The 68,056-nt window shown below is 32.7% G+C and overlaps 10 protein-coding genes across 10 annotated transcripts; 7 read left to right on the forward strand and 3 right to left on the reverse strand.

Moving 5' to 3' along the window:
- Positions 1–3,807: 3,807 nt before the first annotated feature.
- HELRODRAFT_161395 (hypothetical protein) lies at positions 3,808–5,214 on the forward strand (the record flags this gene model as incomplete). The annotated part of the gene is made up of 3 exons (XM_009021318.1): positions 3,808–4,029; positions 4,645–4,755; positions 5,023–5,214. The coding sequence occupies 3 exons, from the start codon at positions 3,808–3,810 to the stop codon at positions 5,212–5,214; spliced, it is 525 nt and encodes a 174-aa protein (XP_009019566.1).
- A 9,236-nt stretch (positions 5,215–14,450) lies between these two features.
- On the forward strand, positions 14,451–17,226 carry HELRODRAFT_65745 (hypothetical protein; the record flags this gene model as incomplete). The annotated part of the gene is made up of 6 exons (XM_009021319.1): positions 14,451–14,589; positions 14,903–15,027; positions 15,277–15,345; positions 15,444–15,539; positions 16,832–16,936; positions 17,053–17,226. The coding sequence occupies 6 exons, from the start codon at positions 14,451–14,453 to the stop codon at positions 17,224–17,226; spliced, it is 708 nt and encodes a 235-aa protein (XP_009019567.1).
- A 2,137-nt stretch (positions 17,227–19,363) lies between these two features.
- Positions 19,364–24,105, reverse strand: HELRODRAFT_161397 (hypothetical protein; the record flags this gene model as incomplete). The annotated part of the gene is made up of 11 exons (XM_009021320.1): positions 19,364–19,788; positions 20,293–20,372; positions 20,639–20,762; positions 21,069–21,149; positions 21,353–21,464; positions 21,659–21,814; positions 21,916–22,092; positions 22,353–22,463; positions 22,697–22,822; positions 23,012–23,164; positions 24,067–24,105. 11 exons carry the CDS (start codon positions 24,103–24,105, stop codon positions 19,364–19,366), a joined length of 1,584 nt encoding a protein of 527 aa, XP_009019568.1.
- A 1,386-nt stretch (positions 24,106–25,491) lies between these two features.
- HELRODRAFT_124430 (hypothetical protein) lies at positions 25,492–26,115 on the forward strand (the record flags this gene model as incomplete). Its single annotated transcript, XM_009021321.1, has 1 exon — positions 25,492–26,115. A coding segment is annotated over one exon (624 nt), but the record flags the coding sequence as incomplete, so codon positions are not given.
- A 512-nt stretch (positions 26,116–26,627) lies between these two features.
- HELRODRAFT_188601 (hypothetical protein) lies at positions 26,628–39,395 on the reverse strand (the record flags this gene model as incomplete). Its single annotated transcript, XM_009021322.1, has 25 exons — positions 26,628–27,069; positions 27,201–27,304; positions 27,526–27,643; positions 27,760–27,897; positions 28,304–28,408; positions 28,636–28,790; positions 29,066–29,195; positions 29,325–29,390; positions 30,072–30,143; positions 30,868–30,960; positions 31,233–31,347; positions 31,642–31,730; positions 31,905–32,099; positions 32,613–32,762; positions 34,622–34,759; positions 35,132–35,258; positions 35,626–35,730; positions 35,889–36,010; positions 36,418–36,743; positions 37,075–37,264; positions 37,531–37,767; positions 37,924–38,148; positions 38,261–38,353; positions 38,511–38,546; positions 39,108–39,395. The coding sequence occupies 25 exons, from the start codon at positions 39,393–39,395 to the stop codon at positions 26,902–26,904; spliced, it is 3,585 nt and encodes a 1,194-aa protein (XP_009019570.1). The 3' UTR covers positions 26,628–26,901.
- Positions 39,396–43,413: 4,018 nt separating this feature from the next.
- On the reverse strand, positions 43,414–47,268 carry HELRODRAFT_161400 (hypothetical protein; the record flags this gene model as incomplete). Its single annotated transcript, XM_009021323.1, has 8 exons — positions 43,414–43,492; positions 43,606–43,717; positions 43,824–43,956; positions 44,047–44,163; positions 44,654–44,763; positions 45,398–45,461; positions 46,022–46,079; positions 47,048–47,268. 8 exons carry the CDS (start codon positions 47,266–47,268, stop codon positions 43,414–43,416), a joined length of 894 nt encoding a protein of 297 aa, XP_009019571.1.
- Positions 47,269–47,789: 521 nt separating this feature from the next.
- On the forward strand, positions 47,790–51,884 carry HELRODRAFT_188603 (hypothetical protein; the record flags this gene model as incomplete). The annotated part of the gene is made up of 5 exons (XM_009021324.1): positions 47,790–48,246; positions 48,647–48,770; positions 49,078–49,207; positions 49,385–49,468; positions 51,693–51,884. 5 exons carry the CDS (start codon positions 47,790–47,792, stop codon positions 51,882–51,884), a joined length of 987 nt encoding a protein of 328 aa, XP_009019572.1.
- Positions 51,885–52,423: 539 nt separating this feature from the next.
- On the forward strand, positions 52,424–55,588 carry HELRODRAFT_161402 (hypothetical protein; the record flags this gene model as incomplete). The annotated part of the gene is made up of 7 exons (XM_009021325.1): positions 52,424–52,527; positions 52,728–52,911; positions 53,237–53,578; positions 53,713–53,846; positions 54,290–54,656; positions 55,304–55,400; positions 55,461–55,588. 7 exons carry the CDS (start codon positions 52,424–52,426, stop codon positions 55,586–55,588), a joined length of 1,356 nt encoding a protein of 451 aa, XP_009019573.1.
- Positions 55,589–55,889: 301 nt separating this feature from the next.
- HELRODRAFT_94423 (hypothetical protein) lies at positions 55,890–59,963 on the forward strand. Its single transcript, XM_009021326.1, has 8 exons — positions 55,890–56,361; positions 56,955–57,128; positions 57,273–57,405; positions 57,522–57,658; positions 58,157–58,287; positions 58,646–58,703; positions 58,865–59,184; positions 59,466–59,963. The coding sequence occupies exons 1-8, from the start codon at positions 56,021–56,023 to the stop codon at positions 59,702–59,704; spliced, it is 1,533 nt and encodes a 510-aa protein (XP_009019574.1). The 5' UTR covers positions 55,890–56,020; the 3' UTR covers positions 59,705–59,963.
- Positions 59,964–62,515: 2,552 nt separating this feature from the next.
- Positions 62,516–63,373, forward strand: HELRODRAFT_161404 (hypothetical protein; the record flags this gene model as incomplete). Its single annotated transcript, XM_009021327.1, has 1 exon — positions 62,516–63,373. One exon carries the CDS (start codon positions 62,516–62,518, stop codon positions 63,371–63,373), a length of 858 nt encoding a protein of 285 aa, XP_009019575.1.
- Positions 63,374–68,056: the final 4,683 nt, after the last annotated feature.

The raw sequence follows: 68,056 nt of genomic DNA on the forward strand, positions 1-68,056 counted from the left end.
ATATATGTATGTATGTATGTATGTATGTATGAACCCGTTTTGCTTTCACTTAATGGGATGTATGTATGTATGTATGTATGTATGTATGTATGTATGTATGTATGTATGTATGTATGTATGTATGTATGTATGTATGTATGTATGCCTATGTATGTATGTATGTATGTGTGCCTATGTATGTGTGTCTCTGCCAAGCAGCCAATGTACGTACATTGGAAGCACCATGGTCCACATTCATCATGTTGACAACATTCCATCAAGAAGCCAGCTACTGCAGCTAATATTATATTTATTATTATTTCCATAATAACGAATTTTATGATAATTATAGGTAGAATAATTAATATTATTATTAATTTAGATTCATAATAATTTTATTTTTTTATGCCGTTTTTTCAAACTCTGTTTTTTTCAGATTTTGAATTCGAAATTTAAATAACAAAATTTATCTAAAATATTTTATTGCTTAAATTTTTTAAAATGCAAAATTTTTTTCATTCGTTATTTTGTTGCTTGTTCAACAATTAATTTAGTAATTTTGTTCGTTTGTTCGTTTGTTCATTTATTCATACATTCATTCATTTATTCATTCATTCATTCAACCATTTATCTTGAATTGACAGAAAATTTGTTTGTTTATAAAAGCTCAAAATGTAAACAAATCACGTGATCACGCGTAACTGTGACGTCATTGCTTGGAACTGATTAGTTCAATGTTCTGCGTTGATGCGGGATGATGATGATAATGATGAAAATGGTGGTGCTGATGATGGTGTTGATGAGGATGATGGTGGTGGTGGTAGTGGTGGCAACAACAACGACGGCAACGGTGGTCATCATCATCATTTAAATGATGAGGAATAAAAAATGACCGTGATCAACACCAAGTGATATTTCATCCTCGCTCTCTCTGGTAATGGAACACCAAAGAACAATATATTGTAAATAGGGTAGTTATATTTTCCCTACATGGGTCTTCTTTTTCACATTTATACTCAATGTATTTCCAACACGCGTGCACGCAAGAACTTTAACTCCAATATACATTGGAGTTAAAGTTCTTGTGTGGTTTTGATTAGCTGGAAAACAATTTGGTTGTGATTAGTAGAGATGGGCTTTCTTGTAGAGATGGAATTAGTTGTGAGGAACTCAATGTATAGCGCCAAATCAATATCAATTATAATTAATATTATAATTATTTGACGTTGGTGTTTTTTTCTATGTGTCAACAAAGTTTACGCCTTGTCTGTTTCAGTGGAGGCTTCCATTGTAAACTGCAAACGAGGAATGTCTCGCTATTTGTGTGTGCATGTGCGTATGTAAGTATGTGTGTGTGTGTGTATGTGTGTGTGTGGTGTGTGTGGTGTGTGTTGTGTGTGTGTTGGCTTAGTTGGGCTTACTATCAAGCAAAGAAGACAACTGCAATTGTTAGAAATTTGCACCAGCCACACACGTAGTGAAGCTATGGAAACTTGTCAAATAAAAGTAATTATTGTCGCCCAACTGATGAATTACTTTTCAGAATATTGCAATTCACTGACGTACGGTGTAAAGTGGCTACAAGTAAATTACATTATATGCAAATGTATGTGTGTGTGTGCGTGTGTGTGTGTGTGTGTGAGTGAGTGTGTGTGATAAGTTTGTGCCTGTACTTTCGTGTGATTGTATTTGCTTGTGTGTCTCTAGATATGTTTATATTTATTTTAATTTAAATTAATATTAATACATAAATATGGATAAACTAATATGCAACCCTCGAATGTTAAAATATAGAGCAAATAAATTAGAAATTTAACAGGAAGAAAGAAGGGAGCCATGGAATGGGATGGTAGATAACAAATTTGTTCCGATCGTCACTTGAAAAACAATCTAGAGAAGGATGATTGTGTTTTTTGTTGTTGAACGTTTTGAATATTTGGTCGCAAAATATCGGAACATGCAAAAGTCATTCATTGCAAACTCTGTAGCCGTTTGAACTTACCCACACTTGAAAATTATTTGTAAGTGACTTTTTATCCCATCCGTGCCTAAATTTTTATATTATTTTATTATCATATTATATTATTTTAGAAAAATTAGCTTAATAAACCGTTTCTAAATAGTTATTTTTATTAGTTATTGGTTATAATTTTAAATAGTATCATTTAACCAGTTTGAAACACTTAATTTTGCTAATTTGGCTAGAGCGTCATGGAATTGTAGAAATGTACGCTATATAAATATATTTGATTGATTAGCTGACTGGCTGGCTGGCTGGCTGACTGACTGACTGACTGACCGACCGACCGACCGACCGACCGACCGACCGACCGACCGACCGACCGACCGACCGACCGACCGACCGACCGACCGACTGACTGACTGACTGTTGACAGTATTAAAAAATGTGTTTATACAAATATGCAAATTATTATGACAACAATCTATCAAAAAATTATGGAAATTGGAACATTTTTCCATACCTTTGGACGAGAAAAAAGAAGCTTGCTCCCATAACGAATTATTTGCAGACGAACCCAAAATGTACTTTCCCTTAGAGTGTGTATTTGTGCGTGCTTATGGGTGTGTATTTGAGTGTATGTGTGCCCATATGTGTATGTGAGTGTATGTGTGTGAATTTGTGTGCCTATGTGTGTGTACGTGAGTGTATGCGCGTGTGTGTGCGCGCCTATGTGAGTGAATGTGTGAATGTGCATCTTTAAATAAATAGTGTCAACAGAAAATTTCATTTGCATAAAATACTTACATTGATGGTAGGATATGAAATAATTCATACAATATTTAGTGAAGACGTTAGAAAATAATACCTGCCTGCTGTTGCAAGGGCCTGAAAACTGAAAGAAATTGGACAACTTTGAAAATTAATACAAAATCAACAATTGCAAATTAATTTTAAGGTTACATTTTTCTAAAAAATCAACTTTTTTTGTTAAATAAAGCAGTACCCTAAATAAAATAATTTAATTTCCGAACTGAAATACAATTCGTCGCTTGCTCACACGTCATCGTAGTTACTAATGGGATAGCGTTGTTAGATGTAAACAAGTTTTTTTTTCAACTCACTTCAATGTTTATTTCGGCATTTTGTTAAGAAGGAAGGTTCTGATTAAATTAGCATGGAACCGTTTTCCGTGATAGCAGGCCTCTTCGTCTGTCAGACCATAACCGCCGGGCTGTTCGGGTTGTACAATTTGGCCATTGTCTCTAATGTCATCAGGTTGGTTGTCTTCATTTCAGAAAAAGTACGTTTTGGTGGAAAGTAAATAAATCATATGCATAATAAAATTTGAGGAGCTTGTTGGAACTCATTAAGCAGCAACAATATATGTATCGTTCATCATTTTTTCCATTAATTACCAATTTTTATTAACCGGCATAGTTTTTGTCCATTTTCCTATTTTCTATTTTGTCATTTCATGAAAAATCCGCTCTTTGAGTTCACATCTTAAATAAAATACCATGTGTGAGTTGTTTGTTAACAATTACACGTAAGCAGTGCTTTCAGTTCAATTTCTGGTAACGTGCAAAAGTTGTTTCCGTCCTTTATATTTAAACTCGAACAAAACTACATGCGACTTGATCTTGAATAATTTTAAACTCGACATTTTAAGTGTTCAGTAAATTTTCTAAAAAATACTTTTCAATCTTACTTAAACTTAGAAATGAATATGAAACTTTTTAACTCAGTTTAATTTTGAGTCAAATAACATTGAAACGTTAACAATTGAACAATAAATAATAATAATCACAAAAATATAAAAATAACTATAATAACTATAATAAAAACAAAGTTTGAAGAACGACACGATGAAGTATGAGGATGGAGAGATATGGTGGTGGGAAGTGAGGGACACAGACGCACACATCAAGAAGAGAATTGAGCAGTGCTACAAGGCAGTCGCCAGGAAGGATATGGCCACGATTAACTCATTCCTCTGCCTCTTTCAATCATTCAAATACAATCTACAAATTGACTTTTTGAACTTCGTTAAAGATACAATGGCCTATGCTAACCAACATAGAAGTATGGTAATAACATTAATCTTTTATTTAAATAGTTTTCTAATCACTAGAAGCGCTTTTAGCAGCGACCGGTTGATGCAACTGAAGTCACCCTGCCATGACTGAATTATCACAAAATAAAATTATTATGAAAAACTGACTTGCACAGTTTTTAAAACATTTTTTGATACATAACTCTTCTGCTTGTTTGTCCATTATTTGCATGCATTTGAACCTGTACACGTCTGCGGGACTGCAAACACATGTGTTGTTACGCGCGTTTGTTTGTATACGTGTTTGTGAGTGCTTCTATTTTTTATAAATTTCCATTCACCCTTTATATCTTTAAATCGACCAAATCTTCATATAAGCTGCCAGTGTAAAACTTTTGAAAAGAAAGCAGCCTATTATTTAGCTTAATTTGGTTACTTAGGTTTCAATGAATCATTTTTAAATAAAATCAATTAAATGTTTATAGATATAAAAATTGAAACAGAGCAAGCAACATAAAACTGATATGCAAAATTAAAAAATTTCAGATATATTTTCTTGCGTGTTTCTTTTTTGTATCGCCGCTTCATTCGTTAGGAAAGCAGGTTGTTTTTTATCATTATGTGGTTCTAAGTCTCTTTTGTTTTACAGTTAATTGCAATTGTTTCAGTTGATCACAGAAATCGAACGAGAAGGAGTGTATCTAGGCAGCAGGCTGCAGACAACGGACATGGAGACGGGGAATCTGTATACTCTGAGAAGGTCGGCTCATTTCGTTTCTCATTCATTCATCTATTTATGGACTGCTAGTTCTACAATTTTCGTCAATGACATTTTTTTGAACTATTGCACTAATAGAGCCAAAATTTGATTTATGAACTTTTTGAGCGTAAAAAAAATTACATCATTTTGAAGATAGGATTATGTGATTGGAGAATTATTTTTAAAATGTATCTTTACAAATTAAAATATGCTGTGTTCATTTTATCGCAATGTTTCCAAAATAAAGTTTCAACGTGTTTCACGTAGGTTGAGGGGAACATTAAAGAAATCCTGGAGGATTGGGAAAAAGTGAACACGGAATCGAATCATCTTCCGGTTTCCGAGATGTCTGCGAACAAAAGGACGTCAGCGCATCGCTTCAAAGGCTCGAAGATTCATCTACGCAACTTGTCACAAGATTCTCCAAAGAGGAGCATATTCGCTAAACATGCCAAATAGATTTTCTACTTTGAACTACCTTGCCAAACTTTTTTTAATTTCAATTTTTTAAAGTGACTTTATGGTAAAATAGAAATGTTCAGACGTGTGTATAATAAAACAGTGGAAAGATACTTTTAAAATCCCTCGCAGTACTCAGCTACTGGTTGCAGAAACGTGCACTATTTTAAAATTAACATCAGTACAATTTGCAATCACAAAAATCTTTCACAAATATTTGTGTTATTTTTTTTTTCAAAAATGTTCACCAAAATATGTGATCATTACCTTAAAATATACTGTCTCTAGAAGTTAAATGATGAATTATTATAATATGTCACGTTACGAAAATCTTCTGTTAAGCAGTGTTCGTCCAATCAATTATAATTTACATTTTAAATGATTGTTGTTGTTGTTGAGGTTGTTGTTGTTGTTGTTGCGTTTTCAATCCTTCTCATATCATACAGCACAGACAACCAACTCCACCGACGTCACTTTGCAATACAGGAAGACGTGTGATCAATAAATCAATGTTAAAGTCAATACTAAAACACCAACGTAAATATATTTGCGCACACACACACACGCACGCACACACATACATACAACACACACACGTAATGTGTACTTCTGTTGTGTGGATATATGTACAGTACATGCTAATGTGCATATATGTACTGTGTACACTACACACGTGTATCACAATGAACATCAAACAATAATATAAATGAAAAACACAACTATGACAGGTGTGACATATGAAACAACGTGACAGTAAAAAGACAACATGGTAATAAATCACCTTGCATTCTATAAATAACATCAAAATACAACTGAGAGTTGCATGTCAAATCAAGCACACTCGTGACATCACAAATGATCACATCACTGCAACTATTTTACTATGCATTGCATCAATCGTGACATTAAGTTAGGTCTCAGTTAAATTACAATGCATTAATGTACGAAAGCACGTCAATGAAAATTAATTTTACAAACAACACAGCAACACATTTCGTAACGTAAGACAATAAATGACATTACATTACATAAAATTGCATCAAATTTCAGTGATAATTAGATCTAATGAATGAATGAATGAATTAATTAATGAAAGAAAGAAAGAAAGAAAGTCACGAATGAATGAATGAAGGTATGATAGAACTAGTGAATAAATAAAACATGAATGATGTGAGGTAGACAGGCAAACAGGCATTGCATGGAATGGAGGGAGAAGTGAATGATTGGTCCACTTTATCAGGATTCTTGGCTTCCGTTCGTGATCAGCAGGATTGTTATGATGGAGAGAGCAATGACGATGATGATGAGGAGGAGGAGGAAGTGAGTGATGATGATGATAATGATGATGGTGGTGGTAGTGGTTATGATAATGATGATGATGATGATGATGATGATGATGATGATGATGATGATGATGATGATGATGATGACCAAGACGACGTTAATGATGATGATGTGATGATGATGGCAATCACATGACTGACACGTAAAAAGAGTAACAATTAAATAGACTAATTTTGGTGGTGATGATATTAGACGAACATCTATAGATAGAGAGCAGTCATAGAAATAAAAAGTTGCTCATAAAACGAAAATGAAGCGGCGACAATGGCGACAAAATGAGGGCAAAGAGAAGAATGACGACAGAGGCGATACGACGACGACATAATGGCAACAGCTGCGAGTGTAGCAACCGCAAAATATCGAAATGTGTTTAATCACCTTGTATTTTAAGAACGATGGTGGCAATGAAACGTGGGGTGAGTAAGACGATAAGGATGACGATGACTGTGCTTTCTGAACTTTTTAGATTTTATTTCATTTTCATAAATCGAAATACGTTATAACTTCAGCAACGGCATACATGCCTTATGGTACTATGTACGTGTTTTTCTTCTCTCTCTCTTTCTCTCTCTTTTTCTATCTCTTTCTCTCTTTTTTTTTTCTATCACACACACAAACCACAAACACACACATACACACATGCATACACATCTCTCTCTTTTTCTCATACACATACACACACGCACACACATACATGCTTACACATCTTTCTCTCACACACACATATACAAATGCATACACACAGACACACACACACACACACACACACACACACATGTTGTATGTACTTGCATGCAACAATCCAGACCAGCCTACTTACAATACATTGCATGGTTTTGTGATTGGTCATAATGATGGCCAGCCAGTGGTCATCATGAAAATGTGATTAATGACGATGATGTCATGATAGTTTTGATGATGATGATGACAAGATGATGATGACAAGATGATGATGATAATAATGATGATGATGATAATAATGATGATGATGATAATAATGATGATGATGATAATAATGATGATGATTATTATTATTATTATAAAACTTATATTTCTCGAAGTTATAGTGGTAGTGTAATCTTTATCACCATAATTAATATTGTTATTGATATTAGTTACACTCAGTTACATTTTAATAACTCATTTACATTTTAATTAAGGTGGTCTGCACAAGTTATTTTTCTTTTAGATCTCCTGGTGATTTTCTTATTTTCTTTCTTTCTTATTATTATTGATGTAGATGTTGTTATTATTATTATAATCATCATCATATTTGTTATCATTGTCATGATTTTGTGCTATTCATTTCTTTATAAATCCACTATTAATACTACTACCAACACTAATAAAACTTCAACTACTATTACTAATAATAATAATAATAATGATAATAATAATAATAATCTCGAGAAAAAAGTTGAAAGCTTCCAATGGCATTCATTGAAATGTTTGAAAATTTAAATTGAGATAAAATTCCTATTAAGCAAGAAGTTGTGGTTAGTTGTTGGCCAGCCAGTTAGGTGGAATCATTAAATTTAATTGAACGTTTAGCGGGAAAGTGAATTGTTAAGTTCCAAGAATGGCTACCTACAAAGATGCTTGTTCGTATTGGTTGAGTTGTACAATACAAATTAAATTAGTATTTTTGTTGTATTTTTCATTAAATTCAGTACTTCCTCTATAGAATGAAGTACCCCGCCGAGTACTCCGTTACTTATTTGTTCAGTGTTACTCTTCATAGCAATAATCTTACGTTTTTTTGTCGTTGTGTAAATATGTGTTAGTGTGTGTGTGTGTGTGTGTGTGTGTGTGTGTGTGTGTGTGTGTGTGTGTGTGAGCTCTTTCTTTTCTTCTTTCTCTTTTTCTCTTTTTTTCTCTTTCTTTCTCTTTCTCACTTTCCACCTTTCTCGGTTTCCGGTTTCTCCTCTCACACATACACACGCCCACACACACACGCACACATACACACAAACAACCAATAAAAATCAAATTCATTATGATTTTATAATAATGAAATCTTGCAATCATCTACTATTTCACACTTTCAAGTGGAGGAATCTTGAAAGTTTGTAAGTTGTTGTTGTTAGTACCGTAGTTGTTGCGGATGATGATGATGGTGTTGTTGTTGCTGTGAATGATGGTGTTGTTGTTGTTTTTGTTGTGGTTGTGGATAATGTTGTTGTTGTTGTTGTTAGTACTGTTGTTGTTGCGGATGATGATTGTGTTGTTGTTGTTGTGAATGATGATGCTGTTGTTGTGGATAATGTTGTTGTTGTTGTGGATGATGAAGGTGTTGTTGTTGTGAATGATGATGTTGTTGTTGTAGTTGTTGTTGTGAATGATGATGGTGTTGTTGCTATTGATGTTGATGTCATTATTGCTTTGTTCGTTTTTGTTTTTGTTGTCCAACAAACTTTTCCATTATTTTTTTTTCTGTAATATTTCGTTCTCTTACTCACCTCAGGCAGATATGGGGTTACTTCGACGGTTGATTTAACGCGATGATGATGTGATTGGATGTGATGTTACGCGATGACGATGATGATGTCATATTGTGATATGATGTAATATGATTCAATGCGATAAGATGATGTAATGATGTGATTCAATGTAATGTAATGTGATAGACTGTTGGGGTGATTTGATGTAATAATATGATGAACTGATGTGATTTGATGGGATGTGATGTGACGATGATGATGATGTGATATTAGGATGGTATGATACAACATCATGATCTGATTATATGTTGTGATATGGTGATTTTTAATCATGAGATCATCAGATCCGTGATGATTTGATGCACTGTGTTGGTGATAATGCATTGATGTGATGTGATGATGACCATCTGATTAGTGATAATAATGATGATGACGACGATTATGACGATGGCAAGAATGCTGCTGATGATGTAACTCGATGAAGATGATAACATTATAAAATACGATGATTTGGAGCAATGATGAACCAATAAAAACAAGATGAAGACCACGAAAAACATCAAACAATAATGATGTAATGAAAAAAACTGACGTGATGATGTTGACGTCCTTCTAAAATTAAGACAACAACATCAGCAACGACAACAACAACGTCCACAGAATCTCAACACCAACAACAGCAACAACAACAACAGCAACATCACCCCCGGCAACATCTTATTGAAATCAGCACTCCATCAAATGACGTCACTCTCGTTTCTTGCTTGTTGCGTCATTCACTTACTATCACCATCTCGACTCCTAAATTTATATTTATCTAGCGTCGCTTTTTTTTGTTATCAGCAATATCATCATCATCATAAAATGTTCCTTCTCTTATCATATTTACAATCATTAATGTTGTTTTAATCATCCCCGTCATTATCGTCTTCATCATCTTCATCTCCTTTCTCTTTTCTTTCTCCTTCTTCTTCATCATCTTCTTTTTCATCATCATCATTTCTTCTTCTTCTTCATCATCTTCATTATCATCATAATCACCGCCAACCATACCATCACTATCATCGTCATCATTATCATCATCGTCGTCACGGTCGTCGTCGTCATCAACACCAATCATGCCATCCTTATCACTATCCCTTTCGTCATCATCATCATCACCATCACTACCATCATCATCACTACCATCATCATCATCATCTCTTATCAGAGTCCGCATCAACATTTCCAAACAAAGTTAAATTGATGATTGATGTGGTGATACTTGTTCAATCATTTTTTTTTTAGTCTTTATTATTGCAGCTCTGACATACGCAGAACCACTTACAATGTTACAGATATATATTATCTATATATTTTTTATTATGTTCTAAATATCTTCATCCATTTGAAGCAGCCATCTTCGCCACAAAGGCTGTTTATCCTTTTCACACGACGTACACATGTATTTATGTGCACGCGCAAGCACCGCATCTTATACGCTGAGTATATGATAGCCATTGATATATTTGACACAGCGAGCATTTGAATCACTGAGCCATCTCGCCGGCCAACAACATTTTATCGCCATTACAGTCATTATTATTATTATTATTATTATTATTATTATTATTATTATTCAACCGATTGAAACTGTATGCGCCTGCCTATTGTCGGTTGTTTGCAGATTTGAAAATTGACGGTGTTCACCCTATATCAGATCTGTTCAACACTCTACGACCTGACATCGCCATCCTACTAGGCAACATAGTAGAGATCTTAGAGTTGACGGTCTGTCATGAAACAAATCTTGAATCATCCAGGCAATACAAGATCAAAAAATATTCAGATAATTTGCACAGTAATCTATATGACAACTATAAACACTGCACAATAATTATAAATACTTTTGAAATATCACCAATAGGTTTTTATAATAATTTTAATCTTTCACTTTTTAAAATTTTGTGGCCGGATTCTTTCAACGATGAATTGATAGAGACTGTTATAAAGCTATCGTATGGCATATATTGTGACAGAAACAATTCGTGATATATATTTGAATATACTTCACCGCTATGTACTTTTCTAAAAAATGAGCATTGTGGCAATCGTTGACATTTTATTACATTTTATTACATTATTGTGACATTTCATTATTTTATTTTCATACTTATTTATTGTCTTTGCTTTGAAATAAAAGAGTTCTCATCTTCATCATCATCATCAATCATTTTCATTTGTATTGTCTGGCGCAGTGTAAATAATCTTTCTATCGGCTACCGAAGGCGATTCTGTTAAGTTTTTGTTGCTATACTGTTGCTGTTGATTGTATGTTGTTGATTGTATGTTGATTGTATCTTTATTGTATCTTTATTGTATTTTAATTGTATGTTTATAACGTCACATTTGTACATTTGTTCCTCGCTGCGTCAGTCCAAAAAATTATTCTGAAAATACATCTTTCCAAATGTATACGTTGGCTTTAGGCGGCTCTGACTTATGCAGAGGTGTTTATTGCGCCGTATAATAATAATAACAATAATAATAAGAAAATGAAGAAGAAGAAGAAGAAGAAGAAGAAGAAGAAGAAGAAGAAGAAGGAGGAGGAGAAGGAGGAGGAAAAGAAGAAGAAAAAGAAGAAGAAGAATGAAAAATTATTATAAATACTGCTGCTACTACTACCTCCACCACTACTACTGTTTTTAAATTTATCTCGGCTTAAAATTTTATGTTTCCTTAATATCCAATGCAGTGCAGTCGTGCAGTAAATCATCAGATACACGTGCAAATGTATGCATGGATATGAAATATAATCAATGATACATTGTAAAGCGTTCATGTATGGATATAATGATTGGTTACACATTTCATCTTACAATTCATTACTGGATGAAAATTTGTGCCTAAATAAATAAAATTTTAAGTTACCTTATTTTTCTCATAATGCAATTTCGTTCTTACTTCTAACATTTAATCCAACATCCAGATTAATGAATATTGAATTTTTTCAAATTCGTTCAAGCAGTTCATATTTTTTATACTTTTTCCTAAAAGGTTTTTATTTAATTTCCTGACAAAAAAATATTTTGTTAAGAATTACTCAATTCAAAATTTAAGTTGGAATATTTTTGTCCAGTGTTGGCCATCCGCAAGGGCAGTGAAGGTTGTTTATTTATTTGACCTTCTACTCTTAATGGTCATTGATTTGTCAGAGCAGGGTAATCTATTCTTCCTCTATCTTAACCTCAATTTCTTTTGATTTGTTTGTTGTAAATTTTTTAAAAATTTGTCACGATATTCGCTTTTTAATTTGTTTAACGATCTAACAAATGTTACATAATGGTTGGTTGCTTTGAAATTTAACAAATTAAAAAAATATCTGATAGTTCAATTCTTTATCGCATGAATTAACAAGAGATACGACGCAACACGGGAAGAAGAATGGAAAGAAGAAATGGAATAAAATGAATGTAAGTAATCAGAAGTGTTGAATGGATGATTAAAAACATAAACAGGATCGATAATTAATTACGTGCTAATTAGTTCACACTTTGTAAACAGATCGCCATGCAAACAGTATTTGTTCATTCGTTCGTTCGTTCGTTTGTTTGTTTGTTTACAGTCATCAAAACTAAATTTTAAAAAACTATTCAAAACTAAAAGTTATTTTGTTTACTGAAATGAAAAATATTAATGTGTTTGTGCAGAAAAGTTGAAGGATATTAATGAGTTTTGCAAAAAAAGAAAATTAAACGAAAAAAAGTTTTCAATTTGTTATTGCTTCCTTTTGTGATATGTGGATAAATAAAGCATTCATACACACACACATACACACACATCACTCACAAACCACACACACACACACACATCCACACACACACACACACACACATCCACACACACACACACACACACGTTCATAGTAACGCGCGCATCATCGGCCATTTCAAATGTAATCTCATCCATCAAATTATATTGGCCAACAACTGCCTTGAAACTTAAACATTGAAAAACTCGAAACCTTCCGCTTGGCTTGTTTAACGTTGAAGAAAAAAACAAAATGAAATAGAATAAGTAATTGTTCCTGGCAAGTTACTTTGGTCCATATCGTATGGTGATCCTAATGAGATTATAACTAAAATTGCTTCATTTCAAAAGAAGTTTTTTGTCTGCTGAATGTCTGGTCGCTTTTCCTCAAAAACCATGCACACTCACCAACGTCCACACACACACATGCATAGTAAATCGTGAACTCCTTCTTTTTTAATTTTAACAAAATTTTCAAAACATTTAAGTTTATGTTTGTTTCCCGTCAAAAGTATGTAGGATTAGTTGTGTATTATATCATTTTTCCGACAGCTGTTCCAACATTTAGTAATCGAATACGAACTCGAATTAAAATTATTTGTTTGCAATTGGCACTAATATTTCATTTGTAGATTTGATATCATCTTAAAATTCATACAATTATTTGTTGCCATTTACGCGTTCTACAATTTAGAAATTTAGAAAGTGAGATTTGTAAGTATAGCAACAATTATTCGTTCCCCATATCTGGTTTTAAAATTTATCCAAATTTCGTTACATCAAGATTTCTTTTCTATCATTTTAACTGTTGGTTGCTTTATTTAAACATCTGACATATATCAAAATCTAAACACAGAAGTGTAAGTTGAGATCTGCCTCTGTTACTCATTACTTTATATATTTTATCAGATGAACTTTTTCACTTTTTGTTCACTTTCGTCTTTTTCAAATTTTCTTACTTTATCATTCAAAAAAACTTTGGCGGCTCACAAAACGTACCTACCTAATATCCATTGAGGAGTGACCATGGTGTCTTATACTAAACATGGCGACTTTGATGTTTTTTAGTCTTTATTTACATCTTCCATCTCGGGCGTTTGAATAAATGAGCCTCGGGTCCCCTTACAATATGAAATAAGATATAGATAACACTAAGTCACTGTGTCTTTCCTGTTCTGTAGCGGTATTACCCTAACGTATTCCACCCATTTTGACGTCATTTATCTATTCATTGGAAACACTTGACTTTTGAACAACATTTGAAGCGATAGATAATGTTGACTAACTTAGCGTGCACATCCCTAAAGAACACTTGCTTACGTTAGATATTGGTTGCTAAGGACTTCTCAAATGTCAGATGTTTTGCGGAATAGTTTTAAATTGAAAAATTAACAAAAGTTGCCTACGCTTCAAATTTTGCCATGAATTTTTCTTCAAACTTTTCCGATTCAGATTATATTTTGTGAGAATTTTTTTATCAAGATTTTTAAAAAGATCAACCATATTCAAATTCATATTGTATTGCAAATTGCGTTTTCGATTAAAAAACATTAAATTTGAATATCAAATCCATTTTGATTTTATTTTCCATTTTATATCACAAGTATTAATTACCCTCTTCAATGACAAGAACCGAATGACTACAAATTGTACTGTTTATCTATGAAATGGAATTATAATTGCAGGCGAAAGCAACTGGAGGATGTGCAGTCTAGAATAGACCTGATAGAGCGCACGTTTGGAAACCTCTGCTCATGGTTTGGCAGCTACCACAGAAATCTCGCCAAATGTCGTGACAAAAGTTAGCTGTTTTCTTCATATATAATAATATTCAATGATGCATACTAATCACTAAATGACTAAACACACAATAATATGAGGTACTATAACAACTATGTAACATTGTTGTGACTAAAAGTTTTAACACAAAAGTTTTTTATCATACAAAACAAATATAAATAGCATAGCATAACTATTTTAATAGCAGCTAAACAAATTCGATAAGCATAAAACACTGGCTAAATAACTGGTTAGTTAACAAAAGACTGGCAATGTGTGAAACATTATTATTATTATTAATTTTTATTGATATTATTATTATAAAAAATGAACAGACGACCTGATAGCCAAAGAGTTGAACACATATGCCACTCTTGAAAACCTCAACATGTCAACCAAATCCTCTCTTGTCGAGTTTGCAAAACATTATTCATCTGTGCAAGACCATCTTGACATCAAAGTCATTTGATTTTAATTCAGTTTCTTAATTTAAAAACGTTTTTTAATGTGAATTTTTCTCAATCATTCATTTACTCGTTCATTTATTCATTCATTCAATCAATCAATCATTCCATCTTTAGTTCATCTATTTGTTCATTCCATTATTCATTCATTTATTCATTCCAATATTCATTTATTCATTCATTTGTTCTTTTCATAGTTTGCTGAGGATGTTGAAATTAAATTTTTAAATGAAATAAATTTCTAGATAGACAGATTGAGAACGAACGTCATTCATCCACTATCGACCTATGATCAGTCATGCAAAGCAACTAAAGTTTTTACTTTATTATATTTTAATTTAATTAAACCACTAATTGATTGATTAATCGATTGATTAATTAATTAATTAATTTAATTGTTTAAATTAATGAGAAATCAATAAAGAAAACTTATGGTGCTCTGAAGAAGGAGATGCAATTGAAGAAGCAATTGGATCAGTACCAGAGGCACAACAATCATCATCACGTGGTTCGTCCACATTTACTTCTCTTATTCACTCATTCATTTATTCATTCATTCATTCTTTCATTCGTTCATTCATTCATTAATTTTTTTATTTATTCATTCGTTCATTCATTCATTCATTCTATCATTAATCAATTAATTTATTCATTCATTCAATCACTCATTCGTTCATTTATTCAATCATTCATTCATTTATTTGTTTTATTATTCAATCATTCATTCATTCACTCATTCATTTTTTCAGTAATGAACATACCACATTCACAATTTAAACGTTTATTACTTCAAAAATTTTTGATAAAATTGTCAGAAAAATATATTTTTTAAGTTTGTTTTAGAGATTTCTTTTAATTGTTTGCACTATTTCCAGCATGAGGTAGTTTCATATGGTAGTATAAGGTAGTATAATTAAAATAGTAATTACAAATTACAAGTAAAATGTAATATCAATTAGTTATATCACTCAGTACTTCGTGTTGATAGTATCAATAGGTATCGTTAATATAATACTTAATGGTATCAATAATCGTTATTGAATTTATGATAGCATCAATAAATATCATTGACGATACTTAATAGCCCCAATCAGTATTGTTAATGATACTCAATAGTATCATCAATTAGTATCATTGATGATACTTTATAGTATCAATGTTTTATCGATAATACTTTATAGTGTTAGTATCAATTAGTATCATTGATGATACTTTATAGTATCAATGTTTTATCGATAATACTTTATAGTGTTAGTAAGTACCATTGATGATATTTAATAGTATCAATATGTATCATTGATATTATTAAATATTTTTTTATTTTGCTTTGGTGGGTTGGTGGAATTAGAGAAGTATTAGGATAATTTTATTCATGCTTATTTTATTAAAATGTTATTTCAATAGTTTCGCTGATCCAGTTGCTTGTTTTGTAACTTCTTATTAACCGTGAATAGTTTTTTAATTCATTCATTCATTCATTCAATGAAAACTCGAAAGCTAAAGTTTTCGGCACACAGTCCTCGCACAATCTACCATGGAAAAATAATTTCATATTTAGCTATTTTTTTGAGATTTATAAAGAGCACTGACATAATTAATTTCTGATTGAATTAAATCGACTAACATTATCGTAAGTAGTGTTTCTATTTATTGTTTAGCTATTTACAAAAAATTAACTCAAAATCAATCCGAATAGATGAACGAGTAAATGGTGGAATGAATGAACGCACCAGCAAATGAATGAATGAATGAATGAATGGATGGATGAATGAATGGATGAATGAACGAATGAATGAACAGTTAAAGAACAGCATCAACAATGCAGCAGCCAATCTCTCTAAGCTCAGTCACGAACTGGAGGAACAAATTGAAGTTTTTGAAAGGAATAAGCTGCAGGACATCAAGGTTACCCAACTGATCATTTGTCATTCATTCATTCATTTATTCACTCACCTTTTTTACTTCTTCAGATTAATACTCAATTATATTCGATTCTTGATTTTCTAAATTAATGTTTCCAGAAAATTTTGTTGTCTCTAATTGGAGCGGAGATAGACTTCAACACGAAATCCCTTCAATTTCTGACCTGCTGCTACAACGATCTTGAGTCAATGAATGAGGACGAGGATTTTGATGTTAATAATATTTTGCAACATTCGCCGTTATGTTTACCTTATTTTGAATGGTTTGAATGATTTTTATGAAGAAAAGTACTTTGGAAAAATTTAAATTAAGTATTCTTGAGTAGTAAAGATTCTGAAGAAGTAAAAATATTAATTAAATCTGAAATTTAAGTTCAACGCGATAGCTTGCAAATATTGCTATTAGTATGATAGTAAAAATAGTATTTCTACGGGTGAACTAATTAAATACTATTTAAGTGGATTGATTAAGAACGAAGGAAATACTTGATAATTTCGGTGGTTGGCTGCAGTGTTGCACACACACACACACACACACACACACACACACACACACACACACACACACACACACACACATTCATACACACATACACGCACATGAAAAAGTTTTGCCCAGCAAAGACAAACAATCGCATGCCTCCTCTTCTTGAGACTTTACAAACACTCAATAATAATTAATTGCACTTGTCAAGGTACTGATATCTTTGAATGATTTCTCGATTTTCTTTAACTGCTCTATTTTCTCGTTAATTAATTTTCTTAAATTTAATATTTTAAAATATTGTTTAAATTTATCAGTTGTCTAATTATTACAAACGCACATTATCAAATTCAACATTTGCAAGCTTAAAGGTGTGTAAAATTAAAGCGAAAAAACCTAGGATGCCAATAGAACATTCTTTTCACTTTCAATGAGGCAAACAACGTATTATATTATGTTTCATGTGATGTGTCCTACAACCCACAACCCTTCCTCTGCCAGAACTTCCACAATCGAATGAACCAATCCTTGAAAGAGCTGGGAACGCTGAGAACACTGGAGGAGCAGGACCTTCCAACTCCGACTCCTCGCCAGCAAACCATCAACTCACCGAACAGAATGAAGGTGACTACGGGACACAACGCATTTATGACAACGGCGAACAACAACACATTAACGACCAACAACAGTACCATCAGCTCCATGAGGTCTTCAACAAATGCAAGCAGCACGATGAATTCTCAGAAAGGACTCGGATCAACACTGAAAAGTGTCAATTCTTCAAAACAGGTTTTTACCTTTTTTTAAAGAACTTTCCATTACTTCATCAGAGTGATGGCTGAATGTGTGTTAGTAGATAGCCGGAAGGATGAATATTTCGTTAATATTTTAAACTATTTGTTTAGTTGTTAACAAATAAAAATACTGATAATTATAATTAATAATAATAATCTTCAACCACCGCTTTTTAAGTCACTAATTAGAATTATTATCTTTTCAGTCTATAGTTACAGAGGATGACGACGATGAAGAGGACGACAACGATGAAGACGATGATGAAGACGATGAAGACCTATCAGAATATAAAGGATTCGTTCAAACCATGGATTGAACAAAATCCACTGGAACCTCTTCCTTCAAATGCATTCCTGTGTGGAACAACATCAGCGATGCACACATTTGATAAATTAACTGCATTTTCCATGTAAATATTTTTCAACATGATATGACATTGAAAACTTCATTACAAAAACCAGTTCAAGTTTATAATTGTTGATCTATATATCCAATATTACGAAAGCCGAGTTTTTCTAAAGCAAATTATTCAATTTTTTGTTAAATGAATTATAAAGTTTTCTAAAATGAAAGTTTTAATGTTCTTACCTCAAAGTCTTCAAAAAATCAATTTTTTCATACTATACTAGTATTTTATTAATATAACGGTACAAGTTGGTATTATACTCTAAACATCGATCACCAACAATTAAATAACAGATGCACGAATGTACGTGGCATCTAAAAATTTATCCTAATTGAAAACTTAAAAAAATGAATATAAATGAAGCTGACGCAACAAGTTTCAAATGAAATTAATCACCATGTAGCTAGGAAGATCTTCAACGGAATAATCATTTACAAGTAGCAAAACAATGAAACGTTTGTTGAAAGAAAAAATGTTTAAAGAATTATTTGGAGGAAAAATAAAAAAAAACATTAGGACAGGTTTCGAGCAATTCAGAATTTTGTAATGTTGCATGCGAAGACTCAATAAAAGAAGTTTCTCAGTGCTATCCTAAAATGAAATAACATTCTAAATTTTGAGTAATAATCGCGAACCAAACGACGCCAAAGTAAAACGCCACTACAACTGAAAGAAACAACGACAAAATGAAACATGCCATCATCTACAGAGATCATCGGACCACTTCACTTAGGTCCCAACATGTTCTCTGGCTTGACCCACTGATTAAACTGCTCCTCAGTGAGGAATCCCAATTGCAGAGCTGCCTGCTTCAAGGTCAGTTCATTCTTGTGGGCGTGGTTTGCAATCTTGGCGCACTTGTCGTATCCGATGTGTGGGTTGAGGGCGGTGACGAGCATGAGCGAATCGTTCAGCAAACGAGAAATGCGCTCCTCGTTGGCTTTGATGCCCACCACACAATTCTTCGCGAACGATCGACAACAATCTGCAATCAGACGAATGGACCTCAACACGTTACTGACGATAACCGGTTTAAAGACACTCAGCTCAAAATGACCATTGCTGCCCGCCACAGTGACGGCAACGTGGTTGCCCATCACCTGACACGCCACCATGGTGACTGCCTCACATTGGGTCGGATTCACCTTACCTGCCATGAGGTTGATGATGATGTGTGAAGATGATGATGATGTGTGAGGGTGATGATAATGTGTGAGTGTGATGATGATGTCTGGCAATGCTTATTATAAGCAGTTTTTTTTATATGAAGTTAATCGTACAAACATGTTATAATGATAAACTTATAAAAATTAAAATGTAAAATTTCGGTGATCAAGTTCAAATTTATTTTACTCAATCAAACAAAATATGGTGATGATTTGGAAACCCGAGTAAAAAATAAATTCTGGTGTGCTGGCAAGCCACCATATACAAGTTGTTCAAAGCGTCAAACATTCTTAACAAAAATTTACCTCAATAAATACTACAACATCATTTTTTTAAATTATAACAAATTAACTCAAATTTAAAACAAAAGCAACAAAATACAAGATTCTCATGGAATAAAAATTGTACTTTTTTTCAATAAATATTTCTTTATGTTATTTTTAAACAACGTAATGTGAAGAAAAAATCAAGTTGTTCTAAAAATAACCTGGCATGATACTTGATCCAGGTTCATTTTCAGGCAGTTGCAGTTCTCCGAGACCACACCTTGGACCAGACCCAAGAAACCTGTAGTGTTTGTTGTTTCAATGCTATCTCTTCTAAATAGGTCTCACGAAAATTGAAGAACACAGCATAGTAAAAGCAATAACTATGATCTAATATTTGTAATTAGATCACTGGTTGATCTATCTGACTGTATAAATTTCAATAAAAATTTTGAAAACTTATTTAAAATGACACGATAATATTCAAACACAATAAACATGGATGAAAAAACAGCAACCTGACGATGCTCAACCAAAACAAACGCCAGGAAGAATGATGCAACGTACCTAATGTCGTTAGCAATCTTCATGAGACTGCAGGCAACCACATTTAGCACACCACTCACCTCCACCAGGGTGTCGTGGCAGGCCAGGGACTCAAACTTGTTGGGGGCCGTCACAAAAGGGATGCCTGATTAGTGGGATTGTAAATATTTGATGAGTTACAATGAAAGAAAGTTATTTGTAAATTCAACAACAAACATTTTTCATTTTAGGATAAACTTCAATGTAAATTCATGCATTTATTGCCCTAACAATCAATTGAATTCATTAAAATTATTTTAAAAACCATAATATAAAATAAAATTCAATATAAACAGTTCAAAGACGTATTATACTGTTTTCAAAATGTAAAATAACTCAGCTAATAAGCTTGTTTAATTGCTTCCACATTCACTCATCGATCCTCAACCTTCCTCCCATCCAGCTAACTCACCTGTAAGCTGAGCAATAGCCTCACTGACTCCTTCAGCGAATCCAATCCTCGTGTTCAGTCCAGTGCCCACAGCTGTTCCACCTATCAATCATGCACCAACATCGTCACTTCACAACTTTTAATGTTTATTAAGACAGCAACCAATCCACTGAAACCAATAATTCAGAAACGCCACTTGATAGCCAGTCAAAACTAATCAACTTGATCTCTAAATAGCCATAATAAGAACGAATCCTCCCACTCCCAGCCACCTCACAGACGACAAACAATTTTACTGGACTGACCGGCAGCAAGTTGGTACAATCTAGGAAGGAATGTTTTTATGCGATCCAGATCATTGGCGAGCTGTTGGACGTATCCACTGAACTCCTGGCCAAGTGTCAGAGGGGTGGCATCCTGATGGAAGGAGTGAATGAATATATTATAGATGAATGAAAAAATAATGGATACATAGATAAATGATTAAATTATGAGCCTCTGAAACATTACTCCATAAGACATGATGTTTGTGATGTATGCAAATGAAACAGGCAATCAAACAAACATCAGCACAAAGTAGCAGCATTCATTCACTTAAAAAAAACATGAACCTGTGTGTGGGTCCGGCCAATCTTAATGATATCCTTGAACTGGCATGCCTTCTGCTTAAGGGCATCATGCAGTTGCTGTATACCTGGCTCCAGTTGAGTTTTAATTGCTATGGCAACAGCAATGTGCATGGCTGATGGATATGTGTCGTTTGAACTCTGGAGTTTTAAACAAAATTTATTAATTTAAATTGATTCAATATATGATGAAAATGTCTGAAAGTATTTTCAAGATGGTTGTAACATAATCCCATTGCAACCTGACTCATATTGACATGGTCATTTGGATGCACTGGACATTTAGATCCTAACTTTCCACCAAGCATTTCAACGGCTCTGTTGGCAATGACTTCATTAACATTCATGTTCGTCTGAGTTCCGGAGCCAGTCTGCCAGATAACGAGTGGGAAGTGATCATCCAACTTTCCTTCAATCACCTGTTTAATAAATTCAAGTTTTATTATAAATAATTTTCTTATTTTGGAGAAACTTTTTCAAAAAAATTACTTTTAAAAATTTTATTTTTAGCAGATAACATAAATATTCAGATGATCAGAGCACTAGTACATAAATGGATCAAAAATAACTAATTTAACATTCAATAAAAATTGTAAAATCCAACATGTTAATGTGAATGGATTTTACAGCAAAATCAAAAAAGAAGGATAGAGAATTTTTATAGAAATAAATGAACCACCTCATCAGCTGCCTTAACAATGGTATTGGATATTTTTTCATCTAAGCCATACTTTTTATTGACAATTGCAGCTGCCTTCTTCAATATAGCCATGCCCTTGATAACCTCAATCTAGAAATTTATTTATACAATTAACATACAATATTATTACAAATGAATAAAAATATTTGAAAATTTTTAAAACGTTCAGTAAAAGCACCTGAAGTAGAAAATTCCATTTAATTTAATTAACACTTAAATTAAAAGTTTGGTAACCAGGTAACCTAATTAATTAATTTAAGTCTAATTTGATGATTGAGTTGCAAATGCAAATGTTGGAAAAATAAATTAAAATAAGCAGAAACCGGCATTGTTTCGTGGGGACCACCAATGTCAAAATTTTGCAGAGACCTGGCAGTATTGGATCCATAATATTTATTTGACGGAACCTTTATCTCCCCAATGCAATCGGATTCAGTGCGATATTCACCCTGAAGATGAAGTAGGAAAAAAAAAGAAATTAGAGAAATTTATCATTCATTTTTAATTTTTTAATTATTATTTGTTATTCTTAGTATTAATATTAAAAATTAATTATTCACACATAAAATTACAATTTACGTAGTTGTCCTTGAAAGAAAACGTTTAACAAAAATTATACCAAGTATTTAAACACCAACCGCCATAACAAATAATTTGCAATTTAGCAGAAATTCAGCAGCAATCTGGTCACAAACGAAGAGTGGGACACCGGTTAGTAACGGATCTATTAAGCGGGTGACCTTCAAATATCCGAACAGCTGATTGCATTTAAAAATTGATTGACATCTCATCTGTTGTGTGTGTTAAACAATGTTTTTCGTGTTGTTATTATAAATGTTGCGCACATTCTAGAATTGAAATACAGGTTAATCATTTTAATTAGTTTTATAATTTAATAATTATGTACGTATGTATAGTATATGCTTTAATCAATATTTCTCTTTTTTACTTTATTTCTTGACTGCTATTCTGGCTTGTAAATTTACAGATGACACATTTACACTGAGTAAGTGCAGTGCCTTTTCGACGTTCAAAAAGCCATTCAAGGTTGACAGTATTTCAACTTTAATGTTTCAAGTGTTTATGCTTGCAACCTGACGTTCTCCTATGTAGGAACCCGTGGAAATTGTTATATGGGTAAGGAGAACAAAGCAAAGAGTAATAATTCTAAATTTTATTAAAAACCAGTTTTTAAATATCTAAAATGACGCGACTTAAGGGTAAAACAACCTCAACAACTACAATCTCTAATCAGAAAACTAATTCATCTCAACATAACTCACCTGCATCATGTCCTACCGCCCTGACTAATTGTAAAAATTAAATTAAACATATTGGCAGATTAAAAATAGATTGATGGGCAGATGAACTGATGGTTGAAATGGATGCTTAGAGATAAAATGAATGAAACTTGGTAATTTATTGTATGAATTTATAATAAAACACATAGGGCATTCATTTGATGTTTTCTGCTATGATTGAAATAGATCAACGGGCAAACAACGATGCTATCAATATATAATAGTAATGTGTATACTGTAACGCGTGTTTGCAATTGGCGTTTAAATGTTTGATGCCAGTTCAATAACAAGCGTTTCATACTATACAAACAATTCAAAAATAATGCATCCTCGCCCTATAATTATTTTAATTTTGACACTATGTAGCAATATTTACTTTCTGCTATTCAAACTTGGTGATCAAACGACGTGTTTTGTTTCATAAACTGCATGCTGGCGTGTAGGCATCACACTAAATTAACTGCAAGTGAATAGAACTGCGTCTAACGGCGTTACATACGCTAATAATTTTTCTAAAAATTTAAATAAATGTCAAATTAGAATGTTCTAATAACATTGGCTGATGTAATTTTTTAATTGCAATAATTGGTATAATGAATTATAACTTCGAAATGAGAACATTAGTATTAATAAAAAACGTAAAGTTCAAAAAGTTTAAAAAATCGGATGCACTGGCATATTTTTCATCGATTGAAGACCAGGAAGTTTTTGTCGACAAGAATCTTCTTGCTAATAAAGACATTCAGACTGCTGGTTGTGAAGAAAAGAAAATCGGATGTGCAAAGGAAAATAAGTCAGTCAATTTTAAACTCAAAGTAAATTTGGCCGCCTCTTCAATTGAAGACGAGAATGACGACGATGACGGAGACGACGACGTAGACGACAACAATTTTGATGATATTTGCAACGAATCCAGTGCATATCCATGGAACAAGCTATCTGAAAACGGTTGTGAAGAAATGGAAGAAAATTCTAGATGGGATCACGTATCTTATCCATATTCAGGTAAATTTAATTGGAATTTAATGAATGACAAACTTGTTGAAAATTATCCTTACGAAGAAATCGATGTCATGGACGAGTTTAGGCCAAAAAAGCAGTACAAAAAACGCAACTGTTCGCTACCGTACACTGCCATCAACACTACTTTTGACGGCGTGAAAATTTTGAAAAAAGGAACTGTCATCTTGTTGATCAGTCGCCTAACACACAATTTTGACAGTTCAGTTGCTGTTATCCTAGCAAACGACAAAGACGGGGACGCTCTCATATTATCAGAAAATGCAACCAACGTTTTTGATGATTTTTCACAGGAGCCATGGTTTTATCCCATTCCCATATCACCATACCAAGCGACGTTATTTTTGAAAGACGTTGACTACAGAGGTTGTTTTTTAGTTTACAAAACTGGGGTGGACGCGATCGATTCGAAGGGATGCAAAATTGTGTGCTACTTGTCAGTCGTGCTATCGAAAGGTGAAGTGTTTCACTACGAAATCAAAGAACTGCCAACTGGTTGTTACGTCATTGAAGATGATGGAAAAATCTTCCTCGCTATTAAACAAATGATAAGTCATTATCAGAATGATAAAAGAAATTTGATCACCAGGTTGAGGAGACCGTTGAAAAGTGACTCCAACATTTTTCGTAGTTTTGATTCTAAAGACGAAATCAATCGAAAATTCATCATCTTAGCAGACAAACTAAAAAGCAACAACGTTTTGCAAGAAAAATATTATGGAGTCGTGGAAAATGATGTTAACCAGATTACCAAAGCAGAAATCAAGGTTTTAGTCGCAAAACACACACTACCAATTTTAGAAAATTTTGTCTATGAAGCGAGTTTATTGAAATCTATAAAGTACGAAAACATCACCGGTTTCATTGGTGTTAGTTTTTCGCAAGAACCTTTTTATATCTTAACTGAATATACGCATTACGGAAAGTTAAGAACCTGCCTGCTGAACAAAACTTTACCAAACCCGCAGATCGTATCAATTAAAACTATTTGCCTTCAGATAATAAATGCGGCAATTTACTTAGAACGGAGAAATTTTATAATTCACAGGAATATATCGACTTCTTCTCTTTACGTCACGGACAGTTTCGTAATTAAACTTGGTGATTTCGACAAGGCCCGCCTGACTAGGCAGGACACATTCACTGCAGAAGATGACGAACAGCTGGATGTAACATATGCCTCGCCAGAAGTGATGGAAAGGCTCAAGTACAGCACCAAATCCGACATTTGGTCGCTGGGATTGACACTTTGGGAAGTTTTTAGCGGTGGAGCTCTACCCCATCAAGAAAAATGTAACCAGGAAATAATCGCTTTTACAATGACCAGCCTCAAGTTGGACAGACCGAGCACATGCGACGAGTTGACTTACGAAATAATAAACAAATGTTGGGAGTTCGAGGCTGGCAAAAGAACCACGCTGGGAGTTTTAATGCGATATTTCAATAATTATTATGGAAATAACAATTTATCCAAGCGAGAACGTTCTTATTCAGGTCAAAATTACGGAAAAGTTAAACATGACATGCATAACTCGAAAAACTCAATGACAAACAATTACAATCCGTGGAGTACATTGAAACACAATGTTCAAATCACGCTGAGAAACACACTGGATAGACGTTTCACAATCGGTAGCATGCCAAATTTCTTAACCCCATCAAGTATCAGAAGGTCAATCAGGAGTGGTACAGCTGTAGAAAATAAAAAATTTCGACAAGTAGCAGTTTACTCGAGAGACTCCTTGATGAAGGGATGCAGTCTGAAGGGGCAGTCAGTATCAGTTCAGAACATTCACTTCGACCACTTTAACAGACCGAACATTCCGGAACGTTTCGTTGTCGACTCCTCATCCTAACCAACATTGAATCACGCCAACGCAAGAGGCAATATCGATTTGTTGTTTTTATTTGGTTAAATTAATCTATGCACGAATTTATGACTTTATATTTATTTTATTATAAAATTGATTAAAAATTTTAGAAACAAAAAAACAAGCAAAATTAAAAATGGAATCATGTTTAACGAGAATGTGAAAAGTTATAAACTTAAAAATAATACAAGTAGCCCTAAATATCCATACAATTCATAAGATTAAAACAATTTAAATTGAAATCTGGAATAAACTCAGTAAATATTCAAGACAAACAACTGTAAAAATTCAAACAAAAAAAATAAATTGAAACAAAAAACAAAATTAAAAAAAGTCTTATTTAATTTTTTCCGCTCTCTTAATTCTCTTGGTAACCCTGCCACAGAATAAACCAGTGAAAAATAAAATGAGGCTGAATGAGAAGATAACAAAAAGGAAATAATTTCTTGAGTTAGAAAGTTGAATATGTTCTGCCATCTCCATGAAATTTTCGGGAGGAGCCAGCTATTGCGAAATAAAAAAAAATTCAATTCAGTTTTGTTCACAAAAATTATTGAACTTTTACAAAATTTTAAAATAAATCCGAAAAGCAAATATTTCAAGACAGATGAATGATGGAAATAAATGGAACAAACCCTCATGGCAAGTCCCCAGAGCTCCGTGCGATCTTTCAGGGCTTTCATGCACCCACTACTCATGACCACTTTGTTGTTGTAGGCATCGACCAGACATGACATAACTGCGCAATAAACATTCAGTCACAAAAAAGCTATTGGCACAATAATACTACAAATATTAATTCAAGTACTACACGCATTTTCGATCACAAGAGAGGGAAAAAAATGTCTAAAATCCTCAAACTCGTGCTACTATTTTTCACTAGAGTAAAGTAAAATTAATTAAAAACATAATTAAATTAACAATAAATTAAAATTCAACTATGAACCATTTCTACTTAACCTCGTCCATTCCCTTGTGCAATTGGACAGATGGACTTGGCATCATCAAAACAAGTTCTGTAGAGCAGAGGATCAACCTGGAAGTCAACCAAGCTCTCGTTCAACTTACGAAATATTTCCTGCATCAAGAAGTTAATGTGGTAAAAAAAGGTAAATCCGACAAACAATAATGACAACAGTCAATAAACACAACACTCAAAAATGAGAGATACAATGACTAGATGGTAAAACAAACATTAAGGCATGGAGAATTAGCGTCACGTAGCTCCTTGGAAGTAAGCAATTTTTCTTTCAAGCAGTCGACCACATCAGCGGTGTCCTTGTGACGTGCAATGGACTGTCTTAACGACTCCTTTGAACAGTGGTCTCTTATCTGCAACATCACTTGGATGCTCAGTAAACTCAATAACAATTTTTGCATTCTAAAACAATTATATTTAAAAAACATGGTTGTCTGACAATCCAATGAAGCTTTATGAGAAACACATAAACAAATGTTCATCTTTATGTACCAGTTTTAAAGAAATATTTCATCAGGTGTCATCCATGCAATCTGTTGACTTTTCTTTCCATTAAAATCAATACCAGATATAATAAACGTCTTGTTTACTCTAAATCCCACCAAATTTAACTCAATCAAATTAGACACTTTAATAAAAATATCAACTTGAAAAACTCATCAAACTAAAAATAATATAAAAATTATTACAAAGTGAATAAGTTCGTTAAAAAAAAAGGAGACATTAGCAATTAAACAAGAGAATATGAAGGAAACGGACTAGATCCCTGCAGCTGGCCACGAGTGCGACGTCCTGCAGGTAATCAACAGCCGCATCCCTGATGGCCTCGTGGATTAGGTTCTGGCACGATTGCGTCATCAATCTCTGTTGTCCACGTGGGAGGTCAATGAAAATGATTTTTACAAATCATATAAACAAGTCCTTTCATGTTTTTTCATGATAAAAGAACACCTTTATTAATTACGGCAGCCATATGAAAAAGGATTATTGCATTTTGAAACGAGTTAAGTTAATTTCCATTGGTTGTTTGATTTATTATTTTATGAAGTTTAAGATTGTAAAAATTAAAAGTGTGGAAACAATTTGCTAACCCCGTTTGTAGAATGAGCATAGACACCTTTGAGACAAGCAACAACAATCCCGTCAGCGGATGTGTCCGTACTGCTCAACTTCTCCAGTTGCTTCTCGCAATACTTGGGGATGTCTTCCTTGCAGGCCGACTTCAATGTGGGGTTCAGTCTTATGTCTGTAGTGGTGTTGTTGTGGTTGAAGCTGTTATGGTTCAAGTTGTTGTAGTTGAAGTTGTTATGGTTGAAGTTGTTGTGGTTGAAGCTGTTGTGGTTGAAATTGTTGTGGATGCTGTTGAAGATGCATATACATTAGTTTGTCTGTTTGAATGTCCGTCTGTTTGTTTGATTGTCTGTCCAGTTGTCATTGTTTGGAGCAACGAATTCAGAAAAATGTAATTCGAGATATGTGATGGTGATTGATTAAAAATCATCATCCAACAACAGCAGGCACCTGACGCTCTCAACCTGAGCCTGTCATTAACTACGTCTCGGCACTGCATGTCGAATCTATCCTCTTCCTTGTTCTTCTTCAAGCAGTCAAGTATCAACTGTGGCCTCTCTGTGTATTCAGAGCAGTATCTCTGTAAATTAACAATTAACATTAATTAATTAATTCATTCATTCATTCATTCGGTCATTCACTAACCCACGCACTCATTCATTCATTCATGATGATGATGATGATGATAATAAATAACCAGCGAACCAACCATGATCATATGCTTGCATTTGTTCATGATGACGTAGTCAGTCTGTGGATTGTTAGCCTCAACCATCTGCCAATCAATCAATCAATCAATCAATCAATCAATCAATCAATCAATCAATCAATCAATCAATCAATCAATCAATCAATCAATCAATCAATCAATCAATCAATCAATCAATCAATCAATCAATCAATCAATCAATCAATCAATCAATCAATCAATCAATCAATCAATCAATCAATCAATCAATCAATCAATCAATCAATCAATCAATCAATCAATCATAAAATCAACCTTCTCTCATTATTATCATACTCAAAATCATCATTACCACCAGCATCGCCATCATCATCGTTATCGCCACCATCATCAGTATCAACACCCTCCATAAAAGTTGAATGACGACCGTTTCATTTAGACGAGATATAGTAAATCTCAGTATGATTGTGTCAGGTACATACATAGAGCGCAGACATCATCAGACTGCGGTGTTAAAACGTGCGACAATATTTCGTACGCTACGTCCGTTAACTTGAAAAATAAACTGCGGAGTGTAACTGAAAGAAGAAATCGTTACTGAAAACGAACGATGCGACGAAAAGTTAATAAACACATAGAGATATAAACTATCAAACAGTCAGAGAAAACAAAAATATACAAACAGATAGGGATACAAACAAACAAACAAACAAAAAACAAACGATCAAACAGCAGACAGATAAAATCGTAAATGAAAAAAAAGTGAACCTCTCTTTTGAAGACCAGTGCAACGCATTTGGCACTCAATAGTTTCTGGTGACCTTTCAAGCATTCCAATATCTTCATGTCGTAAATAATAATGTAATAATATTTTCCAATCAAATAATTTTCACTTGAATGTGAAATAAATATGAAAGATTGCAAAAAATTAATTCAAGTTAGTAAGAAATGGCGCCTAAAAAATATCCACTAAATATTATTGAATTTCATATCCTCAAGGTTGTCCATCTAACATCTTATTTTATATCCACCAGGCTCTGACATTCGTTCAATGAGACAGATAGACCACAGAGCCTGGAAGGTAGAAGGTAAGATTTTAAAACATCGTGGATGCCATGGCTGGCTCGCTCTTGTAGAATTTGCGAAATGATTGGCAACATGAGGAGAGATAGGCTGGATGGAACGAAACACACAAAGGCAGTAAAACGGTTTGTTACTGATAGAATTAACTTTGAAAACAATTAAACAACAACTGAATGGCTTAATTCATAAATAAAAAGCCCTACACTAAAGAACGATCAATTTTATAACCAACAACAAGCCAAGCAACGACAAATAGTTTGGGTTCTTCAGCATCAAAGTACAACATCACAAAACAACAAAACAGCATAGATACATGCGGCAGAACAATGAAACAACATTAAAACATTCAGCAGAACGACAAAACAACGGTAAAACATTCAACAGCAAAACAGCAGAGCATCAGTAGCAACAACACAACGACAGCAAACAACAGCAACAACAACGACGATAAAAGACTGCAACATGAAAGAGCATTACTAACAGCTCCTTGTCCTGCTTTAACATTGGAACAGTGCTGTTCAATATCTTCCCTGCATTCACTCGCCAACGCTGGATCCAATTTTATGTTCTCACTCTGCGTTCAGCGTGCAAACAATGCAAACAAATATTAATACATTAAACAAATACAAAAAGTTATTAAACAGCATCTACCAGCAAGAGCCCAACACACACACACACACACACACACACACACACACACACACACACACACACACACACACACACACACACACACACACACACACACACACACACACTTAACTTCAGCAAGTATGTTGTTACCAATAACAAATAAAAGAACACTGACATTGAAAAAGACAACGAATATAAGAAATGGCGGATTACAATTTGAAGTTGTTCAAACTGCAGACGTCTAATGCATTTCCTGTGCAACCTCAGTGGCTGATCCATCAATGTGTCGTTCAGGTTGACCTCACTCAAACACCTCACTATGTCTGATCTGCCAGGTTTTTTTTTGTTTAGATAATTAATTCAAGTGCATATATTATATTTAATGTCAATATTATTATTGCTATTAATTTTCATTATTAACATTCAATAAATCATGTCATCATAAATAAGTCACCAATCAATCAACTACTAATCATACTCCTAACTGATTGATTGATTGATTGATTAATCAATTAGTCAATCAATCAGTCAACTAACCAACCAACCTCTACAATTAATCACAAACAAACAGACATACAGACACACAAACAGGCAAACAAATAGAACTAGCAGTAGAACTAACAATGCATGGAATCTGCCGCAGAAGACTCTGACGTCCCTGAAGCACGATTTGTTGAACTTTGGTGATAAACGTACATCTCTCAATGTTATCTGAAACAAACAAGTTCATTAATCCCCTTTAATGATGGAGAATAAAATTTATTACGTAATTTGTATACAAATGAGGAAATAAATAAAAAATTATGTATGCAGTCAGCATAGAGCCGAGAGTAGTGCAAAAACTAAGACAAGGGAAGGGCAAAAGTGCCAGCAACAACGACTAACAATCTGATGGTGCTCCACACCAGCCTTGCACTTCTTGGGCATGTTGTCATCGTTCTTGTGTTGGATGAGGCACTTCATGATATCCTCGTCACTCACGTCACCCACTTCGTCATCAACCTCACCCCCACCATCTCCTCCTACTACCTCATTGGACTTTTTCAAAGAGTTCCTTTTTTGCGTTCCTTCAATTTCAGGCTGCAATCATTTTTTTTTAATTATAATATTTTTATAACTGAATAGAAAAATTTAGTTACGTCAATCATTTTCAAACAGTTTCAATAACCAAATCATATCCGTTGAAACACAACTCAAACATGCAAGTATCATAATACAACCGCCTTGTCAATTCAATGTCAGAGAATTGTGGCATTTGAATGTTGGAACATTACATGTAAATAAATCTGTATCGAAAAATTGAAATTGAAAATCATTCAGGATGGGTTAAGTTACTACCAAAAGTGGATTTTGTTATGACAGAAACGATTCTCTTGTCCCATTTTGATAAATAAATGCACCACTTTCATCCTCAAAATAACAGTTTCAACAACATTTCATCAAACTTTCATTAAAATTTGTCAAATAAAAACCTCGAACTTCGATAAAATGCTTTCAACCGTCCATTCATCCATCCTTCCATACATCCTTTCATCCTTCGATCCATCCATCCATCCATCCATCCATCCATCCATCCATCCAACATTCAGGTACCTTGCATACACTGTGCCACATCGGTTCGCATGCCTCGATGACCAGACGACTCATCAGTGGCATCTCTTCCTCCTCGGCCACCATTTTCGAAACCACCGCCTGACACCGTGGCTCCAACTTGTCGTAATTATCCTCCAGACAATCCATTTCCTGTTGTCAATTACGCGACGGTGTTAAGATGTGATCGATAGTGCAGATGAGTATTGACTGTAATGCAGGGGTGGGCAAACTTTTAACTGTGAGGGCCGCATTGAGAACTATTTGACCTTTAAAGGGCCGCATTGGAAACTATTTGACCTTTGAAGGGCCGCATATGTATTTAAATACCAAATTTTTTCGACTCGTTGACTGGGAGAGACAATTTTTTAACATGTTTTTTTGTAGGTGGTGGGGTGGGGCCGATTGGCAAATGAATTAGGCTCACGAGTTTTGTAATTTTGGGTAAGCTACGGCTTAATTGTAATGAATAGGTAAGTTGAGGCTTAGACATTATTAGCTAAGGCAAGTGAATAGTTAGATAGGATTATTTATATAACTAATTTGAGACGGGTGCACTTTTTTTTATCTACTTCTTCATAAACGGCTGCCAGGATGTGGCGAGAGAGCTTTCGCACTAAATGCGAGGTCCGCTTTTTCAGTTTTTAAATTTTTTTATTTAGAAAGTTCTATAATAATTCAAGCGTACACACATACACAAAGATGATGTGATGTGATCATGAGATGAAAAAGTGAAATCGTGATGAAATGTTTATGGTACAAAAAATTTAATTTGTTTAACGAAATTAAAAATTTTGAAATTTCAAAAACTGACAAACAATGGCAGCAGGTGATCATGATGTAAATAATATATAAGAGAGTAAATAATAACAATAATAATAATATGTCTGCAGAGCAGCACGAATTAGATTATCATTTACAAAAAGTAATAGTACAATCAAAAACAATAATTAATGGCATAAACATACAGGCAGACACACATACAAAAACAAACAAACAAACATAAAAACTTATTAACTAACTGTACGAAACAAAACATAAAATAATAAGCAATAAAGTAAGTAAAAAAGAAAAAATAAAATCTGTCGATACAGTATTGAAAACAAATATTAATAAATAGAGGGAAATGATTGATTGAAAAACTCAAAGAGAAAGAAAGAAACAGCTGGAGCCATGCTGGAGTCTGAGATGAGTGGCTGATGATACGATGATGCAAGTAGTGCTGAAATAATAACAATATTGATACCGATATTTATATATATCTATCTATCTATTTATAACGGTGACTATTACGACGACGACGATGAACAAGGGGATAACACAATAATATTATGATGATGATTTGACGATGACAATATGATGAAGACGATGAATATGATTATAATGATAGTATGCAACGGAGACCAAGGCAAGATGATGAAAATGATATCAATGTAATCTGATGGTGGTGACGAAAACGATGTGATATGATGATGATTTCTTAGAAGACAGATGATCCTCTTTTTTTACAACATATCGACGTGTTGATGATAACGAAAAAATTATGATAACGATAAGACAACGACAACTTCATATAACAGCTCAACCATCCGCTATAGTATTCAACAGAAGGTCAATAAAGAAAAACATCCTTCTAAACAAACATGCACGTATTATGTGAATGCATGCATGCATGTGAATGTGATATATTTTTGCATTTCATATTGCTTTTTTAGTCATCTTCTTTTTTTCACAAAAAGTTGACTTGAGTAATTTAACCATTTTTAAATGAAATAATAAATTAATTGTCAGCCATAAAAAAAATCCTAAATTAATTACAAATCCAAACAATTGAAGAAACATCTTTCCATCCATCTTTCCACCACAAAAACACACAGAACACGCACAGCACCAGACAGAAAGTGTACAACACCAGGCAGAACACACACACACAACACCAGAGAGAATGCATACAACATCGCAGAGAACACACAGAAGCAACACAACAAAAAAACGCAAGCAACTAGACAAACCTCATCTCGTTTGGAGACAACGGCACAGAACTGTATGAGATCTGACATGCAGGCATCTTGAACGTCAACAGGTAGGTCAACACTCAGTGCTCTGTCAGTCATTAACTGATATAATTCGGACTTGCAATCCTCTGTTAGCTGATTGTCAAGCAGCATTATGAATCTTTATAAACCCTTACAAACTTTTATGGAGACCCAGTGAATAACTTGAATAACATACAACATTCAGATAACAGTTTTGTGTCTATAACAATCAATCAATCAATCAATCTATAACACTTGTGTAATTGTGTCTATAACACTTTGTGTAATATTCAACCTTGCCATACAAAACGTATGATGGCAATGAAACATGATGAAACTCATGTAGTGATGTCAACATTATAACAATATGAGGACAACATACATGTATAACAGCATTACCAGAAAGAGAGGGAGAGGGAAAGAGAGAGAGGGAGAGAGAGAGAAAGAGAGAGAGAGTAAGAGGGAGACATGGAGCAACCAACAGACCTTATCATATTTGTTCCTGTAGAGACATGATAGCTGCTCGGATTGGTGGTTGAACTGCAGATGAATGTCGTTGGAGCACAATGATGATATATCCGACGCACAAGTCTCCATGAATCTAATTGATGTACTGTGTGTGTGTGTGTGTGTGCAAGGTATATGTATGTACTACACTGTACTGTACAATATTGCGTGCAATGTGCAATACAAAAGTTCACGTGTATTTGTGTACGTACATACGCCATGTTTGTTGTTGGTACTTCTGAGAAATACTCAAGAGAAAATCGTAATCATATATGTGTGTGTACGTGGATGTGTGAGTGTGTGCGTGTGTGTATACTTACAAAAGAACTAGCAAACAAAAAAGTGAAAGCATTTTGATAAATGTTGAGACTAGAAGATTTAGCTAAATCCACGCTGAATTCCATAACTTTTGATGTTCTTCTAAAAGTCTGACGAAAGAACAGAACGGGACGGGGAGACGACGCATCACTCACCCAAAATCTTTGGAGAGGAAATACTGAATCTCCATCAACCGATCCATGCAGGCTTTGTCCAACATGCGAGGTTTGTTCAAGTGACCCATCAAACAGCTGATCATTCTGGTTGGCGTCGAACTCACAGTTACATTTTTTTATTTTTCAAATCCTTATATCTTAAATGACTTTTATTTATTTTCAAATCAATCATTAATGAAATTTATTTAACCAATTTTTTCATAGTAAAATAAAAATTGAAATGTTCCATACAATCTGCCAACCTGCCCTTGCCAGGTTCCACCAGCTGGCAGGCCCTGGAAATGCTCATGGCGCAATCCTGCTTGAGAGCTGGGTCAACGTCGAAGTTGTCGCGAACGTTCACCTCCTTCAGCAGCCTCTCCACCTAATTGTGGCGACGGTGGTCATGCTGTGTCAGTCAGTACCATTCATTTACAAACATTTCTAGAAATGAACCCCATTATAACGATGAAGGACAAACAAAGTTTAAAATAAAAAACAGTTAGTGATGATCCACATCTACTGAAAGTAGTAAAGGTTGACCTGCATATTTAAATTATGTTGTTGTTTGCCTAATGCAGTCAGTTATATGGCTAACAAATGAAATTTTAATGACAAATTATAAAAAAAGTTTAAAAATTGAACTTTATATGCGTTTATTTAGTTTTGCCTAAGGTGAAGCCGTTGTAGCATATTAACACCATGCATGCATTTAAACACAGGATATAATATAACATTATATTTACTCTTCATTTGTTTAACTTTAAAAGTTGTTAAAAAAAAACTACTGACCGACATAATACAAGGAGAGGAAACTGTTGGCAACGTATCAGGATTATTATTATTATTATCAACCCTATCATTTGCATCCTCGTAAACATCCGAGTCAGCATTATCTGGTTTGGGAATCTTCTTCAAGTGTTTCTTCCTGTAGAGTGACCTCACCATGTCCATGATGCAGTGGATGACGTGTTTCTTAGCGTCTAGGTCCCTCTTCTCACAAGTCTGTATCTCGTTCACGCACGATGTGACTACTTCGGGATTGATCTTGTGGTCCTCCAGCAATGAATGTCTTATGGACTTCACCTCTGATAGGCAATCATCCTCTACCAAGCGACCTTACGTTCAGTTGAAAATTTAATTTTGCTCACAAATCAAATCAAGTTTCTGTTTACAAGTGAATGTATGAAATTTTTTCTGAATGTGTTATTAATGTTACTATTAGCCTATAGTTAGCCACCTGTTGTTACTAATAATATTAACGCATATTAAACACAACTTAATTTAAGTAATGAGGTCAGATAATGAATTGGCATAAATGTTAAAATCATAAAAATAAAATATTATCAAGAAACTTCAAAAATAGTGATACACTTCAAAACAATTAATAATTTATAACAGACCCTGGCCAACTGTGTTCTATTCAATGACAACAGGCAGTATACAAACCTTTAACTTTGACCTTTTCAAGGCAGAGAATGATGCTTGAGATGCCAGCGTACATATGTCCGGAAATGTTCTTTGCACCGTCAGAACATTTGTACTGGTCGATGGCTGCCTTGCAAACAGTTGCAAATTTGAAGTTCACTTGAAAGTCATCTTGCTGCAATTTCTGTCTCTGCCTCAACTTCTTTCGGCACTGAACCGAAAATAGAAAATAAATTTCAACAAATTGAAAACAAATTTACAAAAAACTAAAATTAAATTCAAATATAACATCTAATGAGACAAAATGTATGAATGACTTCTCATTTATTCTTTAGATATGTTCTTCTTTAGTTATGAGATAGTTATGATCACAAATTGGCAAGGAAGCATCAAATAGTTTTGGGGTTTAATTCAACCCAATTTATGAAAGAAATTGAATAAAATACAGCACTCTTTTAAAAACCTAGCGAAACAAACCTTTTCTGACATATCCATGTTCATCTTGTTGGCATAGAGGCAGTTGTAGACCTCTCCTGAGCCAGGCGACACCTCCTTACAAAAGACCTCCCTATCTTCCCTACATGCGATGAAGAGAGATCGATCATTCTTCCAATCCGCCGACTGCAATTCTGCTATCTTGTAAATTTCATGTCGACAACTCGGACTGAGCTGGTTGTGGTTTTCAGACAAGCAGTCAATAGTAGCTCCCTGGTCCTGTAAATATTTATATATTCCAAATATCTATTGCAATACAAGATCTAATAGATGATCATTTATATAATTCTCCTTGCTAAATGAAAAAATAAACTAGTTCATGAAAAAACATCCAGAGAAAAAATTTAAACCAGAAAAAATGAAAAGGTTATAAACTTTGAGATTATGAATCCTGCCATCAGTCCTGCCACACTTGAGTTTGTTGACGTCATCCTGGCACACGTTAACAAGTTTGTAGATGAGTCGATAGTCACTGAAGATAAGAGGCTCCACCATGGCCAGGTACTTCTTACAATCCACACTCTTCACATTATTTATGAACTCAATAAGACAGGAAGTCACTGAGCCTTGCCTTGATTCTTCCTCCAAACAATCTGGAATCTTTTTAAAATGTGATTCTTCAAAAATTACACAACAAAATTTAAAAGAAAATTTTTTAGACTAAATGACCAACAAAAACAAAACAACTAATGAAAAAAAAAACAATATAAACTTTTTGGATGTCTTCTTTGCACGATACAATACTCAGCCCATCAATTGTTATGCTGTTTGCTTTTGTCAAATTCAACTTTGCTTCCCATATAAGCTAAATTTTAAAAGTACAATAATTTTTATGAATGTATAAATAATATAAATAAATTACTGAACAAGCTATTTATTTCATAAAAACTCTCAAATTGAAAATCTTGAGTTGAGAGTTAAACAAAAAAATGTAGATCATAGGCACACAATTGGCAACTAACATTCTGGCAGTCTTCAGGCAAAGGTTCGTCATTTAACTGCAATTTTAAGTTTTTAAATTTAAAAAATAAATGCAGCTAAAAATATTTTATTTGTAGCTGCCATGCACTTTCATTTTCATGTTAAAAGTTAATTTTATGATATCATAATTAATATCATAATTAATTAAAATATAGTTAGAATTAACTAATAATATTTTTAAAATAAAATTATATAATCATAATATTATTAATAATGCAGATTGCAGAGCTTAGATCAAAACTCTATAATATCATCATATAATAATAAAATCCATATTCGCAATAGATAATACAATACACACAACATTTGGTTATTAAAGATTAAAATAATTTTGAAAATGAAAAAATTCAAAATAAAAGTAAAATATAAAAAAAATAAATAAATTTCGCTTAATCAATCAACAATCACATTTATAATATAATATTTATAATATAATATAATTTATAACTTTTTATGGTTTATGTTTTTGTCTACTTTTTTATCTATAAAAAAAAACAGAAAAACATTAATAATCTTTGATCAAATTTTATAAATAAATTAAAAAATTAAAAAATAGAAAGAGTACTTATTAAACTCACAGGAATGCTGTTATGGAGGCAGGTGAGAATGTGGAAGTTCTTGTTGACATTAGGACATCTTTTGATTATTTCATCTCTACATTCCACCCTCTCAATTAATTTAACGTACCCAGCCTCAGTTCGTCTTACACTTATAGGAACTGGAGGGTGCTGTTGTGGTCGTTGCGGTGCAAATTGCTCAATTTTCTCATTAACTACGTTGGCCGTCTCCACGGTGAATGTTAAAAAAAAGTGAAATACTACTACCGTTAGTAGGAGGACGATCACAGTACAATTATGCAGCTTCATTATTTAAAAATTAATCGTGTAATAATTAGTCACTAAATGTTTCTTGAAGACTTCAGAGGAGAGGTTAACTTTGATTTGATAATTTTAGCAAGTCGATTAGAGAAGAAAAAGTTGTAGTTTCAAACATCGCGTACTCGCATAACGTACCTTTTAAAAGTATAAATATGGCTTAACTATTGGCCTCAACTTTTAATACACCGTTTTATTATAATCTACATTTATTCTATTTATTCTACATATATCATTATAGTTATCCAATTACCCGATCAAGCCCATAATACTTATTATACAAGATACCATAGGCCACTTGTTCAGAGACATAACAAGAACAAATCATTTGTTTCAAAAACTTATATATTTATTTAATAATAACAATTAATAATAACCCCTAATAACATGACAATAGTGAGCAAAGACGGAGAGAACATTTAACTGGATTGATCCAGGTACGGGAACCAGAGAAAGACGTTAATTCATGGAACATAGTTCTTAATCATATATGGTACGTAGAATATGTTGAACGAAATAATTTTTATCAAACGTTATCACGAACTTTTATGATAGGGCTTGAACTTCACGATTTCCTAAATCCACTACCATTCAATTTTTTCCTTCTGAAAACTAAATGAACATGGAATGTTCTATTTCCAAGTCAAGCGATAGGAAAATTCTAAAAACATAAAATAACTTGTACGTTTATAACTTCTGCGTTTGACGGAGCTGCATTATAAAGAATAAAAAAACTCTAGTCTAATTTTAAGCTGGAAGTGCACTATCGCATTCTTCCCATTATAGATCTTGCTTTTTTAATACAACATAACACATTGTGCAGTACCTAATCTGAAAGAGAGATGAAGATGTAAAGAGAACGAGGTTATAATTTGAAGCTGGACACATTATTATTTAACGAGAATCCTAGAAAAAACAATTTTCTCATTAGAGCGGAACGACCACGGAACAGCTTGTCGCATGTTGTTGTCGAAATGATGTGGTGGTAACGTGGATGCATTCAAAAGCAGATAAGTTTCATTTGTAGGGCGCAATGGATGTTTATACGATTTCGTATGTGATAACATAATCATAATCGATAACTTTTGCACATTCCACATTAAGGACAGTAGCATGAGATCTTTCAGTCAGAGCTCAATCATTTTTATTGTTGCGTCAGATCATTATTTTTTTGTTGCGTTAGATTTACATAGAACTGAAATAACAAGAGAAAGTATAGGGTAATCAAGAACATTGCGGAGCACACCTATTAAAATTCAAATCAAACGAAACTGAGATTCATAAAAAACAATCCGTCCGTTTATCAATATATAATGTACTAGTTCAGGCAATCAGCGAAACAAAATTTTATTTTTAAATGACAAGATTTCTAACATATCTATATGCTAAATGCTTCAAATATTCAAATCCACTAAAAACAAATACAATGTGTGTATCTCATTAAGTGTTTTATTAAATTTTATGAATGACAAAATATGATATCGTGAATAGATGGGAGATAACTGCATATGCAACATTTACAAAATGCTAACTGGCGGATGGGATCCTCATAGCATCAACATTCATTACGCAAAACAAATTGCGCTACATCATTTAATACCCAGCACAAAACATATCTTCGTTTGAATAATCATAAAATTAGCACATTTTAAAAAATAGCTTGAAAGTTCTATTAACGCAAAAAACGAATTGTAACATCTCAGTTTTCAGTCAATAACATTAATTAGCATGCAAAATACGGTTAGAATATTATACATTTCGATAAATGGACGACACTTAATGCTAGCGATACATTAAATGCATTAAGATTAGCTATATACAAAATTAGGTTAGCTATTTACAAATTAATAAGATTAGCTATTTACAAAGTACAAGATGCATAGAAAGAGAAAAATAAACATTGGAATTCAGAAGAAACTGTTCATGAAGAATTTAAAAATATCAAAATCAAAGATGTTCTACCGGATTTTAGCTAGCTTTCAACATCTTCGGTCTATGTAGCATACATAATATAGATAGTTACATAACTCAAAATAAAATCTACGTAAAAATAGAACACAACATCAGAGAGAAAATACTAAATACATCAGACTGGTCGACGTTGAAGTTAAAATATTTCCTATCAATATACGTTGAGGTCAAACAGCTAATACTCATTAGATTTTTCTTCTATGAAATGAATTATACCGTACGTATATAATTCAACGGAGAAGTGAGAACGTGGCCGGGAATGGGTAACAACTAACAATTCTTATACATATAGCTACATAAAATAAGGAAGGATGACTAAATTGTGCCTGCTTGTCTGCCATAAAAGACAATAACATAATTGAGAATACTTTAGAAAAGTCACGCCAAGATGATATACGTTTAAAGTTGAGTGAGTAGGCTATATCTTGCCGTTTTGGATCAAAAGAGTGCAATAAATTTTTAACATTAGATAACCACCAGTCCCGACCAGGAAGGTGAATAGTGTTACTTAATTAAGTTTAATGGTGCTTCGCAACACACAAAAACCGCAAATTTATGTACCATTATGAATATTAATAAGATTAACATATTGCACCGATCAATATACAGTCATTAAAAAAACAAGGCAAAACGATTTCACATCAACCAATAACATTCATTTCAGATAGAAATTGCTAGTCTTCGCGCAACTTAATTCACAAATTTTCTCATATTTAAACGTAAAAATATGACTCTTATGCAGCTATATTTAATCTGAGTAATTTACATTTTTAAAAATTCAAACAAATCCTTTGTCTACCGTAAAATGTCTCAGAGAGAAACTCGATCAGACAACAATTTAGAGTTATTAATAACACGCATTACGACTGAATTATTTCAGAAATTTCCCATGAGAATAAAAACGAAACCTTCTTTAACAAATCAACTTCCGAATTAAAAGTGATTTAAGATCAAAAGTCCATCAATATATACAACAGACAGCTTTAAAAAATTAAAATGACATGATTTTAATTAACACAGATAGATAGGTTAAACATTAAAAAACATAAATTAAACCACATTACTACACACTAACATATAAATATATACACAGATGAGTTTTGGATATAACACACACGCACGCACACAGACTTATTATATATATATTGATTCAATGTCTTTTTAAGTCAGATTTTCCGTAGGTACTATAATTTTGTATTGTATAATTTTTACTTATGATTTTGAGTGGCCATACAAGTTCTTTCATCCCAGTCTTTGCTGAATAAAATTATTTTGAATAGTGAATAACAATAAGCAACTAATAAAATAAATGATAAATCAAATCCTTCAGTTCATGAAGAAAAATAAATTAAGCATGAAATGAACATTACAAAAAATTAACTGAAATTAAAATTTAATAAAATAAATTACAAGTATCATTAAATAAATAACTTAAACGGTGAAACAAAATTTCAACCCAAAAGCACGACATTTAATTAGATGGTAGGGTTGACGAGATGAGAGAGGAAGTACTTATTCCTAGAGACAAAAAGCCAACAAGCCAAAACAGAAACAAAAAGAAGAATAATAAAAATGCTCAACGTCTTGCGTCGAATAAAAAATTTAAAAAACAGAAACAAGAATTTGACAAAATACGTGAATGGGTAACAGCAATACAGAAAACTATGACCAATAGGACCAGAAAAAAACTCTGACATATATTGAATGAAAGAGGTCAACTGCTTTATTCCTTTGACGATTATCAAGTCAGCCAGACGACTGGACGGCGCAAATGTCGGCACCACAATACCTCTGTGTTCAGTTGTTTAATGTTTATAATACTATTTCACTTAACGATAAAACAATTACATAATATAAAACCGTCATCTAATAGCTAACTCTCTTTAATGAATGCATTAATGACTGTATATTTATAATCAAGTATTATTAACCACAATTTCAAATTTTTATATTTATATTTATTTAAAGGTGCGAGTTTTAATGCAACTTTTTCTTAAAAAAAAAAAACAAACTAAAAAAGAGTGCAAAATAAAAAATCTTACGATTTGACTGGCTTTGTCTTTGCCTCGTTAGCAGCAACAATGAACACTGGATAGCAGAGAGCAAATATGGAAGAGCTGAAATTATGAGGGATGGATCTGTCACTATATTACTATTATATAAACAAACAAATGCCTCAAACTGAGTTAACTATTTGTATTTAAATAAACACCAAAACATCAAAATGTACTTGAGAATATTTGATTCACTGATATTTGACAGAATGTACAATGGAAGACCAAAACCAAGGAAATAAGGCCAGTGTTGTTCAATGTACGCAAATTTGTGTTGTACCTCCAATCCTGTGCAACAAATGTTGTAAACAAAGGTGGCGGATGTGGAATCGCGTTAAGTTACAACTACATTTCCTACCAAACATATTATGTAAAGCTAATGAAAACCGCCCACCTTGGAAGAACCACCTGTAGTCGTATGCATATAGGGTGTAGAGCAGCATCATGTGGTACGGGTACACAACAGACGCCAGGAACGAAAACATTCCATCAAAGTGCGTCGTGAATATGTAGCTAACCAAGTTTGCCTGTCATGCATTTTTATAGTTATGGTCAAATGTAAAAAAATTGAATAAAAGTTTACATTTTAAAAAAACTGAATTATTAAATGCTGTCACCTGTAAGATAAATATGCATTGGACACAAAATGTGAACATGAGATCAGCGTATGACATGGCGAGAGGCAGGCTTTTCGGTCTGCCCCTGAACTTTCTGTAGGAAGCGTCAGCTATGTCCTGTTCAGTGAGTGCTACTATATTACATTCAAATAACCTCGTTTCAATGTAAAAATAAAATACATTGATAAGCATCAAAATGTCAAAAAATTATTTAAAATTGATGAAAATTAAATTATAAATGAATTGCCAAGCTGGTCAATATTTAGTTGGTAGAGTATATAAATTATAAAAATATGATTAATAGAAAAAACGAAAAAAAAACCACTTTCATCCTTTAATATCTTTTAACATATTCAACAAGATGTATTAACACATTTACAAATATAATATAATTTTAATATATACTCAAAGTTAATTATCCAATCATACAATAATTCGGCATTATTGATAATTTTATTACGATCACAGGCAGATCTACACAATGTCATGTTAAAGTAGTTAAAACGTTTTGGGAAAAACATCTCGTTATAATATGAACAAATAACATGAGAAATATAGCAAAATTCAATTTTATGGAAATATGAATGATGATGATAATGACACTCACCTGACACCAGAAGAAATTGAAAACTTTCAAGAGGAAAAGGCCAACAGCAAAATACAGGGACTTGGATATCCACCAAATTATGCTGCCAATGGAGTACACGGGTTCTGGAACTTTATCATAAAAGTTCATCAGATAAATTATTATTAGATTTAACTCATAGGAAAATTAAGAGAAACTAAAATACTATTTGAATGATTGCTTCTTTCAATGTGAATATTTTTCACTTATTTGTATACTCCTCTAACAATTTAGAATATTTTTAATTTTTTAATTAAATATCATCATAAGTGTGCTGCTAGAAGTAGAATAATACTTAAAATATGATTGAAATCAAAAGAACATGCTGAAACACAAGATCATTTTTTAATAGATCAATGAAAAATTGTATAAAAATTTTCTAAGTTTTTTTTTAGGATTATAAAACAATGTCTTAAGGGCATTAATCACATTTTGTTAGGAGATTCCTCTTATTTTATTATCACAAGATTTTAAATCCAGAGACAAACTTTTTATATTTTTACAAAATTTCTCACAAAAAACGCATTCCATCTCATGTTGAAACCAAACAGCTTTTCAGCTAGAAAATTGAAATGATCAAAAATCTCAAATTTTTTTACAAATTTTCAACAGCACTAAATTTTTCCTTCATCTCTTTACAAATATATTTTTCCTCTCGGAAAAAATTTCATCTCCTACAAAGAAAAGTGATTGAAACAAGTGAAATTATTTTTAGTAAATACTCACGTGAGAAGGAAGGAAGGAGTTCAGAGCAGGAAGAGAGGACATAGTCAGTCAACAGAGCAACTGACTGCAAAATTTTCAAATTAAATTTATTTAATATTTTTGCTGCATGATACAATTGAATTCATATTAATTAAAATGACTCAAAATGCAGATGTGATTGTTTTAGTTTGCAACTGGTCATTGAAATTTCATTTGTTTTCAACATCTGCTAAAGATTTCAATATTAACTATTGGTATGAAAAATTGATTCTGATAAATGAGTGAATGACATTTAAAAGAATGGGAAAAATATTATTCATGTCAAAATATAAATTAAATTATAGAAAAATATTCAGGAAATTCTCTTATTTCAAGTAAATATTAATCCCAACTTTATTAATGACATATCTCTATCTAGCTAGACGTTACATTTTTGAGATGATAATAAATAAGTTTCTCTATTGTTGGTGAAGATGTTGGAAATTTTATTTTGCAATAAACAATAGAAATTATTCTGGCTTGTTCATTTAACTTTATTAAACAACATTCTATGCAAAAGTCACATAAATATTATGTGTAAAAGTTTCTTAAATTTGTGATTATAAAAAAATTCAAACACCTAATAAAAAAATTGCTAGTACTCACAAGAGCAAAGATGAGGTTGTACAGGCAGCATTTCCTCAATCGCTGGAAGACTGTCTCTCTATTAATTTTAAAGTCAAATTTTTCAATGATGAATAATTGAATATAAATTTCTAATTTAATTAAAATTAACCATTTCAAATAATTTTCCATTAAAAGTTCACTTTAATTCAATTTAATTGGAAAACTGAGAGTATGTATAAAGGGTTATAGCAGTCTTTTAAAAACAATTTAAAATTATTTTTCATTTACACAATGAAAATTAAAATCACAGAACATCAAAGGTTACAATTTAACAAGTTATATTTAAGGTTACAACTGATAAGAATGTTCTAGACCTCTCAGTGTTTTTTGTTTATTTTCAATAGAACTTCTTTTACTGCTAAATAAATGAGTGACCAATAAAAGCAATAATTTAAGTCTTTAACCAAAAGTAACACTTTATTAATTAACTGAGAAAAAAATTAATGTCTGAAGATCAGTCACAAAATGAAAAAGAAAATGTCAAGATTAAAAAAAGATTATGATTATGGAAACAAATAGGAAAGAATAAAGGTAGATGTGATTGGCCCAACAATTTCTTAAAATATTTAGAAGTGGATCATTGTTCATTGATTGATTAAAAAAAAATGAAACTTTCTTTTTGTCTTGTTTAGGGAAGGTTAATGTTAAATTAATACATAATTAATAAACAAAATTAATATTAAGAACTATTCATTGAGAAAATTTATATATCATCAGGCAGCTAATGGATATTAATGATGATAAATAATGAATTCTTTGTTTGTATCTGAATCTAATGATTAGATTAGACATTAGATTCTAATCTAATAAACTGTGGAGTGCTTTTATGTTGTTACACCTAACTCCCTCAAACTTGAATATTGACTTAATGAGTTGAATTAATAAAGAAATATAATGAAGATCTAAGAAGGGTCACCTGCACCACCTTTTATATTTTTACTTACTAAAAGCACAGAAACAAAAAAAAACTAATTGAAAAGTGAAAACCAACAAAAAAATGATTACCTTTCTTTTAGGTCAACAGAATTCTTGCTGTCAAACGATGGCTTGTTTCGATTGGCAGCCCTCTTCATAGCCTGGACACTTGGGGGTCGCTGGGGCTTCTGGGCCACCCTCTCTCCTGCTGCTGATAAAGCTTTTTCTTCTTCTTTGTCTATTTCTATGATAGCTAAGATACCAGAAAGTGAATCTTTCACACCACGAAGAAAATCAACTAACTGATCCATCTTCCTTTTCTGTTGATATTTACTTTCGAATTAAATTGCAATAATTACAAATTAGAAAGCAGAAACAAAAAAAAATTCAACTTTGAACGTAAAAATCAACATTTGTTAGATTAACTTTTAAAAAACAATTTTTCTGAAATGCACGAGACAAACACTAAGACAAAAGAAATAAAGTCTACAGGAAGCTAATACTAATAAATTGATTAAAAAGAAACAAAATTTTAGAACACATTTAATTTGGTATATTTTAATTGTAGGCATGTGTGATTTTTATATTTAATAATTTTATTATATTTTTTATAAATAACCATTTACTTACAATAATTTGTACTACCGGATCCACATAGAATCAGAATAATTTCTATGACTTTATTTCAATTTTTGTAAATGGCAGCGCCGGTTATTTTCTCTAATTTGACCCTCGTTCGCGTTATTATTTGCAAAGGTTTTTAATAAATGTCGGCAGGTTTTTTTGACGTTGTTCCTTGCTAATTACCATTTTTAAAAGTTATTTAAATTAAATGAGCGAAAATAGACAAGATGGGTTTGTTGGGAGTGAAAATGATGAGAAAAATAACGAATCTTGTGATCGGCCAACAATTGTACTGACGGATGAAAAGTCAAGTGACGGCAGTGAAAGGGAAATTTCTGACAATAAAATAAAAAACAGGGATGACAATGATGACAACCATTGTCCGCATAAACCACTTAATCTGCTGTTATCACAAGATGTAAATATTCATAATAAAAAAGAGATGTCATCATCATCTACTCATCATCATGATCATACAACGTCATTTTCTCGTCATATTGCTCCTAGTCAATCAGACTCAGATCCACATCTTCTCAACCAAACGATCGAAAATGTCCTTGGATCTCCATTAGATGCCCATGCACAAGGTATCATATCCGTGGAAGGAAACATGATTTCATTCGTAGCTCACAATCTTAATGAATTGTTGAAAAAAGACTTGGGTAGTATTTATTCTTTATTGTTATTGTTATATTATAAAATTATATCTATATATCTTTTATATTTATTCATTATCATATGATTATAAAAATATTATAAATAAAGTTACTTGCATCAAAACTCAAACATGAACATATATTAATCAATCTATCTATTTTATAGCATTTTTATTATACTCTAAATTTTTTTAATTTATTAAAGTTTTTTTTAAATATGATTTAATTTAATGCAATATTTAAAAATTTAGTAATATGAATTATAAATTCCTTAACAACTGCTCAGAATCTTGATTTCATTTTAGCAATTTTGTATTAACTTTTATTAAAATAGTGAACTGTGAATGATAAATGATTAATAATTGCTTCCACAAAACGCAATCAATATTTTACATTGTTATTATTGAAGACTCCTCTGCATCAAGTTGGCCCCCTCTAGATGTTTATTCCCGATCTCAGAGTTCCAGTAGCCTCTCAAGTTCCAATTCGGGCTGGTCCAGCATGCCGGTGACTGGGGAGTGCAAGTCGACCAGGTTCCATCATTTCTAAATCCATTCAAGTGATCTTTGTCAGAAATTTGTGATGTTTGTGTAATTGATGCACACGGGAACAATTTTTACATGGCTAAGTTATGGTTGAAATGAAGATTTAACAATTTAGGATCTTTGTTTGGGTTACTTTATCAAGTAGTCATTCCATTCCAAGCAGTCATGATGGAACCTGGTCATTAATCATTAAAGGGGAATGTGTTTTTTTATAATTATATATGCTTTTAAAATTGTATTTTTTTCATAAATTTTTCAATGAATAAAAAAATGGGTCAAAAAATAATTTTTAAAGATATTTGATGAGCCCGGAAGAAATACCTGCAATCAACCCAAACATTTTGAATGAAATGGAACAACATACAAAACTTGTTGCCACCAACCTTAATGATGTGATGAAAAACTTTCAAAAACAAATGCATAAAGTACTTCATGAGTTTTTTTTAAATCACTAATTCGTTTACATCATTTTAATTCATTATTTTAATAAAAAATAGAATTTATTAGTATGAAATCAGTCATCATTGACGTTTTTTTCATAGTGTTGAGGAAGGTGTTAATAATAATATCTATGATGCTATTTCTACTTATTTCTACTCCAGATATCCAACAGTTCATTCCAATGTGTGTCTGTCTATAAGGAATCTGTTGACCTGACTTGTGATTCAGTGGATGCCAGCATCAAGGTAACTGGTCTATTTCATTTCCTCTTCCATATGATGGTTCAGTGATGATATTTTTTTAAAATTTTGCCTACACATTCAAGTCTATGTATGCATTGATTGCCAAATGTGAAGAACTTGGAAACACTGTACAGCCGATATACAAAATTCAAAGCCAAATGTGAGTCAGGAATAATTACATTTTGAATTTTTATGAAATCATAATTTAAAAGATTTGCAAAATATCATCTGTTAGCAAATAAAAATATAATAATATTACTTATTTAATTGAAAATTTTTTAACGTATTTTACATTAATCTAGCTACAATTCATTTTTAATATAATCTAGCAAAGAAATAAAGCGACTGCTAGATGTGTTTGAGAGGCAACTCTCTGATGAAGAATGTTGAACTTTGGACAAACCTGCTAGCAACATGAAAAACTCAATTTCACCTCCTAACCTCAATAATTCATTTTCTACTAAATTATTTATTATTTGTACTGTCGTGAAAGTCCTGCTATATTTTTTTTTAAATTTTTTCACAATTACATTTTTTTATTTATTAATGTTGAAATTTGTATTATTTGGACAGAAATTACTGCTTATTAAAAGTCACACAGCTGTTCAATTGTTTTTTATTTGGTTGACAAAATATCGCATAACTTGACATAGCGAATTCATTCCAAATATCTTCCATTCCCATCTCCATCCCTTTCCCGAAAAACATTCCCTCCTTGCCATTCTTAATAAACATCAAACATTATCTATTACAAATTAGGCAAGTTATGTGATGCTATCTGTCGTTTCCGGTTACTATATATCAAAAACGTCTGGAGTTCCATTATTAAATTATAGATTTAAAACTGCAAATTTAGTAAAAAAAAATAAAACTACCAGCTTGATTTACTATATGTGCGCCGCATTCCAAAAAAATATCGAGCTATAGTAGTGTGTGTTCAGTACTAATACATTATAATGATGATAATAACCATATAAATAGAATCTATATTCTATTTAGGTATATGATATTAACTATTTGGTCGATTCAAAATACAATATAACAAAAGCGCGAGATTTTCATTGACAAAGAATACATTTGATAACTACATGAATGTTAAAAAACTACCAGCTTAATTCACTGTACCAGCGCCACATTTATAAAAATCGAACTATTGTGCCTAGCACATAATGATAACTATTCGGTAGATTCAAAATACTATATATCCAAAACGTTGGGATTTCCATTATCAAAGTGTACATTTTTATTTTCAGAAGATTGAGTACTACATGAATGTAATAAAAAAAAACTACCAGAATAATTCACCATACCACTGCCACATTCAAAATAATATGCTAATGCTGAAACTCAAAGACCATCATATGTGTATGATGCGGTGTATATATGATATGTATGTGCGACGTGTGGTATAGATACTACGGACCTTGTTTGCAGCCTGGAAGTTCAGTTTTAAAGTGTTGAATATCATGTAAGCAGTTTTCCCTGCTTTTAAGAGAGCTGCAATGAAAAAACTTCCAGTTAAAATGAGTGGTTATCAATTAATAACGTGGAAATTGTTTACGAAAACAAAATCGCATTCGTGTTGGTAAATTAACTAGTTCCGCAGTCCAAAGTTTTTTCGACTATTTCTTAAGTTCCAATTTTTAACAAATTATAATTTAAAGAGAATCGCAAAGTGAATGTTAGCGTCCTAGTGCATATATCCATGTCCCAATGTCGCTTGATGTTGACGATTAAAACTGGTTATGAGGTCAAAGTTTAACTAAGATAATAAATGTATTTACTCACAAATATTTACTGTACATTTTGTTTTCAAGTATTCAAAAATATCGTCCAAAGTTTATGAAAGATGCGTGTAATTTTAACTTGAACAACTCGAAAAATATCTTTTCAAGTTTTTGCACTTTTTTGTTTGCCGATATCAATATCCATTCATCCACGCAGTCATGTAAATTGCAAGCAAGCTATATTGAATTCAAAAATATTTTTCTGTTAGTATCCTAATTTCAGAGAGTGTCTTGTCTCAATTTCTGTAGCACAGCGAATGACAATCATATAGCAAAATCTGGCATCTAATTAAATAGTAGAACGCATGCTTCTTATTAAATGTCATCTGATTAGACTGGGTGATGAATGAGTTCAAGAGTTATTATTTGGGAAATGATGTATATTAAGATATATATGTGATGTGTAATTCACATTAAACAAAACAAAAAATACATCACAGAGTTGTGTAATGTGTGTTCGTAGCTTAGGTCTGCAGAGGACAGCTGCCTGTAAGCAGCGAGCTGCCGAAACTGTTGAAATTTATTCAAGAAAATCCAAACTCGGACTTGACCAGCAAGGCAATAAAAAATTCATCAAATATTACTGGCTTGCAAGAGAAAGCATGACCTATACAACCAGTCAGATTCAGTGATCTTGGTGTCATTAGTATGGCGCGCCAATAAAAATTTGCGTTACTTGTTAAAATAGAATTGTCATAGTTTGAACAAAATAAATTATTTGGAAATTCATTGGAATTAGTATAAATTATTTATGATAAAAGTTAGTTAACCTCTTCATCTCAACCACGCTTAGAAAAAATGATAAATAAAAAGAAGCAAACTCATTCATTATACATAACTATTTTCCTTTTAAAATCCTGAAGGCATGCTTTATTGTTATTTCATTTTGAATAAATATTTTAACATAATGTGTTTGTTTTTGCGTGTACACAAGCAAGACGTTGCGGCGCAATTTTGTTGGTGGTGGTCCCCGTCATGTCTATCAAATATATTTTTAAACGCGCGCACACACACACACACACACACACACACACACACACACACACACACATATATATATATATATATATATATATATATATAAGGCCCAAACAAGCTCGCTTTTTCGCAACGACACGTTACAGACTTGATATCCAGCAGGACATTTCATATAATTTATGCATTAATGATGATGAGTTGTAGCAGCATCGCTGAGAGGACTTGGTTAAGAGAGAACTGTGCGTGCGGGGAATGTTTCGACGCTGTAAGGTCGCAGAGGAGAGTTTCGTTCTATAGGTTTGAAAAAAAATTAATTTTTAATGTTTCAGTGTTAATATACTACAAAACATCATTAAGGTTTTCAAAATTACTTACTTCAGTTAATTTAAATTTTTATTAATTTTTCAAAGTTTAAGATACTTTTAAAATATTCATCATAATTTTATATGTTTGTGTATTTAATCTTATTTTAAAATTTCAAATCGTTTTAAACGAAGGTTAAATGATGATTCTCTCACGATAAAAGAAGTCAGTGAAACTTTAGATGCAAATTCAAGGAAGCAGATCAACATCACGTGGTCTGATGGACACCAATCTCACTTTGATGCTGATTGGATGCAACTTCAAAGAAATCAAAAGTCGAACTTTACTACACCAAAAATTTTATGGAACGCTGAAAAGGTAGGTGACAAATTTTGAGCTTTTATTTGCTAAACATTTATCCACACAAACACTGACCAAGAAGCGTTTGTTAGATATTTAATCAAGTTATTTCAAGCGAGAAATAAAAAAATATTACTACATAGACTGAGAAAAACGTGAATGTTTAGAAAATTATGTTACTTTTATTTCATTTAAAATTGAAGACAATATTGAAAGTTGTTCTAAGGAAAACTTATTTTAAAGATTTTTGCTAGTAGTTAAAAGGCAAGAAACTTTAATAAAATGGAAATGCTTATTTAAATAAAAACTTTAATAACATAATTAAAAAGTTATTTTGTGCCAGATACAAGGTTACTTGGCAGAAGAAGCAGTAACATACGAGCAAGTGCATTCGGATAAGAACATGAGCGTTATAAAGAAAGTTTGCGAAAATCTGCACAAGTACGGTTTCGTTGTTATCAAGAACGTTCCAACAACTCAGAAACACATGGAGGAAACGGTGGAAAAGATTTCTGAAATCCGCCCAACGATTTATGGGAAGAGTACCTTGATAGGGATCGATCCCGACGACGAACTCCTCAGCGGGTATCCCCTAAATGGGGCCCTGAAAGACACTGCTTACGATGACGATGATCTGCAAGTTCATGTGGATGGCACTTACTTCACTGAAACTCCTGCTTTCGTTGTTCGTTGAAAATTTGATTGTTCCATCAGTGACGATTATTTTTAAATCAAAATATTTTCTTAATAATACACTTCTAAAAATAAAAATAAGTTTAATTAAGATATTATGTTTAGGCCCGTATTTAAATTTTTCAGGTATTATTCTGCTTGAAGGCAGCGAAGGTTGGTGGGGAAGCAGTTCTTGTCGATAGCTTCCACGTGGCCAGCCAACTCAAAACGTCATCACCAAAACTCTTTCATTCTCTTGCCAACGACATTGTTACGTTCAAGTTTGTGCGATAGATTATATGGAAAAAATAACTTCAAAATGTTTTTGTTTTGTTTTTTAGTTTGTGAAGCTCTGACGGGCACAAATTTACATCGCTCTCTTATAGTTCAACTTTTAGTATGACAAAGGCTGTACTAACTACAGCATCCGACGTACCTACATGCACAATGTGAATGCACACGCACGCACCGCGTCGTTCACGAATCATGCGTGGCATACGATAGTTTTGAGTTTCGTGCAGACAGTATTCGAACCAGGTCAATGCGGGACACGAGCCCTTCTGCCGACTAGATTAACTCCCCAAACTTGTCGGTTTACTCACAACCTTCAATTTCAAATTTTTACAAAGTTTTGATAGAATCGATAGAAAATGAATGTTTAACATGAATGAACGTTGTAATATATTTTTATTATTTACTGACGTTGAATGTTGTCAATTCAAAGCTATATTGACGACCAACGTACATACATTGCAAAAGCTCCAACCATTGCGGTTGATCCAGTTTCAAAAGAGTTCCAATGCGTCAGATATAACCACCTGGACAGAGGACCACAAAAAATATTTATCACTAATTCAACTGAAGATCCCGCAGTGGCGACCAACGTCATCAACGGAAAGCATGTTCCTGGCCAGGACAATTTCGACGATACAGAAGAAGCGAGGTTTTACGAAGCGTTGTCAGAATTTTCTAAATTGACAGAGAAAGAAGAAAATGAATTGATATTAAAGTTGAAAGAAGGTGAGCTGATTATAGTGGATAACTGGAGATTGCTGCATGGGAGGAAGGCCTATGTACCACCGAGAATTCAAGTCCATTGTTTTCTTCACAGAGATAAATTTCTCAGTAATTTAAAATTGTGAATGTTTTTATAACAACTTAAATTTATGTTGACAAAAAACAAATGAGCATTACATTATATTGTAAAATTGTTTCTCGATTAAATGATGTTTTTAATCGATCCGATCCGAGTTGGTTTTTCAAAATTCGTTTAAAAGCGTTAGTCAATATGACATAATAATTAATATTAATGTCACGTGTTTCATTCAGTGATTCTCTCTCTCTTTTGTGTGTGTGTATATATATATATATATATATATATATATATATATATATATATATATATATATATATATATTAGAATTCTAATGAATGGTGTCAAATCAAATTGTGTTCCTGCTTTTATTTAATATAAAAAGATACATTTGTACTTGACAACAGCATTCATTATTTAAAAAGTTGAACCAAATCATTATACAGTAATACCCCTCCCCAACGACCTCCCCATTTACGACTCTCTCGTTCCTGACCGTTTAATTTCTGACGGATTGTTTTCACATTTAAGCGTCACTCCCGATCTACGACTCCCTCCAAAACCCGACCAACGGCCATAAAAAACACAAAACAATTATCATTAAAACGTAAAATTTACCATTTTTTTGATGTGGTTTTGCGATAGTTGACGTCGAAATTTGCATATCAGTGGTCGCATGATCCAAGAGAAGGCCCATTGAAGCTGTGGTTCTTTGGCACAATGAATTTACGGCATCTAACGGGTAGCTGTATAAGTATATGAAACGTCACAACATTCATTCGTTTGTTCATTCCGGAAACAGAGCAGAGGTATCTGAGGAAACGTTATAGGATTGAACAAAGAAAATGCCAGTCATTTGTGAAGGCTATGCTCCTGAAAACATTTTCTAAGTCGTTGATAGGGAGTACCACCGCATATTACACAATTTAATTATTTCGCAGTTTCGCAGCATATAAGAATAAATAAATGGAGGCCCTTGTGGCTTAGTTTTTAAGATCGCCAGGTGATTCTTAGAAGTGCGTGCGTTGACCAGATTCGAATTTGACAAAAAGGTCTCCGCCTATCACATGCTTCGTATGGCGTTTATTTATATACGATTATTCTGTGTTGTCGATTCCTCTGGACGTATGAGGAGCGTAAGAGAGAATGGACCTCATTAATTCTTTAAAGTAATCGCGTGCTGATACAAACGTCGAACATTGAGCTAATGTAACTGCGAAGGTGCGTTGTAAACATCATCGCGCATATTTTTGGTGTCTCCTGCCTGACTACGCCGCTTCTTGCTTCTTCATTCTATCCTATCGTCATCCTCATTTTCTCAAAATCTCTAAATGAATTTTTTCGGACCTTCTCATTTAGCTGATGGGCGATAAGGGCGGAGTTATTTTTGGATTGGGTGACGATGAAACGACAAGAATTGAAATAGATACAAAAATCTCATCTTCAGTTCCTTTCGGTTTTCTGACTGGGGATCATTCAAGTTTAGTCTTCAATCACGTTGACTCCGATCAAATTGTATACAACAGCCATTTCAAACAACCAAAACTCATCGGCAAATATTTGCTGGGTGATATATTAGGTGAAGGTTCTTATGGTAAGGTCAAAGAATGTTTGGATTCTGAGACCCTAGCAAGGCGGGCCATTAAAATCTTTAATAAAAAAAAGTTGAAAAAAATTCCAAATGGTGAAGCTAATGTTAAAAGGTCAAGGATTTCCTATAAATTTTTTAAATAAATATTTAAAATTATGTTGATCTAGTACTAGTTTTGCCTTTATTTGTTCTTGTTGTAGCCTTCTATTATTAATTAATAATAATAATTTATTGCATTTGCCATATTCAAAATTTTGCATTATACACTCACACTTCTTAGCAAACATATATGAAAACAATTTGTAATCTTGCTGGTTTTTATTTTTGGGCATTCTACACCTAGCAATAATAATAGCTGATTGGTTTTAATTTAAATTTCAGCACAGTATAATAGTCTTGAATCAGTTTATTTGCCCTTGATATATAAACAAAGTTTAGCATAGTTCTCTTTTAGTTTGAAGAATTCTCAGCTACCACATATTTTTCTTTTCCAAACTTATATTTGTAATTTTTTAAAAAGTTTGGTATAAAGTTTAAATATCTTTTATATATTATTAGTAAAAATAATAATTTTTTGATATGTAGTATTTTTTTCAATTTAGCAAAATGGTTGTCGTGTAGGGAATGTGCATTGTTATTTCTACACATCCTAATTTGAATGATTGAAATTTATTTATTATCATAAAATTTCCATATTCCACTTAGAGAACTACGACTATTGAAACGACTGCACCATCCAAACATCATCGAAATATACGACGTACTCAGAAATGATGAAAAACAAAAACTCTACATGGTCATGGATTATTGTGTCATTGGACTACAGGAATTGTTGGAAAGCACTTCAGCCAAAAAATTTCCTATTTATCAAGCCCACAAGTAACTCACAGAATGATTTACTTTCTGATTTTTTCTATTGTATTACTTTTAATTGTTTACTTCAACACTCAAAAGTATGACATTTTCCGTTATGTCTAATAGTATTATAATAAATGTTTCCACTTGTTTGTTCATCCACCATAGTTACTTCTGCCAGTTGATAGAAGGACTGAGCTATCTGCATGGAAAGGGCATTATACACAACGACATCAAGCCGGGCAACCTTCTACTCACAAACAATGGGACACTTAAAATTACTGATTTAGGTGTCGCTGAAGTCAGTTTTTAGACACCCTTTTATTTAAATCAACTTTTTTCTATTAATTGTAGAAACAGAAAAGTTGATAATCTGCATTGTTATGAGGGGTTAACAAATATTAACACAAACACAAGGCCCTTGATTCCTTTGCCCCCGATGACACGTGCACCTTGAGCCAGGGCTCACCAGCGTTTCAACCGCCTGAGATTGCTAATGGGGAAGATAAGTTTTCCGGATACAAAGTTGATATTTGGTCGTCTGGTGTTACTCTGTAAGGGGTTTATCATAGTGATTTGTTGTTATACATGTTGTTCTGTTGCTGTTTATTTTGTTTGCTTGTTGTATGTTCTGTTTTATCTGTTAGCTAAAGGTTGTTTGTGAAGATGGTAATGTGTTATTTGATTGCTATATTATTAGTTGGTTGTTCAATTTACTGCCAAGTTAATTATTCCTATACTCCAGTAGCTTGTTAATTGTTAGCTATATAAATGCATCATCTGTAACACATAAATATGATCATCATTACACATAATCTTAATTGCATGTAAGTAAACATAAAATAAATTGATCACACTTTCAACTAAAACTGGTGTTGTAATTTGTGCTATGGTGTTGCAATCTGCACGCACACACGCATGCACATACATACACCATGCATATTAATATGTATACATGCATATTATTATATATACATGCATATTAATACACACACACACACATATATATATATATATATATATGTATATATATATATATATTTGATTGACAGGTACAATCTGACCACTGGCAAGTACCCATTTGAGGGTGAGAACATTTACAAGCTGTATGAGAACATTGGCAAGGGAGTCTACACCATTCCAACGGGAGTCGATGATCTCCTTCAAGATCTCCTTAAAGGTCGTGGACTTCATATTTATTATTATTGTTGATGATATTATTATTATTATTATTAGTATTATTATTATTATTATTATTGATGTTGTCTTTAATATTATATGGCAGATGTCATCATTACACTCGCACACACTCGTTATTATCACTGTTGCCATTTCATTTTATGATGGATACATGTTGATTGAGATTCTAAGATGAGGCACTTTTTAATATGTTACTAATTGCTCTTTAGCCCCTTCCAACTTCCACTTTATTTTCAACGTCCTTAATTTTACAACACGGCATGTAATATAGTTATGGTGGATTCACTGTTTGATTGGTTATTCATTTTAAATTGTGAAATTTTTATTTTGCCGTATCACAGGTTTGTTGGCATTCGATCCAAAGAGAAGATTTTCACTGCAGGAAATTAAAGCGCATGCGTACGTTGTTAAGTATTCGCATTTTTTGCTGCTGGATTTGTGTTTGGAAAGAAATAAAAATTATTAATTTACAATTTGTAGCAGAAAGCAAATTTTTACTCCGAACCATGCAATCATTCCTAATTTATTTACGTCGTATACATTCCAAAATGTGGAACCAGGTGGATGCGCAAGAAACACTCGCGCATTCTCTACGAGGAAGTGAAGATTCCACCGAAGCCTGACTCATCCGACCCCCACAGAGGTATGACCGTTGTCAACAGCCTCTGCGACCTCTTCGACCTGGCCGAGGATCCCAACGAAGACTTCAACAACTTTCCAAGCATCCAGGAGAGGTCGTTGTTAGAGGAGGAAGAGGAGGAGATGATGATGAGGGGGAGGCAGGATGGAGGTGCTATTATGGGGGTGCACATTGAGGGGGCGGGTGATCGCAGGTTGGACGGAGGGAATGGAGTCAAAGACACATCCGGGTTATCTCTTGGTTGGTTTATTTGCTGTCGCTTGTTTCTATTAATAATTTTATTCCGTTGTGTACATTATTGCTGTTGATATTTGGAATCTTTCTCATAGTTTAATTTTTTCTTTTGCTTTGAAATGTTTGTTGAGCAGTTTTATCTGCTTATAGGATTCTGTAGTTCAAGTTTGGCAGTGTTGTCTTGTAACATTTCAAATCTTGATAAATATTCATGTTGAAAAATGGGAATATGAATGGGCTAACTTGTTACTTTATTGAAACACTGGCCACCAATGAAACTATTGCAGGGAATGTAAATGAAATGAGTTGCTCTCCAACCAATGGCGGGCGGGCCACAAGTTCATCTGAAGGAAAGGCAGCCACCAAGAAATCAACATCACACAAGTCCAAACCAACTTCATCATCGTTAACTACAACAGCCACAACTTCAACAACGCAACCGCAACAACAGCAACAACAACACCAACAACATCATCATAAGAAATCAAGAACTCGAAGTTCCAGGTTCAAGTGTCGACAGTCCTGATACATTTTATTTGAAATATTATTACTTCAATAATTCAATTGTTACTACAGAACCTTATTAATATTTTTATTTTAATTCCTAATTGAATGGCGGTTAACATCAACGTCACCTTTACGATCATCATATTTTTGTATTGTTTGTTCATTATTTGAAATAGGTTTCTTCATCGTCAGCTGCACGGTGGTAGATTCCACCTTAAAATATTCAGCGATTTGGTCATTCGAATGTGTAAATATGTTTCATCAACATTTTGTCGATAACTTCACACAATCATTTTAATGTCTTGAAATTAAAATTTGCACTCAATTGATTTCATTTCATCATCTTTTTTTCATCATCATCGTTATCACTGAGGAAGACGACGACATCAGTGCCATCATCATCGTCGTCATCATCATTGTTTTAAGTTTTGTTTTTAACATATTTTCTAGTTATTATTTCCTAGACTTTTATCATCGTCTTCGTCATCATCACCATCTTACCATCTGATAATTATTTTTGTAAATATATTTTTTGAACAAAGATTTACACACTGGTCCGAATTTTGTATGCACACAGCCGATCTTTCCCCTTTTAAACAAGCCTTTTAAGTGTTTGTTTATGATAATAATTACTATTAATTAATTAATTAGTTGACTAATTAATTTTGTTTAGTTATTAAAAATCAGTTTATTATTTTATCTAGCCTGCATCACCTATCATCATCAACCACATGCAACAGATTTCCATTCAGAAGCATTTTATGTATTTCTTGTCTTGCATAATTATTAGAAGATTATCTAAAGATTGAGGTGTCGAAATAAATTTAGCGGTAAATAATTAATTAACTAATTATAATTATCAATATAGTGATTACTTTGTTTTTCTTAAATAAATTCTTTAAGTCACGGTGAATAATACGTAGATGTATGCATTTGAGATACACGATACTATACTAATTAACTCGGCGTACTGTCGATCTTTTTTTTTTAAATTTTCGACATCAGCATAGAACACGTCCGCAACAAAAAATGCCAACAAATCATTCGAAGTTAGGAAATTTTGTGGTGTCTCAATGGTATGTTGTTCCTTGTTGTCGGAAGTTGTTGTCGGATGTTGAATGATGATGTGTTTGATCCAAAGAACAAATTGCATCGCTTTTTATCTTACATCGATATGCAAAGTTGGTTTGACATTGTGTTGTAATAATATTTTGAAACGTTGTAATAGTTTTCCGTCGTCTGAGCGACTAAACCACCAACATGTAGATGTCTGCTTCTAAGAGTGCTTGCAGTTCGGCCCATAGTTGGAAGGGGTCTACTTTTTAATTTACACTTCCTGGGTCCGAACAAAAGGGTGAGCCCGGAAGAGACGAGACGAGAACCTAATAAGACGAGAACATTCTGAGGTGACCATTCTTTCGTTCAACCAATCTGCATCTGCTGTTTATCTGGAATGTTTTCTACCACTTCATTTCAATTATTGTGTCTATTAATAGAATATTTTCCAGTGAATGTACGAATATTGTAGATGAAAACGTTTAACCTCTGATGTCTGCATGAGTGATTCCTTTTTCTACCTTCAATAATTTTATTATTTTTTGAGGCTTTTCAATTCTAGCTAACTTTGAAAATTAAGTTTGGTTGATAAGAAGCGCCATCATAAATCACAGACAACTTTATATATATATATATATATATATATATATATATATATATATATACAGAAGAGAGTGAGAATCACTGAATGAAACACGTGACGTTAATTTTTTATTATTCCATTCGTGAAATTGCATTAAAATTTGGTGTTTAATCAAAATTAATGTAATCCATCTATGAATTTTATTGTAATGTAATGTAATGTAACGGTGAGTTATTGTCATTACATACATTACTTTAATAACCTAACACAATATAGTTAAGTTATGTTGTTATACTTGATTGGTTTTGTATGGAAATTATGCAAATTTATAGGATCTTGGATTTTATTAATCGCAGTTATTATTATTGTTGTTAGTGTTGCAATTTATGTATATTCTAATCTATTGATGAATAAAATTTGTCTCAACATTATGGTAGTAATAAATAAATCAGTAAATATTGCTTTTTTTGTTTTCCTATGATGTGATGAAATAATACTACAATTTCTTATGTTAAAACCGACTTCAAATTTGAAAAAAAAATTGATTTTCGTAATTAAAATTTTAAAAATGGTATAAAACGGGAATGGAAATTTTAGGGAACGTTGTCATAAATGGGAATTTGGGAGGAAATCAGGAATGACAAAAAATTGGGAGGGAATTGAGAACAAAGTTTAATTCCTGTTCACATCTGTCAAAATTTAATTAAAATAAAAAACAAACCATTCAAGTTCTAAAGTAACAAAAAATAACCAAAATAAAACAATGAACACGTATAATCTAGGTTCCCTCAACTGGAAATTTATTAATTATTATGCGCGATCTAACGAGATAAATTTTTTGACTCAAAAGTAGAGGTAGCGATTTTATTTTATCTTTAAAAGTACCGACTCCACCAATATAGCAACTACTCAACAAATAGACAGTTCGATAAATAGATAGAGATAGTTTTCAACCCAACTGCTGTAGCAGCGCTACTCCGCAATTTACCACCCTCGTCGAGATATCTATGGTTTTGCAAGCGCTTCATCGGTTTAACAGCTTTTACGATTAATTTAAAACGTTGTTAGGAGTTAATTACTTTCAAACATTCTATTGTGACTTCTTTGTTGCACTGTCGGCTATATAAAGAGTTGAAGGTGAGGAGTTTCGTGTATTCCAGCGCAGTTTGAATAGGTTTCTTTGGCTCCAAAATGTTTCATCCAGTAATTAAAGATCGTTCTTACTCTAGAAGAATCGTGATACCAGTTAGATATCCGGAAAGTTATGAGAACTTGTTGCGTCAGGATTACATCTTACAGTTGGAAGACGATTATGCCAATGACGAAGATTGCAGCATCTGTCTTTGTTCACTGAATAATTTTTCGGATGTCGTGTTTTTGAGGAAATGCAAGCACCATTTCCACTTGCACTGCTTGGAACAACTCTACTCGTTTGGTAAGCCGCTTAAATGCCCATATTGTCGAAGAGTTTATAAGTTGAAATATGGTAAGTGCAGGAGTGGCGTATTGGAGACATACTTTGCAAAAAATGAGTTGTTGATACGTTTCGCATTGAGGAGTTTTGAGTTTATTTTTGTATTCAAAAATAACGAAGAGACCAGACGTGTTACTACTTTGCTGATGAAAGCTTGGGAGAGGCAGCTTTTGAACACAGGGATACTGAATTCGTTAACGTGTTCTTATAAAATGTTGAAATTGGAAGTTATTAAACATACTCTGACAAGATTGAATGTTTTTGAAAACCAATTAATTGATAGCATGTTGTATGGCGCGGACGATTGTTATTATAAAACTCCGGTTATATCCAACGAAATGTACACGGCAGTTTGGAGACGCAAGCAGCCCACTGAGCCTCCGACATTATCAAATGAATCGAATGTTATTGCAAGAATTATGCACACGTGTAGACGGCTTTTTAACCCAATAACTAGGGTTTCCACGGGCCCTGTGGCCTATTATACGCAACTAACTTTGTTCCCTCTGAGAATCACCATTTTGGCTTTTCTTCTCTACTTTTTTTATGTTATGTTTAATTTCAATGAGTTGTAGGTCGACCATATGTGTCGACAGATTTGATTAATAATGTTTTTTTAAATATTATGATTGATATGTTTGGGGTCTTGGATATTATTTCTTGTGATTAGTACTATTTGTTATACTACATCCATATATTCCACACGCAAATATTCGTTTTCAAATCACTAGGTCAGCTTTTTTACTTGTATATTATAAATATTGATTATAGATAAAATTTTATGATTAGAAAGATGATACATGTCCACTGAAGCATTCTGACAAGCGATCAAAAATAAAATATTAAAAAACTGAGACCCTCATCGGCTTTGTGACCGTGCTAAAGTATACTATTGATAATTACATTCAACGATTGACCGGTGCATACTCCATGGTAACTGGATGTAGAAAAATATCTGACTCCAGCTTCAGCTCCAGTTCCTCAAAAAATTCCGACTCCAGCGAAAACCCCCAACCAAAACTCTGGCTACTTGAAAAATTTTAGGTTGTACGTAATTGTACATAATGTTGAATACAATAACACTTATACATATATAATGTGTATATGTGGAATTGTACATGTTGTTGAATGGCGGATAGTGTTAATCAGTTAATGTTTATTTGAGACATATTAATTAAGGTCAGGATTGTTTTAGACAAATTGTTGTTAAATGTTCAAAGTGCTGTATTTTTTTAAATATGAGTTATTTTACTGTTGGTTAGTTTATTAGTTGGTTGGTTATTTGGTTGGTTAGGTTCAATTGTTGTTATTGAAACTCCAGGCAAGTTTTTTACAGGTAATTCACAGATTTCTGTTTTTCAAATTGATGCAATTTTTTGATAAGTAAAAATGTTTTCCAATGTTCATTCAATCTTGGAAATGATATTGAGAAATAATTAACTTAGTAGTTAAATATTCTTTATGTTTATGGATTTCTTGACTGTTGAATGTCAAATAAAACATTAGGCTAAATTTAGTTTTTTAGAAGTGAGTCATTAAAATTTGTTCGATATCGTTAGCTATAATAGGAAATGCAATATTCGGCCTTCAAAAATGGCCAGGACGAATAATCGCTGCGTCTCTAATGCAGATGTATGTTGTGATTGGAGTGCATGTAGCAGACATATGCTGATCATCCTAGGTTACTCACCTGGTTTACAGGTAGCTAATTAATGTATGTACATTTTAGTTGATTTCATTTAATATTACAATTTAGCCAGTGCTTGTTTGTATTTTTATTGTTTAGATTGAATGTTTGGTGTGTAAGTTTGCATGTTTGTGCATCTGGGCGACTATTATCAGCGATGTTGTTAGAATATTTTATTAGGTGATTTATTTAACTGGAAAAAATCCCCGTGTGTTGTGTTTGGGTGGCATGGAATCCTAGAACGAGGTATGTTTAAGGTATTCTTGGTGTGTGGGTATGTACGTGCAATTGTGTGTGCGTGCGTGTGGTGTGTGTTTGAAGGAATGTATCTAGTCAATCGTATGTCGAACATTCTAGTGCATCCATTCAAATGTTGGCATGTTGTTTAGTTATACAGATTTAAATGTTGTACGCTTATTTATAAGAAGGATCTCATAAGACATGGCTGTCAAAAACTCAGCGTAAACGCTTCAACGTACAACGAACGAACTTAAGAGGCTGGTAACGAACGAACTGAGCGTTACAAAAAACTTCCAAGATAACGACAAAATGTTTTAAAGTGAATTAATTTATAGCAAACCGACATAGCAACATTACACGTTTGATAATGTTTGAAACGTTGTGCCTGCTAAACCATGTTTTTTTCTCTATGTCCGTCTCTGCCTGTAGATATGTCGGTGTGTTGGGTATATGAATGAAACCACACACACTCACATTTACATTTGCATACTTACATTTATATTTATGTTGGTTCGTTCGTGTGTTTGTCTAATCAAGACGATTGTGTGTGTAGTGGATAGCAAAGTTTAGTTATGCACAAATATGTCTGGATGCACTCCAATGGATGTATTGCATAGATCTAGGCACATTTTCTTAATAGAAATTGTATTATATTTATTTTAAATGTATTTTAAATGTGCCAAATAACTTATAGGGTTGAATCAAACATCACTGTTGAACAGTATTGAAATATGTACATTTTACATATGTAACCAACCGATTTACACATATACATACATATATTTGTTGAGGTTTAAATAAGCAGAGATGAATGAATGAACGAACGTATGAATGAGTGAACGTATGAATGAATAAATAAATGAACAAAGGTACGAATGACCGAATGAATGAATAATGAACGAACAAAACAGACGGACACGGGCAATGTATATGTGGCATGCTATCAGGTTGCAAGCAAGTGAGTTGAAATTGTTTGAAATGCTGTTCATATTATACTTACATTTGGCGTACTAATACACAAGGATTCTTTATATTTATACAATTTAGGTATTTATTTACGTACGTAAACTTACATTTGAAGTTGTTTTATATGTAAAGCGTTTTCATTGGTTTAAATAAAATTAACATTTTTTAATCATTTTATTCTGTGATATTTTTAAATATGTAGCACATTGTTAGTAATAATGAAGGAATGATTATAAGTTGTACTTGTAAATGTCCATTTTTTCGTTTATTTATGTGTACATCCCATCAAAATTTTCTAAAAATAATTTTAAAATATTGAAATTAAAACTTTTTTTATTCAATCGCATAATTAAGAACAGATTTGGATAAAAATTATTTCAAATGGTCCAATTCCTACGAAAGGAATGTGACGCCTGTTGGTTTGCATGTTTTTCTGTTTGTTTTTACGTCTGCTTGTTTGTTTGCTTGTATGTCTACATCTCGTTCGTTTGTTTGTCTGTTTATGCGTCTGTGTGTTTATTTGTATGTTTGTAAGTCAGCACTTCTGTATTGACAATTTTATTTAATGTAACTTTGTGTGTTTAATGCGTTTGAATGAACGGTTACATAAATTTCTAAGCGACTTATCGGCATAGTAAACGAAAAACAAAAAAAAACTAAAAAAAAAAATACAAACAATAAAAACAGAAATTTATCGAATCTTTTGAAGTGGAAATGGGTTAGAGATTGTAAGAAAGTAACAAAGTTTCAAATCGTCAGTGATTAGTCGAGGGCAATAAAAGAGGTATGCTGAGTTGTGTTGTGTTTATATTTATGTTGTTGGCCTAAGTATGTAGTTCTGTTTGTACGTGCAGAAGAACAAACACACAGACAAACACACACACACACACGTACACATACACACACACATAAATGCATCTGTGCGTGATTATTTTCCGTTGTGTGTGCGTATTAATGTGTGAAGGTGAAATCACTTAAAATGTAATATACTAACTGATTTCTCAAGGATGAGTCAATGAAGAAAATTTATAAAATTATATGTTTACGAGAAATTTCATTGGGTCGTTGTTGTTGGATTGCTGTTGTTGTTGAATTGTTGTTGATGAAGTTTTTTTTGAAATGTTGTTGAATATTTTCTTGAAAGAGAGATCTTCAAATGATGTTTCTTAACAATCCAACAGCTCTCATACTTTCACTTTGCCGGTTTTAAATTAGATTATCTTCTTTTAATCGTGACTGCATTCGTGACTGCATTTATATATGTATATATGTATATGTATATATATATATGTATATATATATATATATATATATATCCATTATTGTGATGCTTTCCTGTTGAATGTACTTTCAATGATTTGTTTTTTAATATTTTTCTTCTCATGTTTTCGCTTTCACACTTGTCTTGCCTTAGATTAATTTAATTCTCTTTGATTCTGTCAGTTCTAAAATATATATTCGTTTGTTTTTTATTTAGATGGAAATGTGGGTTCGGAAACACCAAAGTAGCATTTTATTGCTTCGTGGAATTTTTTTTAGAAACGTTATTTTAAAAATAAAAGCTTCAAAATTAAAAACCAGCTCTTACAAAATGCCTAACTAATAAGATGAAAACACGTACATAATGTGTATATAGCATAATCACGTAGATCTATCTTTTGCCCGCACGCACTTCTATATGAAACGCATAACGGTTACTTAATTTTGTGTTAGTAATTGGTATAATTAGTTACAACAGTCATAAGTAATTAATTACTTCTTTGGCTTTAATGGTTGTTCATTTAACACGCACAATTTATTTAAGTCATCATCGTCATCATCATCGTCATCATCATCGTCGTCATCATCATCGTCATCATTATCAGTTTTGGCATCAGCATCACCACACAATCGTCATCGTCGTCATTCAAATCATCATCAACGTCATTCAGATTATCACCATCATCATCGTCAGTGTCATCAGTTTCACCATCATAATTATCATTAATCAATATTGTCATGTCATCACCAAATCATCATCTCTAATTATCATTCATTATTATTAGATTAATTTCTCGTCTTTATCATTATCATCTTTGTCATCGCATCTCGTCATTCTCGAGAACGTTCAACTGTTTTGTCACTTTATTATCACTATCATTTTGTCAAGTTTCACATTCATTTATTTACTGACAAAATTAATCAATAAACAAATATATATTATAAAAAAAATCTTAAAAAGCATTTTTTAAGATCTTTTTTCTAAATCTTTTACTCAACCAATTCATCCGTAGAAATTAACGACAAAATATCATAAAAAAACTGGTTCTGTACTAGGCAGCTTATCAATTTGTATTTTCACAAAGCTTATTTATACTGGCTCAAC

Source organism: Helobdella robusta (genome assembly GCF_000326865.2).
Source record: "Helobdella robusta unplaced genomic scaffold HELROscaffold_3, whole genome shotgun sequence".
Lineage (NCBI taxonomy): Eukaryota > Metazoa > Annelida > Clitellata > Rhynchobdellida > Glossiphoniidae > Helobdella > Helobdella robusta.

What these genes read in the sequence shown, in the direction of transcription:
- HELRODRAFT_94423 (XM_009021326.1), top strand. Translation starts at nt 56,021, where the DNA reads ATGGGCGATAAGGGCGGAGTTATTTTTGGATTGGGTGACGATGAAACG. An exon ending in GGTGAAGCTAATGTTAAAAG is followed by an intron (nt 56,362 to 56,954) that starts GTCAAGGATTTC and finishes TATTCCACTTAG; the next exon opens with AGAACTACGACTATTGAAAC. An exon ending in CTGATTTAGGTGTCGCTGAA is followed by an intron (nt 57,406 to 57,521) that starts GTCAGTTTTTAG and finishes CACAAACACAAG; the next exon opens with GCCCTTGATTCCTTTGCCCC.